General features: G+C 44.5%; 2 protein-coding genes and 1 pseudogene across 4 annotated transcripts; all 3 read right to left on the bottom strand.

The window, feature by feature from the left end:
- Positions 1-1,633: 1,633 nt before the first annotated feature.
- Positions 1,634-15,428, bottom strand: LOC136536430 (uncharacterized; annotated as a pseudogene).
- Positions 15,429-38,095: 22,667 nt separating this feature from the next.
- LOC136538645 (LOB domain-containing protein 39-like) lies at positions 38,096-40,145 on the bottom strand. Its single transcript, XM_066530613.1, has 2 exons — positions 39,602-40,145; positions 38,096-38,918 (listed from the first exon to the last, which is right to left on the bottom strand). The coding sequence occupies exons 1-2, from the start codon at positions 39,783-39,785 to the stop codon at positions 38,368-38,370; spliced, it is 735 nt and encodes a 244-aa protein (XP_066386710.1). The 5' UTR covers positions 39,786-40,145; the 3' UTR covers positions 38,096-38,367.
- A 13,399-nt stretch (positions 40,146-53,544) lies between these two features.
- Positions 53,545-56,246, bottom strand: LOC136538644 (probable anion transporter 7). 3 transcript variants are annotated; one of them, XM_066530610.1, is made up of 3 exons: positions 56,111-56,246; positions 55,757-55,945; positions 53,545-55,402 (listed from the first exon to the last, which is right to left on the bottom strand). In XM_066530610.1, exon 3 carries the CDS (start codon positions 55,154-55,156, stop codon positions 53,846-53,848), a length of 1,311 nt encoding a protein of 436 aa, XP_066386707.1. In that variant the 5' UTR covers positions 55,157-55,402; positions 55,757-55,945; positions 56,111-56,246; the 3' UTR covers positions 53,545-53,845. The 3 variants fall into 3 exon arrangements, with proteins under 3 accessions (XP_066386707.1, XP_066386708.1, XP_066386709.1); XM_066530611.1 differs by having other exon boundaries at positions 53,545-55,392; XM_066530612.1 differs by lacking the exon at positions 55,757-55,945 and having other exon boundaries at positions 56,111-56,203.
- Between the last annotated feature and the right edge of the window lie 219 nt (positions 56,247-56,465).

The raw sequence follows: 56,465 nt of genomic DNA, 5'->3' as shown, positions 1-56,465 counted from the left end.
CTCGGCAAAGCCCAATTTGCACTCGGCAAAGGCTTTGCCGAGTGCTGCACTCGGTAAAGACCACTCGGTAAAAAATGAGTCGGCAAAGACGTCTTTGCGGAGTGTCTTTTGTCGGGCACTCGGCAAAGCCTTTGCCGAGTACCCGACACTCAGCAAAGTTGGAACCGAAAAAAAACCCGAAAAAACGGAATTTTTTTTTTAATTGGTGGAGGCCCATCCATCTCTGGCTTTTTTCGCGTAAATTTCACGGCTACGCAGCCGACGGGATTCGAACCCGAGACCTCCCGCTGCGCACAAACCTCCTCTACCACTACACCACAATGTCACTTGTGTCTGGATTCCGTTTTAGTTCCCAATATATTATACTAAACCGAGTGTAAATTATTTGTTTGAGGCCCCAAACGAATTTAAATAAAAAAGTTGTGAACTACAAAGTTTCATAACTTTTCGAGATCTACACTTTTAGTTTAGGAAGTTTTTCCATTCAAAGTCGTTTACAAAATTTGAATTTTAAAATTTGGAAATTCAAACGCAGTTTTGCATGACAAGATGTTTTCAAATCAAAAAGTTGCCAACTACAATGTTTCATAACTTTTCGAGATCTACAGAGTTTATTTTGGTTGTTTTTCCATCCGAGGTCGTTTATAAAATTTGAATTTTAAAATTTTGAAATTCAAACGCAGTTTTGCATGACAAGATGTTTTCAAATCAAAAAGTTGCCAACTACAATATTTCATAACTTTTGGAGATCTACAATTTTTATTTAGGAAGTTTTTCCATCCGAGGTCTTTTAAAAAATTCAAATTTTAAAATTTTCAAATTCAAACGTCGTTTTTGCATGACAAAATGATTTCAAATCAAAATGTTGCCAACTACAAAATTTCATAACTTCTCAAGATCTACAAAGTTTATTTTGGTCATTTGTTCATCAGACATAGTGGTAGTAACATTATTCACAAATCATATATATCCCTTCTACTTTCATGAAACTAATATGAGAGATATGAGAGATGTATATTTTATGAACAATGTTATTGTCGCTTTGTCAAATGAAGAAATGACCAAAATAAACTTTGTAGATCTTGAGAAGTTATACAACTTTGTAGTTGAAATTTTTTTCATTTGAATTCATTTAGGGCCTCAAAAATTGCTTCGAAAAACTGATTTGCCGAGGGCCAACAAAATGCACACGGCAAAAAGCCTCTTTGCCGAGTGCCAAAACAAAGGCACTCGACAAAATACATCTTTGCAGAGTGCCAGAAAAAAACACTCGGCAAAGACGTATTTTGCCGTGTGCCAAAAAATAGCACTCGGCAAAATACATCTTTGCCGAGTGCCAGAAAAAAAACACTCGGCAAAGACGTATTTTGCCGTGTGTTTTTGTTTGCCGAGTGTATTTTATTTGGCACTCGGAAACACGGTCTTTGCCGAGTGCCCGATAAAATACACTCGGCAAAGCCTCCGGCACTCGGCAAATCGCCGGTTTCCGGTAGTGAAAGCCGCCGATGGCGCTGATTGCAGCGGCCGTCCAGACCAGGCGCCCACCGGATGTTTGACGAAATTGCTCGTAACGGTAAACTTAAGAGGTGACTGTACGAAAACAAACTATACAACCAAACACACCCTGAACTAGTCAGGCTAACATAATACAGACAACCAAAAAACCGGGAGTTGACTTGGTAGGAACAGGCTAAGGCTATCCAGATTAGGATTGTAGTCATGCTAGAAATTGGCAAAAAAACAAACACACCCATTGATTCCACACTGCCATTCTCGGCCTTTACAACAGTCAGCTCCACCATTTTCCCAATATTTTCTGCCAAGATTTCGAACAGCTAATCAAACCAAATTGAAACAAGGTACATATGAGTGCAATCACACAATAAACAGTGCCACTGCCACAAAAAAGATTCAGTTTCATAATTAACGCCTTGTTTAGTTGGACCCCAAAGTCCAAAAAGTTGCTACAGTATCTGTCACATCGAATGTTTGCGGCCTGTGCATGGAGCATTAAATGTAGATGAAAAGAAAAACTAATTGCACAGTTTGGTGGAAAATTGCGAGACGAACGTTTTAAGCCTAATTAGTCAATGTTTGGATACTATTTGCCAAATAAAAATGAAGGTGCTACAGTAACCCCAAATTCCAAATTTCTCGAACTAAACAGTTGTGGATGGAAGTGCCTGTAAATTTGTAGCGACGCGTCTTCTATTGCATTGAATAATAAGATCCTTTTACTGTAGTCCCAGTGATAAAACTGCCCGTGATGCCTTGTAGGAGACAAGCATCAGATAGTAAGGTTTTTTTTTAAAAAAAAATGGTAGATTAGATAAATGAGTTATAGCATAACTTATAAGTTATATTGTTTACAATTTAATATGGAAACACAAACTACACATATATATTAAACGAGCAATTAATTAATTACAAAACATGAACATGATCTTTTTTCTCGATCAGGCCGTAGCCTGTATTTCATTAAGCAGACAGGAAAATCTCAAAGTTAAAAACATGAACATGATATATACACTTAACAAGTAAATCGCTGCAAATAATGAACATAGAACATACCAGCTCAACAAGAATACCATCCAACCCTTCATGCAAAGACACAGGGACTTTCACCCAAGGTGAAGACCGGGCATTATGCATATTCACACCTAAAACCCTTATAGTTGGACGACAATACTTCCTGTGTAAAAGAACCATGCAAATAAGACATGGAAAAAAAAGTAATGGTCCTGTTCGCTTAGCTTATAAGCCGCTCCGGCTGTAGCTTTTGCTGCTTTAAAATCCTGACCAGGACTGTTCATTGTGCTGGGCCGGCTGTTCTGAGCAGCCTCAAAATTCTACTACCAAGCTATAAAAACCAAAGTAGGGAGTTTGCAAAATCTCATTCTCCGACCTTTTTTTAGCTCAAAACCAACTTGACTTAATTTTAAGCTACTTAATAGCCAAGTAAAAAAGGTCATTGTGCTCAACACTTATCTTTCAGATTCAAGGTTTATTCCTGATGACTTCATTACCGATTAGGGAGTTCCTGTGCATTTGGGTCCCTGGTGTAGGACCAGGTACAGCATGTGAAATGCTATTAGGTCTAGCCAACATAAAGGCTACATAACAGGAAAAATGCAAGCTGTTAATTTGGATGAGCACATTATCTTAGGAAAATAGTCTAGTAAGTTGGATCCCATTTATTCTAAAATCTATTGATAGTTTCATATCTTATATGCATCTAATAAAAGATTTTTTCAACCAGAACGCATGAGCTTATTCCCATGTAACACACCAAAAATGGCAGTGATCAATAAATAAGAAGCATACCCTGTATTTTTTAAATGTTCCCAACATCTTAAAATGACGTTGGATGGTAGGAAAGGAGTACAAGTTAGACTTTGAAAAAGCATTCCAACAACCCTCCCATTTCTGTTTATTGCTGGACCTCCAATTGCACCCTACTAGGAAATGATATGGTATTACAAAGAGAAGAAAACTTGGGTTAATTGGATTCATGCCTTCCCGGATAAGAAAGAAATAGGATAATTTATATTTACATATGTGTTTAAAAATGTTGCTATCTGCATTTCTTGGCAAAGGTTTCGGAAAGCAGTCCAACGATCAGTGCTGAAACAAAAATAAGAGACTAAAGTTAGTGCCACTGTTATTACATTTGATAATATCTCTAACACAATAATGCATAGAGTGACAATGTATTATTCCTATCTTTTTGCTTCTGGTCCACTTTCTTGCTTTCTATCCTGCTTTTTGTTTCATTCATACTGTTTAGTAGACTCCTATCTTTGACATCAGCTACATGCACTACCGGAGACTGTGTAGTTACCGAGTGCCCCGACAATTACCGAGTGTCAAAAGTCGGGGCACTCGGAAAACAGTACTTACCGAGTGCCAACACTCGGAAAACATAAACACCCGGTAGTCGACCGCTTTACCGAGTCAGCACACTCGGTAAAACTACAAGTTTACCGAAGGGGCGCACTCGGTAAAAACAACCACTCGGTATTGAGGTGCCACGTCACCTAGGATAGCAACCGTGCGCTAAACGGCGTCACGGCATGACATGTTTACCGAGTGTTATGAGCATACACTCGGCAAACATCACGGTAACAACAGCTCCGCCCATCAAGCGCTCATAGCAAATAAAAAAGACCGAAAATGTTTACCGAGTGTCACACTCGGTAGAAGTATTTGCACTCGGTAATAATAAAGTTTTACCGAGTGTAAGTGCACAACACTCGGTAAACACTATCTTTTACCGAGTGTATTGGCGCAACACTCGGTAAAATTCAACCAAATTTCTTGTTTTTCCCTTCATTCTTTTTCCTCTATCCACATATGATATTTAGTACTTCATTCCAAAATATGGTGTTTATTTTGATTTATTTACTATATTTCACAAAATTTTCATTCTTTATGAAAATTAGGTACATATCGTGTAAATTTAATTGTAATAATTAAAATCGAACTCGATAAATCACGAGATTGGAAGAATTAACATTGAAGCATACATCTATGTTATAGAAAAATTTTCATAACGTTTCAGAAATATTTTTACATTCGTCGCTGCAGAACCGGTACATCTCCTAAAGAGACGCTAAACATTCACAATGACGAGTAAGATTTCTATTAAGAGTGAAATTCAACATTATGATTTGAACTTGGAATTTTTTAGATAGTAAATAGATGACATGAAATAGTTCATGTGAAAGTTTGGTGAATTTTAGGATTAAATTGGCATTTTTTTTGTTTTGCATGAAATAATGGATACTTTTACCGAGTGTGACCTCAAACACTCGGTAAAGGTTAGCCACGGCCCACCTGTCTGCCACAGTGGGCTGCCATGCTTCTGTTTACCGAGTGTCGTAGATCTGGGCACTCGGTAAACATGTACCAGGCCCACATGTCATTGGGCTACGGTGCTTCTGTTTACCGAGTGCCGTAGATCTGGGCACTCGGTAAACATGTACCAGGCCCATATGTCATTAGGCTGTGGTGCTTCTGTTTACCGAGTGCCGTAGATCTGGGCACTCGGTAAACATGTACCAGGCCCACATGTCATTGGGCTGCGGTGCTTGAGTTTACCGAGTGCCGTACATCTAGGCACTCGGTAAACAGAAGCATTCAACACTTAGCCGTTTCTCCCTCAAATCGTGCACAGACACACACACACCGCACACGCCCGCACATCCCCGCCGCACCGCCGCCGTCCCCTGCGCTGGTGCCTCCCCGCCATCCCCCGCACTTGCGCCCGCGCCTCCCCGCGCCCGCGCGCTCCACGCCGTCGCCGGCGCCTCCCAACCGCCGTGGCAGCCTCCTCCCCTCCACGCCGTCGCCAGCGCCTCCCTGCTGTCGTCGGTGCCTCCCCACCGCCGCGGCCGCCTCCTCCCCTCCACCACCGCCGCCACCGGGCGGTCCCCCACAGCCGCCACCACCGGGGGAGGGCGGTCACCCGTCGCCACCGTGGGACTGCCGCCGCCGCGACCGCCTCCTCCCCTCCACCACCGCCGCCACCGGGCGGTCCTCCACCGTCGCCGCCACCGGTAAATGCCCTAAGCCACTGGAACTTCATGCATACACTCTTTCATGAGTTTGGTTGTGACAATACATGAAGTTTCATGTAGCATCATTGTTTCAGCTCAAATATTAAAATGAGTTGATGACTTTCATGTTTAGAGTTGATGACTTTAGTTGTGAAAGATGAGAAAATGACTAGACGTGAGTAAGGATGAGCGTTCTCTATATTGTTAGCCCTATGTTTCTATAAAGATTTAGATTCTTGTGGTATGGCTCATGGATTGTATATGGATGGTTGTGGTTTGGAAATTTTAGCAAGCACAATTTCTTTATGTTATATGTTATACTTATGTTTTAATTTTACAATATCACATCTAAGTCAAGATAAGAAAATAAAGTAGTCTCTCATACTGAAATTTCTAACAAAACAATGGCCATATATATTGTTGTTTTCCTTGATTCAAACTTTATGCCTTTTTGCTTTAATTAAAAAGAGTTTTATTTTGGTAGTGAGCTTGTTGAAATTATTGGTAAATGACGAATGTGAGAACAACATATGGTTAGGATTGCAGTATTTTAGTCATCCTCATGTTGCTGCATATGTATATGTGTTGTGATAATAATTTTCATAAGCATACATGTTTATATATTGGTTGCCTTTCTATCCAAAATATATGGAAATTATCCAATCTTTTGTTAATTTTTTTCCACATGATCCAGTCCAAGTTTCTCATGCTATCAACAAGTATGTACCTATCTCATCAACATGTATTCCACTTGCTAAATATATCACTCTTGTTGTCCAAAATCTTTGAACAATCTATTCATTAGTAACTAGGGCTTGTCATTGGTGATTTGTTTGTGGTAGTGTCATGCCATGTGACCTATAGTGCTGCGACAGAACCTAGCGCCCCTTTGTGTGCTAGCCACATGGTTGTGCTGCTAGGCGCGCGCTGGTGCTCGGGTATATGGTTGAGACACGCTACAAAACCTGCTGATGCTCTACCTCAATCTTTGATAAATCTTGCTAGTGATGTTTGTGGCTACAAAAAAATTTGTTCCATGTATTCCTCCATCTACAAGTGACATAGCGGCCTTTCAACCTTAGGTAAAATCTCATCATCCAATCTAGCAAACATCTTCTATGTGAATCGACCAAGAACATGAATGTCTCTTTATCATCTCATATGGTTTTTCTCTAGCACTACTACTCTATTGCTCTAAACTGCAATATCGTCTATATGTTAGGATGGATGACCGTCAGTGGATGTACATGGGCTATCAGAAGAGGGGTCAATACACAAATGAATGGATTGAGAAGGCCAATGATTTCATGACGAAGGCATTTGCAAATGGATGGCGACATGCCTGGTGTCCCTGTAGGAAGTGTAAGAACAAGGCAATAAAAACATATGAGGAGATGACTAAAGATCTTGTCAATAATGGATTTGTAGAGAACTATACCCGGTGGACCATGCATGGTGAATGCTGTCGTGCGAGAGAAGAGGTCGTGAGACAACGGATCGAGGAGTTTGATTCTGAAGCCGGGGTGGCAGAAATGTTAAATGACCATGACATGGCTTTCGATGAAGGAAGTGTAGAGCAGGAGCTAGAGCAAACTACAAAGGCGTTTTACGCCATGTTGGATGCGGCACAACAACCCCTTCACGGGTGCACCAATGTTTCTAAACTGGATGCCATTGCACGTCTAATGGCTGTGAAGTCCCAGTTTAGCTGGAGTAGAGAATCCTTCGATCAACTGTTGACAGTAGTTGGCACCCTACTTTCGGATGATCACGTTCTGCCAAAGAACACGTATGAGTCAAATAAAATCCATCGTGCACTCAAGATGTCGTACGAGCAGATACATGCTTGTCTGAACGGATGCATCTTATTCAGGGGAGAACATGCTGACGATAAGTACTGTCCGAAGTGTAAGGCATCTAGGTACATTGAGTTAGAATCTGATGATGGTCGGAAGACGCAAACAAAAGTCGGCGCAAAGATCCTGAGGTACCTTCCTTTCATACCGAGGATCCAATGGCTTTTCATGAGCGAGGAATCCGCAAAATAGATGACGTGGCACAAAACTGGACGTCGATACACTGACAAGATGATACATCCGTCCGATGGTGAATCATGGAAAAGCTTCGATCGGAAGCATACCGGCAAAGCTGACGAGGCTCGTAATGTACGCATTGCACTGGCAACTGATGGGTTCAATCCTTATGGAATGGGTTCTTCACCATACACATGTTGGCCCATATTCGTCATCCCTCTCAACCTCCCACCTGGCGTCGCCTTTCAACGGCAAAATATTTTCTTGTCACTTATAATTCCAGGACACCCGAGGGCTAATATGAGTGTGTACATGGAGCCTTTGATAGACGATTTGGTCCGTGCATGGGACGAAGGGGTAGTGACATTCGACCGATTCACAAAGACAAAGTTCAGAATGCATATTTGGTACCATTATTCCATGCATGACTTCCTGGCTTATGGGTTATTTTGTGGCTGGTGTGTTCACACGAAGATGCCATGCCCGATATGCAAGTCAGCTGTGGAGTTCTTTCGGTTGGAGAAGGGGGGCAAGTTTTCTTCGTTTAACAAACATCGACAATTCCTCCCTCTTGACCACCCATTCAGGAGAGACAAGAAGAACTTTCGAAAAGATGTCACAGTGGAAGACTCTGCACTAGAAATGATGACAGGTGCCCAGGTTCTTGAGATGTTAGATGGTCTTGTGGTCGACAATGAAAAGGGGGGCTTCGTGGGATACGGAAAAGAGCATGCCTGGACACACAAGTCATGCTTGTGGAAGCTTCCTTACTTTAAGGACCTCCTTCTTCCACATAACATTGATGTAATGCACACTAAAAAGAATTTCGCCAAGGCGGTCCTTCACACAATCATGGACTGGGAAAAGTCAAAGGACAATGTCAAGGCTAGATTGGATCAAGCAACGCTGTGCGATAGACCAAAGCTAAACATGTTGCCTCCCTTACGCAGGAAGTCATGGAAGAAGCCTAAGGCCGACTTCATCCTAACGAGGGCCCAAAAGAAAGAAGTTCTTCAATGGTTCCAATCGTTGATGTTCCCTGACGGGTATGCAACGAATTGGAGGAGGGGTGTGAACTTAAGTACCATGCGAATCACAAGGCTCAAGAGTCATGATTACCACATATGGATTGAGCGCCTTCTTTCGGTGATGGTTCGTGGCTATTTCCCTGATCACATCTAGCGAGTGATGGCAGAGTTGAGCATGTTCTTCCGCAAGCTATGTGCTAAGGAGATATCTCAGACCGAGATTGAAGAAATGGAAAGAATAGCCCCGGTGTTGCTCTGCAAGTTGGAGAAGATCTTTCCCCCCCGGCTTCTTCAATCCGATGCAACATTTGCTCTTGCACCTACCATATGAGGCAAAAATGGGGGGCCCTGTGCATGCCCGTTGGTGCTATCTAATTGAGCGATGCCTAAAGGTTTTTAGAACAAAATGCAAAAATAAATGCAAAATTGAAGCTTCCTGTGCAGAGGCATCCATTGTGGAGGAGGTGTCATACTTCACAACAAGATACTATGCCGACAACCTTCCTAACGTGCATAATGCACCCCCTCGTTACAATGCTGCAGACAATCAGTCGACCCTCAGCCTTTTCCGAGGGCAACTCGGAAGTGCAAGTGAACCTACCTTGAATATATTGAGCCTAGAAGAGTGGCGCTCTATCCAGCTGTATGTGTTGCGGAACCTTGAAGAGGTTGGCCCGTACATTGTGTAAGTTTTACACAAACTTGTTTCTTTTCTTATCAATATTTCGCATGCACCCATCCAACCCTCTTGTTAACGGCCATTACAACAAATTTGTTCTCCTCTACCATCGTCCATCACGGAGGGAACCCACCGAAGCGGAAGTTGAAACCCTTCTAAGACATGGTGCGGGAGAATGAAATCCCACTTTTATTTGTTGGTTCAAGGAGGAGGTACTGTTCAATTTCATTTGTTGTTTGTACTTAACTCTCAACTCGACAAATATATAACAAATCATCCTACTTGAACTAGCAGGCCAAAACTAACGTGTCTATGAGGCCGAGCGGGCTGAGCGCGAGGAGGATGCCAACTTGCTGGCAAAGGAAAATGGGGTGCCTACGGTTTGGCTGCGAGGGTCGTCGCGCCTCCCAGACTTACCCATACAGAGACGGCCAGTGATTCGACCCTCTAGAACTAAGTAATTTTTGCATGTTAACACTACTTCATAGGTTTTTAAGTTATAACAGAAACTAATATTCAATCTCAATAACTTTGTGCGGGGATTGGGAAATGGTGATCCCAGGGAGTCACTCTCGCCGAGTAAACGGGATCCTGGGTCTTCCATGCAGGGCAAACTACCCCGGGATGGTGAGGATCGATGGTGTTGTGCAGCTCGCCATGAAGTGGTCCCACTGGCATGCCGCCAGCGATCAGACTGATTGAGCTGGCAGGTGTTATAACAGCAAGGCCGACCAGGTGATGAAAGAGCTGTGGGTACGTGTTCATCGCACTATGCTGATAATAACATCACATTAATTGTATATTACTGACTGTATTTGCTTGTAGGATTACTACACCTTGGCAGAGGGAGTATGTAGGGAGGACGCGGATGACGTGGTGAACAGAGTCTGTGTTCACCGAGTGCAGGACCTCTTCTACGAGACAAAGCTCCTATGCAGAAGAATTTACCATGCCCATAGAGGACACAGAGTCACCAGAGCGCAGGCAGTGCACCTGCCCCTGACTAAGGAGCAATACTTGACGGTAAACATGAGATTACATCGTCTGCGATTAATTGCACTGAAATTGATTTATGATTTGTCATGTGCTCGTGTACGTGCAGGTGCCTCCTGCTTGGTGTGCGGGGATGGACAACTGCTGGGAGGCCATTGTGGACAAGTGGTTGAGTGAGGAGTACGAGCAATATCACATCGTACACTCACGTTGCCATGCGATGATGCAGGGTTCCTCGCACAAACAAGGCCTCACTACCCTCAAGGAATATGCAGCCAGATATGTACGCGGATTTCATTTTGTTGTTGCTATGCTAACTTTTGAATGCATAATATCTTATTGTTGTGCTTCTTCCTGCAGACGTGGTTCCACCCCGGCCAGGACTGCGCCTCGTTCAAGGCATATGCCTTGGCACACAAGGGAAAGGCAAAGGACCCCGACCTCGTCTACAACCCGGAGGACCCGCCCGAGGCATACAGCAACCCGAGCGTGCACAGGCACCTCAGCGAGTACACGGTGATGGCGAGAGAGATCCATGGGTCAGAATTTGATTCGAGCACCGCTGACCTCGAGGGTGACATCGTCATGAGGTTGGGACCAGGTAAGCCACACGGGCGGTACTATATGGGCAACAGCACCATAGACACGGCCAACACTCAGACACTCGCCCAGATTAGAGCCCGGAGCACGAGTTTGAGTCCGGCCATACGCCCACGCTCACAGCCCCAGGTGGTAGCACTCCAGGTTAGTTCTGTTGCATTCGTTGTCCATTCATTTTCTACTCATTCTTTATTTACATTCTAACTATGTGATAAATAATTGTAGGCCCAGATTGAAGCCCTGCAAGAGTCACAGCAGGCCTCACAGAGCCAGCTTCAGGCCCTCGAGCTGTCGCACCAGGCCGAGTTGGCACAGGAGAGGGCGTGAGTGCAGGCCCAGCTTGAGGCCTTCCAGCAAGCGCACAAGGACTGGTACGAGTACATGGCCCGTTTTTCTCAGAGCATGGGCCAGCCTCCACCGCCTCCGCCGCCGCCGATGATACCGTTGGTGCCTCCACCTCCGCGCGACAGCACTCCTGTGAGTCACTTAGATGCACTCTTCACTTTCGTGTCATATAGAGCTACCTTCGACTTATACCTTAGTTTGACCTACCATAGCTTAGACCTTAGAATTTGCTTTGATCCAGATAACTCACATGTGCAATCTCATTCTAGGGACCTTCTACAGCTGGATCGAACAACGATATGCAGGGTGATCAAAACCTGGACTTGACTCCGTTTCTCCGCAGGCCTCCGACCATGTGACAGGCCATCCGACCTTGTTTGATAGGTTTGTATGTTGAACTGTGGACTTGGTTGAACTTTGTGGACTTTGGACATATGTTGATGGTGTTTGTGGACTTTGCATGGTGCTTGTCGACATATGTTGGTTATTGTGAGTGGATGTGACATTTGTGGACATATATGTGATATATATTGCCTATCTGTCATGTTATTATAATTTCCTGTGATTTTGTTGCTTATTGTGACTGGATATGCACTGAAACAAACAAAAAAAAATCTGTGGACATATTTTATCGAGTGTAGCACTCGGTAAAACAGAGATTCTGTCAATTTTACCGAGTGTAGCACTCGGTAAAACAGCGAACAGAACCAAATTGGTTCTGATTCTATGAATTTTGCCGAGTGTGCCATTTTTTACCGAGTGCCGCGTCCCCACTCGGAAATATTTGACTACTTTTTACCGAGTGGAAACACTCGGTAAACATTATTCCTGAAGTTTATTTGCGGAATTATTTTAATCACGAAAATGGTTATTCTTTTACCGAGTGTTAGGAGCTACACTCGGTAAACATTATTCAAAAAATTTATTTGCGGAATTGTTTTAATCACGAAATGCTAATTTATTTACCGAGTGCTGCTAGTGACACTCGGTAAACGTCGCCGTTAACGGTCAGTTTGGAGGCTGACGACCGTCAAGTCATAATTGTTTACCGAGTGTCGTTGTAGCACTCGGTAACGCTCTGCTCCGAGTGCGCCGATACTAGACACTCGGTAAAATAACTTCACCGAGTCGTTGTTTGCCGAGTCCACTTTACCGAGTGTGGCACTCGGTAAAGAGTTTGCCGAGTGTGTAGCACTATTTGCCGAGTGTTACTCACACTCGGTAAATACACAGTATCCCGTAGTGATGTATTTGCATGGGAGTATATTGAACATTAATCAAAAGTTGGTAACAGGCTCACAGAAAATCAACATATATACATGTGTAAGCCAAATAAGAATTCAAAACTTCTCAAATTCCAATATGAGTATAGATGTTGATTGAATCCAAACTCAAATTGTGCATCTTTACCATTCAGTCAAAGATGGATATGCTTGCTTTGAACATTCAGAACAATGAAATAAGCATGCAGCACAACTAATAATTGTAAGGGCCTGTTTGAAACGCAGGAATTTCACAGGAATCCCACAGGAATTTCACAGGAATCAGTTCAATTTCACAGGAAAAACGCAGGAATGGGAGAAAACCCCCGCATTCCAAACATGCCCTAATATGCTGAATAAACCTTAAGGGATATAAATGAGCACTAGGCTTTAGAAAAATCCAAATGATTACATATACTGCTATAATAGGATACATAGATATCCAATTCATTCAAATGCAGATAGTAAAATATACTGGATGAAAAAAAACAGATAAAATTTGCATCCTTGTTTTAGTTAGAACTTCAAACATGAACTTGAATAGTGAGGAAGCCACTGTTCCAATGTAAACATCTGTAACAGGGGCAAAGCCATGTTGGCCCATGAATGTGCATGTGCACAGGGTCCAAAAATGTTTTCCCCAGTTAGCAGCCCATCTCTTTGTGCATCATCATCACCCAAGCATGTGGACCAGGTAGGGATGAAAACGGATCGGATACGGACGGATATCACCGATATTACATTTGTTTTCATATTTCTGTCCGTATTCGGATTCGAATACAGATAGTGTCAACTATGTCGGATAGGATATGATTGGATATCGACTTCATAAATATGCGATTTGAGTATTCGGATACGGATACGGTATCGGATGTTGGATATCCGGACTCAGATACGGACAGATCTTAACCCCTCTAAACGGATCCGGTTTCGAATACGGTCGGAAAATATCCGTACCGTTTTCGTCCTTAGGACCAGGTCACCACTTGCACAACCCTGAGCAACCAGATGTGATCCACTCAGCTTAAGGAACAAGCCACGCTCACAACAATACCCTAGTCACAACGCTCCGATGGCCCTTTGTTACTCACTGGATCTCTCAATGCCACCATGATGGGCTGTCAATTTGTCTCATGGCATCAAGAATCAAGATGGATGAGCAACATCCCCGTGGGCCCCTGATGTTGTCTAAGTGTCACCATATAGGCAGCCAGCCAGTAGAAACAGAGCAGCCAATCCTAGAGCCCTGGCCGTACGACAACATGGAGGCCATTGCCAACCAAAACAGCCATTCTTAATTTTCTTTGTTCCATTTGTCTTAAATAATCCAATTCCTTTCAACCCAATCCCCCCCCCCCCCCCCCCCCCCCCAAAAAAAAATCCTGCTTGTATAACTATCTAAAAGCTAGATTCCATATAAATATTATGATAACCATCCAGCAAAACTAGATGGATGTATAATACCTGTAAAGTCCAAGATTCGCTCGAAGCTCAAAGGCTCTTCTGGCCATCGACCTAGCCCAATAATGGTATCTCCAGGATCCCTTAAATGAGGCAGAAGACTACATCTTTCTAGTCGAGGATCCCCGGATCCCTTAAATTTCTGTTTTCACTGATCTCCACCAATTTCATGGGTTTGACAACACGGTCAAATGACACAGATAGAACTAATAAATTCCAGTGGTAGTCACATGCTGCTATAGTGGCATCATAAGAGGCACCATCAAATAGATATACTTTTATCTACAATAAGTATAATACAAATTAGAAAATTGCATTCCCTCCAAAAATCAAAAGAACAGTTAAGAAGATCAATTAAATCTGAACATATGACCTTTTCAATGGATGGGAAGCAAGAGTCACGCCTAGCTACAGTTGCTGATGAAAAGACTGTCCCAATCATACTATTGGCCCTGTTCGCTTGAACTTATCAGCCGTACCGTTTTAGTGAAATAATAGTATTTTTCTCTCACAGTAAATCAGCATCAGCATCAGCCATTTTTCCAGCCAACCGAACAGACCCTTCAACAACAAATCCTGAACCTTTCCACATCTCGTCACCATCAGCTATCACAGAATAGCTTGATGCATAAGAACAGTTTCAAAAATTAGCTCATATAAGAACCATGCTTTGGTCTGCAAAATTAATTTATAGGCTTCTTTTAGTGTACGTCTATTTGACTGGGCACATTGGAATTCAAGCCTTGTGATCTCATAAAAAACAAGGAATAAGTAAAACGATATAGCATAGTGTTAGTACTAGAGAGAAGAAAGATAAACTGTTACTTACAAAAAAAAATAGCAATATGTTCTGTTTTACAGTTTCCAACAGAAAGGTTCAACAAAAATATCACACACTAGTGAATGTTTACATACTTGTATTTCTGAATAAGGCCATAAGGGAGATTGCGAAAATCCCGTGGCTTGCTTTTCCCATGTTTAGGTTAGCAGCCTCAGTTAGAATCTCATGATCCAAACACTTCGTATAGCTAGCTAAAACCTGAGAGCATGTTGTAAAGGTGTAATCTTTGTAGATCTTACCCATTGTTGCAGTTAAGAATAGAGTACACGTGTACGTTAGAGTGCCCAAGAGGTGTTTTTTTTTTAAAAAAAAGCGGAAGCTTCAGCAAATGTAACAAAGTGCAGGAATCAGGAACACGCAAGAGATAGAACATGGAGCCCATGGAGTTATTACCATCGACGGAGGCGACGCCGACCACTGCCTGGGAGACCCGCGCCACAAACCTCCTAGTTTCTGTGTCGATCGGCAGATTTGCCTCCCGGGGTATCACCACAGCACTGGGGCAGCAGTTATAGGAGCACTGGGGGAGATCGAACCTTGCAGGCAGGTTCCAAGGGTGCTCAGTTGGGGTATCCCTCCGCTTAGCCGGCGGTACGCCGAGACCAGATTCACACCCTGGCTCCGCCATGGCGGCGAGACTCCGCAGAGTTGTCGAGAGTTTTTGAGGGAACCGAGCAGACCAGAATCACAAATTGTTCTCCCCTGGGCCCTGGCGTTCCAATCGAACAACCAGCTCTTTACCAGGAATTTTTCAAAACAAAAAAAGGCTCTTTACTAGGGCAGGGGTACAAGGGCAATACAGCCGAAACCCATAAACGGCCGAAAGTACAGGGGCAGTACAGCCCAAACCCACGAGTATATATATACTGATAATCCCTGATACTATAAATTAATTCCATTAGGAAATTTGAAAGCATTTTATGTTTGTTCTAAGTCAGTTTTTTCTTAACTTAACCATAAATATCTGATATTTTATATAGGTTTGCCTCACGATTAATTCATTACTAGGAACACTTTCATAATGTATAGTTCATTTACAGGGCCGAGCCGGCAAAATTCGAAGCCCTGTACCAAAGTCTCAAATGAGGCCTGCCTCCCTAAAAAAAATAGGACTAATCTTTGTTTTTTCTTACTCCCTCCGTCTCAAAAATAGAGTCGCTATGGGAATTGTGCTGGTCAAACTTTCTCAATTTTGACTAGGTTTGTAGAAAATACGTGCAACATTTATATCTCCAAATAAGTTTATTATGAAAGTATATTAAACGATCTACCTAATGATACTAATTATGTACCATAAATATTAATATTTTGTTAAATATATTTGGTCAAAATTAAAAGTTGCTGACTTTTTGGGAAGCAAGAATGACTCTTTTTTTGGGACAGATGGAGTATGCTTTTGGTAACCAGATTCATATTTCCTAGACGGGATTGTAGAAGACATAACTAGAATCTTGGAACACTAGATAATCTAGAATAAAGATAACCGAACACCTAGATGGATCAATATTATATGGTAATGCTCTCCTCAGGGTGTCCGATGCTCCGGACGCACCGTTTGTGGTCCTACGGATACTAAGCCTGCTCCTGGCTTTTCCAATAAAAAAGAAAATGATTCCGCCACCTCCTTCTCCATCTCAACCACCCGCTGCTGGCTGATCCTGGCGACGTCGAGCTCGGCAAGGAGGCGCACATTCTCGCCCTGGAGCCGCAACGTCGGTCTCGAGGAATGACACGATGGCGGCGGTCTCCTTGAGGATCTTGCGCTCCAGCAACTCGGTGCGGAGGTGGGACTCCTGCTCCCGGAGCTCCTCGATGAGGCGGATGAGTTCCGCGGCGGCTCAGGCGGCCCCGTCGCATGCACTGGCTACACCTACGCTGACGAACGCGGAAAGTAGCGCGAGAATGGCCAGTCAGGGTCGTGCAGCCGCCCGCCCGCTGTTATCTCCCCCCCCCCCATCCCACCCCCTTCCCACTCTGTGCCATCGAGCTCCGCGTGTACGCGCCTCCATTCATCCAAGCAGCAAGTAGATGATACGCTGAAAGCGCATGTTGCAAGAGTATGTTCCAAGTGTTTCATATGTTTATGAGGTATGTTGCAAGTGTTGTATTTTGATGTTGCAAAAATAGATCGGGATGTTGCACATGTTGTAATGGCTATACACGTATGTTTTAAGTGTATATTCCAAATGTTTCATCTGCTCCAAATGCATGTTGCAAATGTTTTATCTGAATGTTGCAAAAGTAGATCTGGATGTTGCATATACATGCATGTTGCGAGCATATGTTTCAAGTGTTCCAGGTGTTTTCATACGCATGTTTGTAAGTGTTTTCATCTAGATGTTGCATATGTTTGCAATGCTTTTCAAGTGTTTTTCAGGTATTTTCCACAAGTGTTTCAGGCACTTGTTTCAAGTGTTTCGTTTGCCTTCAGACGTATGTTGCAAGTGTTGTATCTAGATGTTTCAAAAGGAGATCGGACGTTGCATCTCCCTCCTCGCTTTGTGCTGCCTCGTCTCAGTGTTTACTCCTCCTCCTGACTCCGGGTAGGCATCCGCCGCCCCCTCTCTCTCTCTCTTTTTCGATGCTAATGACGTTTAGGACACATGGACCCGTGTGGATGCGCGAAACGACATAGAAAACGGCTACAGGTGCCGGTATCCGGACTCTAGCAAGCCTATATATTATATTAGTCATCAACCATCAAGGTTAAAGTATTGAAATTTTAAAATTAAGTGAACCAGATTAGTACACATACCTGGAGACTTGACGTACGGCTGTCCTGCTCCTGTCGCTCTGCACTCCTGCCGTCCTGCGGGCTACCGGCTACGGACCTGACGAGTGGTGACCTGGAGCAACTCCGCACCGCTGTTCGCTCTGAAGGCCGCTGTCCTACGGTCTTGCCGAGTCGGCGATTGGGAAGACGGAAGATCGGAAGACGCGATCCGACGATGGGAAAGACGGAAGAGCGGAAGACGCGAAATTTGGGCTAAAACTAGTGGGCTTCAAGTGCTGGAAACTATGGGCCCTTGAAAACTGGGGGCCCTGTTCCGTCGCACGGGCCACACACCGATGGGCTCTGGCCTGTCCATTTATATAGAATAACATAATTTCTTTGATTTTTATAGTTAAAGTTACAAAAATTAATATAATGCTAGGATCTCTGTTGACCCGCTCTCTATAAATTTTTTTATTCATTCATTGTCACCACATTTATTCAGCATCGCTTGTCTTTGTTCGGCTTCTCCAGACTAATTTTCCTCTAGCCTCTAGGGACGTAGGGCATTTCTGTATGTCCGCCCCCACCGCACGCACGATTTCCAGTTTCTTTTGCAGCAATACGGTGGGAGTGTGGCGTGTTTCTCATCGGTTGTTCTCCAATGGAATTCTGCCCCATCGGACATCCGAGCACCAGGAATTCCCTTCTACACAATCTGGACGTGTAGCATCTAGTAACATCACGGTGACTGCATCAGCTTCTCCTCCAGAGCCCGCACAGGCGTCGCACTCATTATGACCCCCGACGGCCCGGTTGGCCGACGGTGACTGATGCTCCTAGTTTGCCGGAACGCTGACGCGGGTGGCGGTGGATGTAGCACTGCATGCAGAGCAGAAAGCACTGTTATTATTGGTTGCAAAACATGCAACTGTCTCTACTCTCTAGAGTTTAGACCCTCCGATCCGGCGCTGTCGTCCTGTCCATGTTTGGGAGTGAAAGTTGGTTGACTCAATCAAACAGGTTGTAGGTGGTGATGGCGTGGCATGCCGCACCGTGTTCTGAATTCGATTCTGCCCCGTCTCTTCGATGTCGCTTAGAGCTGGTCTCAGCTCGCTCTCTCATCACATGCCAAACACACGCACCTCAATTCTATTTCTCCGGTAGTCGAGAAATTAGTATAGTGTTTTTTTTTTTTTTGCTTTTCCTGACAGGTATTTTTCCCGACAAAAGACACCATGCCATTTTATCCATGCACGATCTTTTTTTATAAGGCATGATTTATATCAAGAGAGGCAATAGCGGGTATAGAAAAGAGACCATACTAGAGTAAAATATGCTCACGGCTAAACTTGGGAGGCGATGCCATCTAGATCCAAAACTTCTATTTTTTTTATTTCTAGATCCTTAAACTTGTCTCGGGCTTCAGCACAGGTCCAAACAGATTTTGACCTGTTCTATACGCTGATGTGGCATGTTGACTCAGTGCTGACGTGGATATGATGTGTTTGGTCCAGTACGTAAACTTGCACGGTGATATCATCGAGGCCCCAAATTTACAACATTGCATATCTAGGTCGTCAAACTTGGTAAAAGCGGCACACGAGATACCTAAACTTGCATGACAGGGCGTCTAGGTCCCTAACTTCCAAAAATGTAGATTTATGCCCCTAACTTGCTAATCGGACCAAATGAGGTCCAAATTACCATTGTGCGATAAGTCGCCCGCATGGTTGCTGACTATACACCTAGCATATGTGGGGCCTGTAACACCTCTGGTGTTTTGACCTAGCAATAAAACTTGACATATCATCATATGCATTGCAAAGCATACATAAAGTAGAAAATTTTGAATGCATTCAGTAAATAAGCTTTATTTCATAAGTTGTTATTTTATGTGTGATGTGATCCAAACTTTAAATAAAGATCATGACCACAGGGGTCAAATTTCATGTGATCATGTGAGGCCATGTGTCATTTGACTCAAATAACCCTAATGGACTATGTTACTGGTCAAAAATCAAAGTTAAAGTAAAAGGTAAACAAATCAAATTTGAATTCAAATTCAAATCATAAAAGTCCTTTTTGCCCCTTTTGACTAATTCAAAATCCATTTGGAATTTGGGGTTGAGGCAAAAAGCAAAGTTGAAGATTATTTTATAAGGATCAACTTTTGTATTCAAAGTTTTTCAAGTTTACATATAAAATTTGGAGTAATTTTGAAATGATTCAAATGCTCAAATGTACCCCAAATTCAAATTTCAAAATGGAGGCAAAATTTGAAAATATTCCTTGAAGCAAAGTTGTAGAGTTTGAAAAGTTTAGCAACTTTCATTTTTGAAGATTTTCAACTTCTTTAGAAAAATTGGGAGTAATTTGTAAAATGAACTCAGTGGCAAATCTGTAAATACTTCAAAAATCAAGTTAACAACAGGGCGCCACCACCCCACCGCCGGCGTCCTTTCTCCGGCCTTCCAGGCACGCCCGTGGCCGCCTTCGGCTTCGCGCTGGCACGGGGAGCACACTGCGTGTCGATCCCGCGCGCTCGTAGCCGCGCTATAAAGCCCAGACGGCGTCAATTGCTTTTCTTCCTTCCCTCTGTTTTCCCGACGCCGCCGCCTCAACTCCAGTGAGCTCCTCTCGCACCCTCAGCGTAAGATAGCCCCGAAAAAGCCGTGTTCTAGTTCCGCCTGCTCCTTGCGCATCCGATCGAGCTGTTGCTACCGCTTGATTTCACCGAGAGTTCGCTGTCCATGTTCTTCTTCCTCGTGGCTGGCGACCTCGACCGAAACTCCGATTCACCGTGGCCAGCATCATCCGGTGAGCTATTGCACTTGCTTGTTGTCTCTATGGCTTCGTCTCGATGCTGTAGTGCTTATTCCACTCTTGCCTGCTCGTTTTGCCCACTGCAGTCACCAGAACACTGTCGTCGACGAGGTCCGCTCCGCCATGATCACTGTCACCGTCGAAACGCGCCACCATAGCTTCTCCGGTCTCGCTTGTTGTTTCAACACATTCGGGGCGAGCCACTGATGCTTCCTGAACTCTCTGTTTCACCGTTACTGGCCTTGTTTTGCCGGTGTAACGCTGTTGTGCCACCACGTCCGCCATGGCCGGTGTCAGCCTTGTTCCATGTCGTAATCACCCTCTGAAGTACCACAGATCGATGCGCCTAGTTCTTGTGAACGTGTTGGTACTTTGGTCGTCGCTGTTGGGCTCACCGTCGGTGAGATAGCGCCGGTCAGCGTTGTCGATGCCACGGTCAAAGCCAGAGGTTAGGGATGACATGTGGGGGCCGGCTGTCAGTGAGAGAGAGAGAGAATAGTGAGTTTTGATATTTTCTGATTTTGAATAGTGCTAAAACTTTGGGAATTTGTAGGAAAATAATCATAGCTCCTAAAATTCTAAAAATTTGTGTGTAGCTTCTGTACATGTTCTAGTATGGTTTAAAAATATGAAACTTGAAATTTGAGTAAATTTTTAATATTCAAATATTTAGTCCATTAATTGATAAATACAATTTCCATGATTTTTGTAGGCCACTGTATAATTCCAAAAATTATGAAATTTGTTATGGTGCACTAATTTGTCATGAGAAAGTTTACATAAAATTTTGAGGTCATTTAGAACAAGTTCATTTTTGGGCTTATTTCCAAATTAATTCAAAAATAAATAAAAGCAAACCCTAAGTGTTTGATTAGTGTTTGATCTTGTTTTGATCATGTTTTGTGACTAGTAGGGTTTCAAGATCAGTTTGGTCAAGTCATATGTGTGGTCCTTAACGGTAGAATTGCAAGTTGGTTTTGTTGGCTTGCAACTGTACCGTGAAAAACAGTTGTATTCGAAGTGTTGTTATATTTCATGTACCATAACAGCATCATGTTTACATTATCATCATGTTAAAGCATATGTTATCATTTTGTGTAGAATCTGAGAGTGAAACGATTCTAGTTGAGCAAGTTCTGGAAGAATCCCCGGTTGTCACGGGATTCGATAATTGTGGTACTGATCCGGAACCTGAGATCGTCAGTGAAGGCAAGCCCTGGTTTATGCATTAAACCATTACCTTGTTTACTTTGAAAAGTTTATCACCTATGTTACTTATTGCATTAAGTTGATTAATTCAGATATTACCTACTTGATGCATTGCCTACCTTGTTAATTGTTTACCATCCTTGAAGATGTTTTCATTTACAAAGGCGTAGAATGCTTAGTATGCTTTATGATATGCTTTCAAAATAAAAGTTTCAATACAATCAAAGATGGCATACTGGCCAAAGAAAGAAAGAAGATAGAATGAACTAGAGACTAGTCGGGCGACTTATCTTGAATGTTGGGTAATGTTGCCGACTATGTCGCTTAAAGGCCACTCATTGTGGATCTTCTGAACGAGACACTTTGTAGTACTGGTCACATACTCCGGTAAGCCTACTTTGGCTAATCTGATACTAAGACGAATGCCCATGCACTAGGAGTGGAGAGATGGCGGGAGTAGCATGTACCCTCGTGGCTGGAATGTGGCTGGATTTGAGGTGTGTTGTGCTCTCAGGTGGCGTGGAGACGGCTTAGTATAGGAGGATCCGATAGCGAGGTTGATATATGCAAGATTAAGTTCTACATATGTCGTGTGATAAGGAATCCCTAGCTAGGACTTGAATCAATTCGAATTACCGATGCTCCACGGATATGGAGACTCGATTCATTACAGAAGCAATGCAGGACTGGTGAATTACTAAAATATGAGAAAAGAATGGAATGAGAAGGAATGGAATATGAGAAATGTACATTTAGTTGAGATAATGAACTAAAAGGACTTAGGGGTAAAACTTGAAAATATGATAAGAATAGTAAGCTTTTGGGCAAAGAACTTTGAATCTTGCTACACCCTTACCTTGCCCCAACCCCTGCATCTTTAAAAGTCTTACACCCCTTTACGTCGGGTTAGTCTTGTTGAGTACTTTTGTACTCAGGGTTTGTTAACCCTTGTTGCAGGTGAGTCACATGCGCAGACTTGTTTTGGTCCCTGCTGCATGTCTATGTTTGAAGTCAATGACGATGAGGAATAATGAATGGCCTTTGGACAAGGCACTAGTTTGTATGATAAATAATGTTAATGTAATATTATCCCGCTACTATGGTTGTATGACACTTATGGTATTGTAAGTTTGAAAACAACTGGTTTATAAACTATGTTATCTTAAGACTTCCGCTATCTTTTACTCTAATGTATATATTTGAATAAACTGTTGTAATCTGCAATGTCTGTGATTGGGATCCTGTTCAAAAAAGAATCGTGGATGATTCAGGTTTCCCGAGGACACCCGATAGACCTTTTAAGTTGTTGGGAACTCATGTACGCTATCAAAGGTCTATTGAGACAATGATAGATGCACGTGGGCCCGATTTCTCAGAAGGTTCTGCCACAGCTGGTATCAGAGCAGTTCCCATCTTAGATCATTGTAGGTTACTTTAGAAAACCTTCAAATTGGTTTGAATCAAAGAAAGTAAACTTGGTATTTTAAAGTTCAAATTTCTTTCTTCTTACCTTTGATCTAGACTCAATCCTATCTTATTTGAAAGTTCGTAGCGGATGATATGTTTAGGTTTGTCCTATGTACTTAAAATCTAGTACTTATGATTATATAAATCTTTTGTACCTAGATTCATAAGATCGATTCATGCATCATGCTTGAACACCTTGCATAATAATTCCCCTTAAGAAGTGGTTGGGTAAGTAATGTCAATCCCATTCTTGCTAACCTCCATTATCCTCAAGCTATTCTTATAGTCCTACCTTAAATCCTACAGGCTATGGCAAAGACCAAGGTAACCACACGCAAGTCCACCGGACCTCATGGAGTCCCTCGTCACCAGTTGGCACCACAAAACCATGAGCTTGGTGAGGGAAGTTCCAAGAAACTAGGAGATGAAGGATCTTCAAGCAATCCCACCAACATCGAGAACCTTAACAAGGAGCTCAACACTCTTCGTCGAGCTCATGCCAAAGATCAAGAGGAGCTGGCAGAAATGCAAAGGGGCATCACCATGACTATGGAGCTGTGGAATGAAGCCTGGACACGAGAGGATGCATCCAATGAACGCGTCCATGAGTTGGAGTTCTATGTAGAAGACCTGGAGATGGACAATGCCATTCTTCATGAGAATGTCCACATGTTGTACGCTCAACTTCATCCTCCTCATGGGGATGGTGAAGTTACAGATGAAGAAATGATTGTAGATCTAGGAGAAGTCAAGAATGAAGAAGAGGAGGAGGATCCTGAGGAGTTAGTGTACTTCTCAGATGAAGATAAGGTTTCGTCCGGTATGGGCACGGACGCCGATGACTGAGAGCTCAGAGTAGTAATAGTTCCTTTACTGCTTTCCTAGTAAACCAGGGTTGTCTTGTGGGATACAAGACATGTAAATTAAATAAGTAACCCTTTGTAGCATGAAACCTTTTAAATGCTTTCAATAAAGAATAATGTAAGTAAACGTATTTCTCTAACAGATGCCTCGTCCTATCACCTGAGCTGGTGCTAGTGGCTCGCATGACGATGATGAGTACCCAAATCCTCCACCAATGCCTTCGACTATGGTAGATGCCATAGCTGCACTCGTTAATGCAACGGCAGAGAATGCTAGGTTGTTAAGGGAATTGGCGCAGAACCAACAGGCACCATACCCTAATCGTGGCCATCGTAACAATGGAAATGATGAGTCAACCTATATTGATTTTACTGACACACGTCCGCCTGTGTTCTCTAAGGTAGAAGAGCCTTTAGAAGCTGATAATTGGCTTAGGACAATAGAGCAAAAGTTTGAGCCGATTCACTGTACCAAGATTCAGAAACCAAGGTTTACGGCACAGCAACTCCAAGGAGCTGCTGGTGCCTGGTGGGCAAATTTGGTAGCAGTATAGCCCGCTGGTCACCAAATCACTTGGAGGGAGTTTAAGGATGCCTTCAGGGCACACTATATTCCAGATGGTGTAATGACCATGAAGTTAGAAGAGTTCTTGGCTCTTAAGCAAGGGGAGCACCCAGTGATGCACTATGTTGGGCGCTTCAATCACCTGTCGTAGTATGCTATAGAGTATGTGAATACTGACAGGAAGAAGAAGAATCATTTTCTTAGAGGCCTAAACACTAAACTTTAGACCATGATGGCAACTTGTGGTAATGCAACTTATCATGTGACAATCAACATTGCTATCGCTTCGGAGGAGAATTACCGCCGACACAAGGAGGCGAAGAAAAAGAAAATATCTGCTTCCGGATCGTCAAGTGGAAAGCATCAAAAGATAGTCTACCATCCTCAGAATCATGGCCGTGCACCATTCTACCCACAACAAGGCCAAGGTAGGCAGCAAATCTTTATTCGCCCTGCAACTAATACGCCTTATCCCCATCAAGCACCGCAACAGCAAAATAATATAAATAATGTAAACCACAATGCTACTCCCCAGAATCACAATTATCCATGCTATAATTGTGGTAAACCCAGACACTTTTCCTAAGAATGTCCGTATCCCAGGAAGAACAATCCTGATGCACCCAAAGCCCCTGTTACTCAAGCTCAGAATCAGTACAAGGGCAATGCTTAGAATAGTCAGAAGGGTCAAGCTGAGAAGAAAACTAGAAGGGTCTTCTATACTTAGGTGGAATCTATTCCAGAAGGAGAACCTGTAATGATGGGTATGTTTCCCATTGCTAAGCATCCTGCAATTACCTTATTTGATTCTGGTGCATCTCATATATTCATCAATCGTACATTTATTATGAAGCATGGGATAGCTATTGGGGAAATAAAAGAACCATATCATATACAGTCGCCCGGGGGGACGAATCTATACAAGGGAGGTAGTTCAGCATGTACCTATTAATTTGGGAGGTTATGAGTTCCCTACCAATATGCTGATATTAAAGGATCAAGATATAGATGTGATCCTTGGTATGAACTGGTTAACCCAACACGGGCTATCATAGATGTCCTGCGTAGAACCATAAGGGTAAATGCACCTGACAGCAAAACCCAACTTCTCATCCAACTTCCCTTTTCTAAGAGTACAGTGGAAACAGTCTATGTAACTATTGTTGAAGAAGCCGAGAAAATTTCAATGGTATGTGAGTTTACGGATGTCTTTCCCGATGATCTGCCTGGTCTGCCACCAGACCGAGATGTAGAGTTTAGAATTGATCTGAAACCAGGAACAACACCAGTGTCCAGAAGAGCATATAGGATGCCACCCAAAGAACTAGTAGAATTAAAAATGCAACTACAAGAGTTGTTAGACAAGGGTTTCATTCAACCTAGTTCATCACCTTGGGGATGCCCTGCTATCTTCGTGAAGAAGAAGGACCAAACCTTAAGGTTATGTGTTGACTATCGGCCGTTAAATAAAGTCACCATAAAGAACAAATACCCCTTACCCCGAATTGATTTGTTTTTTGATCAACTTACGGGAGCTAAGGTGTTCTTGAAGATAGACTTGAGATCAGGCTATCACCAGATTAAGATCAGACGAGAAAATGTGCTGAAGACAGCGTTTACTACACGATATGGTCTATATGAGTATCTAGTCATGTCTTTTGGGCTGACCAATGCCCTGGCTCATTTCATGTACCTGATGAACTCAGTTTTCATACCCGAGTTGGATAAGTTTATCGTGGTGTTCATTGATGACATTCTTATCTATTCTAAGAGCAAAGAGGAACATGCGGAACATCTCTGTATTGTTCTACAAAGATTAAGAGATCATCAACTATATGCCAAATTTAGTAAATGTGCATTTTGGTTAGAGGAAGTGCATTTTGGTTAGAGGAAGTACAATTTCTGAGTCATATGTTATCTGTTGGTGGTATAGTTGTTGATTCGAGTAAGGTAGAAGAAGTCCTTAACTAGAAAGCACCTACCACTGTTCATCAAGTTCATAGTTTTCTAGGGTTGGTAGGGTATTATCATCGGTTCATCCCTGACTTCTCTACAATTGCGAAGCCAATTACTGGACTGCTAAAAAATCAAACTAAGTTTATATGGTCAACAGAATGTGAGAATGCCTTTCAGACATTGAAGAAATTGCTAACAACTGTACCAGTATTAGCACAACCTGATATCGAGAGGCCGTTTGATATCTATTGTGATCCATCTGGAATTGGTATTAGCTGTGTTCTTATGCAAGAAGGCAGAGTCATAGCGTACGCTTCCAGACAACTCAAGAAGCATGATGAACATTATCCCACCCATGACCTTGAATTAGCTGATGTTGTTCATGCACTTAAGGTTTGGCGACATTATTTATTGGGCAATATCTGTCATATCTATACGGATCACAAAAGTTTGAAATACATCTTCACTCAGTCAGAGTTGAATATGAGGCAAAGAAGATGGTTAGAACTTATCAAAGATTATGACTTAGAAGTGCATTATCATCCGGGCAAGGCTAATGTGGTTGCCGATGCCCTGAGTCGCAAGAGTCATTGCCATTGTCTGATTGTAAAACCTATGCAACGAACATTGTGTCAAGAGATGGAGCATCTAAATTTACAGATTATAGAACAAGGTTCCATATCCAATATTGTAGTTGAGTCCACTATCAAAGATAAGATCATTGCTGCTCAACGGAAAAGTAAGGGTATAGCCCATATCAAGGATAAAGTCTGATCTAGAAAACCAACATGTTTCAAGATTGATGAATCAGATATTGTATGGTTCAAGGATAGATTAGAAGTACCCAAAAATCTAGAGCTACGAAAGCAGATTCTTGATGAAGCACATTCTACAAGATACTCCATTCATCCAGGTAGCAACAAAATGTATCATGATTTGAGGAAGAGATATTGGTGGACCAAAATGAAAATAGAAATAGCTCAATATGTAGCCAGGTGTGATATTTGTCAGAGAGTCAAAGTGGTTCATATGAAGATTGCAGGTCCATTACATTCATTGCTAGTTCCATCTTGCAAGTGGGAAGATATCTGTATGGACTTCATCGTGGGATTGCCTCGGACATCTGCAGGCTACAATTCAATATGGGTTATTGTTGATCGTCTAACCAAGATAGCTCACTTCTTACCAGTCAGAGATAAATATCGAGTGGAACAGTATGCAAAGCTTTATCTTAATAGAATCTTCAGTGTGCATGGGGCACCCAAGACCATTGTCTTTGATAGAGGGTCATTGTTCATATCCAAGTTTTGGAAAAGTCTACATGAGTCTTTGGGAACTAAACTTATCCGTATTTCAGCTTATCATCCGCAAACAGATGGACAGACTGAAAGGGTAAATCAAATTCTTGAAGATATGTTAAGAGCATGTGTCCTTTCCTATGGTACTAAATGGGATGAATGCCTTCCCTTAATTGAATTCTCATATAACAATAGCCATCAAGAGAGCACTAAAATGGCACCATTCGAAGCATTGTATGGCCGTAGATGCCTGACACCTTTAAATTAGTTAGAAGCTGGAGAACGTTGGTTCTTTGGACCAGATGTGGTCAAGGAAGCCAAAGAGAAAGTTAAACTCATACAAGCCAATATGAAGGTAGCTCAATCCCGGTAGAAAAGCTATGCTGATAAGAGGAGACGACCGCTAGAATTCAAAGTGGGAGATCGTGTCTACCTCAAGGTGTCGCCGATGAAAGGAGTTCATCGTTTTGGGATTCGGGGAAAGTTGGCGCCCCGTTATGTCGGTCCTTTTCAAATCCAACAACGATGTGGACCGGTCGCCTATCGCGTCAAGCTACCAGATCACATGTCAGCTGTGCATGATATCTTCCATGTATCTTAGTTAAGAAAGTATCTTCAAGTACCTAACCAAGTGATCAACTTTGGTGATGTAGAACTAGAACCTGATTTGACTTATGCTGAGTACCCCATTAGAGTCTTAGATCAGAAAGATCGAGTCACTAGAAGGCGTACAATCAAATTCTACAAAGTACAATGGAATCAGCACACTAAAGATGAAGCTACTTGGGAGTCCAAGGATTACTTAGAAGAAAACTTTCCTGACTTCTTCGCTTCTATCTGGTTGCAATACCTTGTCTATATTGTAACTTGTCTCATTTGTCAACAGAATAGAAAACCCCCTCACCAGTCTTTTGAATAAAGTTATGATGTGTTAGATTGACATATTTCCTTTTCCATTACTTAGCCTTAGGTTTTAAATCTCGGGACGAGATTTCTTTAAGGGGGAAGGGTTGTAACACCTCTGGTGTTTTGACCTAGCAATAAAACTTGACATATCATCATATGCATTGCAAAGCATACATAAAGTAGAAAATTTTGAATGCATTCACTAAATAAGCTTTATTTCATAAGTTGTTATTTTATGTGTGATGCGATTCAAACTTTAAATAAAGATCATGACCACAAGGGTCAAACTTCATGTGATCATGTGAGGCCATGTGTCATTTGACTCAAATAACCCTAATGGGCCATGTTACTGGTCAAAAATCAAAGTTAAAGTAAAAGGTAAACAAATCAAATTTGAATTCAAATTCAAATCATAAAAGTCCTTTTTGCCCCTTTTGACTAATTCAAAATCCATTTGGAATTTGGGGTTGAGGCAAAAAGCAAAGTTGAAGATTATTTTATAAGGATCAACTTTGGTATTCAAAGTTTTTCAAGTTTACATATAAAATTTGGAGTAATTTTGAAATGATTCAAATGCTCAAATGTACCCCAAATTCAAATTTCAAAATGGAGGCAGAATTTGAAAATATTCCTTGAAGAAAAGTTGTAGAGTTTGAAAAGTTGAGCAACTTTCATTTTTGGAGATTTTCAACTTCTTTAGAAAAATTGGGAGTAATTTGTAAAATGAACTCAGTGGCAAATCTGTAAATACTTCAAAAATCAAGTTAACAACAGAGCGCCACCGCCCCACCACCGGTGTCCTTTTTCTGTCCTTCTAGGCACGCCCGTGTCCACCTTTGACTTCGCACTGGCATGGGGAGCACACTGCGTGTTGATCCCGCGCGCTCCTGGCCGCGCTATAAAGCCTAGACGGCGTCAATTGCTTTTCTTCCTTCCCTCTGTTTTCTCGACGCCGCCGCCTTAACTCCGGCGAGCTCCTCTCGCTCCCTCAGCATAAGATAGCCCTGGAAAAGCCATGTTCTAGTTCTGCCTGCTCCTTGCGCATCCGACCGAGCTGTTGCTACTGCTTGATTTCGCCGAGAGTTCTGTCGGTGTTTTGGAACCGGGGGTCCCTCAACCAACGAGTGAATTTGTACTGCGTGTCCCTAATCCCGGATGGTGATGCAAAGAGACACAAGGTTTATACTGGTTCGGGCAGTCGAGGCCCTACGTCCAGTCTGAGAGATTGATCTTGTATTCCTTGCACCGGAGTGCTCGTGGTAGGGGGTTACAAGCTGAGTGAGAGAGGGAGCTAGCCCCAGGTCTCGACGAGGGTGGTGCGAATTGCTTGGGACGTTGCTCCCAAGCAGCGTGGAAGTGCGTGATTCTATCGGTGTGTTTTTCCTTCCGCCCCAGAAATGGCCCTGGCTACCTCCTTTTATAGTTACAAGGAGGAAGCGAGAGGTACATGAGAAGGCTACTATTTGCTGACGTATTCCGCTCCCTGAAGCAGTATGGCGTCGTGGGAGTTCCAGTCGATGTCTAGTCGGTATGGTCTTCAGGCTGACGACATGCTGCGCTCTTGTACTTTTGTTGACTTGGTGAAATGCCGAGGCCTGGTGGCTGCTGTAGTAGGCTGTGTCGAGGCCTATCGCGCTGAGGCCGAGACCCACTGTGCTGAGGCCTGCTGTGCCGAGGCCTTTAGCGGGTGGCAATGTGAGGTCTGGGCGGCCATCGTCGATAGTTGATTTGGGCGGGACAGTGCCGAACATGCGTCTACAGGATACGGTGCCCTGTATCGTCAGTAAGGGATGGTAAAAAGGCGATTTGACCGTTGTCCTGTCGCGGCATACTGCCGATCGTGGCTTTCGTAGTGAGGGCAGCTGGGTGCATTAATTGGATGCGATAGCCTGCCAGAGTGACTTTCGAGGCGGAGGTGACGAGATTGCGGGACGAGCCCAGCCTCGGGCGAGGCGGAGCATGGCCAGTTCGCCCGAGGCCCTACCGGGAGTGTCGGGCGAGGCGGAATCCGAGGCTCATCGGGGGTCTCGAGCGGGGCGGAGCGGTCGGTTCGCTGGCCCCGAGGTCACAGGAACCCGGTTCTGACTCCCCACGTCGTGTCCGTCCTTGGTGCAGGAGTTTAGGCAGCACAGTAGCCGATAACCCTTGCACAGTCCCGTCGTGGATGGCAGGGTGCTGACGTGACGGACGTCTGGTCTGCCACGTCGCTGCGCTGCGCCGTCGTGTGATTTGTCGGAGTGGTTGAGCGCCTCGATGGGACGTGCGGGAGTGACATGCTGGTCGTACTCGGTCTTTGCGTCGTGGGGCTCCAGTACGGCTTGATGCAGGACATGGCGGGCGACGTGCGGGTTGCCGTGTAATGACGTCGTAGGGGTCAGCGGCTATGCCGAGGCCGAGCCATCGCGGGGGGCTCGGTGGTCATGGACCCTCAGGCTGCCGAGCCCGTGAAGCAAACTGTCGAGGTCCTTGGGGGGAGTTATTGGCCTTGGGTACTGATCCTGAGGCTACAGTAGCCCAGATGTGGCTCCCCACGCTGCCTTGTCCTTGGTGCAGGAGTTGGCAGCATAGTGAGGCACGGGCGTCACGGTGGTTAGTACAGTGGCGGGTAACCCCTGCCCAGTCCTGCCTCCTGTCCCATCGGCCATTCTGCTGTACTGTGCCGGGCGTGCGGCTGTTGTTAGGGGCAGCAGTTGGCTGAGTTGTCGTGACACGACGTTTTGCCAGAGGGACGGGAGAAGGAAGAGGTGGCGGAGTGCTGCCGAGCCCGCCTTGCGCGAGACAGAGGGTCGGTGGCCCGGCCGAGGCCTTTGACGGGGAATCGGCCGAGGCCCGTAGCGAGGGGGCCTCGGGCGAATCGGAGAATCGGCCGAGGCCTGCGGCGATGGGCCTCGGGCGAGTCGGAGAATCGGCCGAGGCCCTTGGAGCCTCGGGCGAGTCGGAGAATCGGCCGAGGCCAGCAGCGTTTAGCTGGTTTCGATCTTTGCGAAGTGTAAGCAGTTGCTTTTTTGGGTCTTGCTTGGGGTACCCCTTCTCGCGGTACCCGACAAGTTCGCTGTCCACATTCTTCTTCCTTACGGCCAGCGACCTCGACCAAAACTCCGATTCACCGTGGCCAGCATCATCCAATGAGTTGTTGCACTTGCTTGTTGTCTCTACGGCTTTGTCTCGATGCTGTAGTGCTTATTCCACTCTTGCCTACTTGTTTTGCCCACTGCAGTCGCCGGAACGCTGTCGTCGACGAGGTCCGCTCCGCCGTGATCACTGTCACCGTCGAAACGCGTCACCATAGCTTCTCCGGTCTCGCTTGTTGCTTCAACACATTCGGGGTGAGCCACTGATGCTTCATGAACTCTCTATTTCACCATTACCGGCCTTGTTTTGCCGACGTAATGCTGCCGTGCCACCGCGTCCGCCATGGCCGGCGTCAGCCTTGTTCCATGTCGTAATCACCCTCCGAAGTACCATAGATCGATGCACCTAGTTCTTATGAACGTGTTGGTACTTTGGCCGTCGCTGTTGGGCTCACCGTCGGTAAGATAGCGCCGGTCAGCGCCATCAATGCCACGGTCAAAGCCAGAGGTTAGGGATGATATGTGGGGGCTGGCTGTCAGTGAGAGAGAGAGAGAGAGAATAGTGAGTTTTGATATTTTCTAATTTTGAATAATGCTGAAACTTTGGGAATTTGTAGGAAAATAATCATAGCTCCTAAAATTCTAAAAATTTGTGTGTAGCTTTTGTACATGTTCTAGTATGGTTTAAAAATATGAAACTTGAAATTTGAGTAAATTTTTAATATTCAAATATTTAGTCCATTAATTGATAAATGCAATTTCCATGATTTTTGTAGGCCACTGTATAATTCCAAAAATTATGAAATTTGTTATGGTGCACTAATTTGTCATGAGGAAGCTTACATAAAATTTTGAGGTCATTTGGAACAAGTTCATTTTTGGGCTTATTTCTAAATTAATTCAAAAATAAATAAAAGCAAACCCTAAGTGTTTGATTAGTGTTTGATCTTGTTTTGATCATGTTTTGTGACTAGTAGGGTTTCAAGATCAGTTTGGTCAAGTCATATGTGTGGTCCTTGATGGTAGAATTGCAAGTTGGTTTTGTTGGCTTGCAACTGTACCGTGAAAAACACTTGTATTCGAAGTGTTGTTATATTTCATGTACCATAACAGCATCATGTTTATATTTTCATCATGTTAAAGCATATGTTATCATTTCGTGTAGAATTCGAGAGTGAAACGATTCTAGTTGAGCAAGTTCTAGAAGAATCCTCGATTGTCACGGGATTCGATAATTGTTGTACTGATCCGGAACCTAAGATCGTCAGCGAAGGCATGCCCCAGTTTATCCATTAAACTATTACCTTGTTTACTTTGAAAAGTTTATCACCTATGTTACTTATTGCATTAAGTTGATTAATTCAGATATTACCTACTTGATGCATTGCCTACCTTGTTAATTGTTTACCATCCTTGAAGATGTTTTCATTTACAAAGGCGTAGAATGCTTAGTATGCTTTATGATATGCTTTCAAAATAAAAGTTTTGATACAATCAAAGATGGCATACTGGCCAAAGAAAGAAAGAAGATAGAATGAACTAGAGACTAGTCGGGCGACTTATCTTGAATGTTGGGTAATGTTGCTGACTATGTTGCTTAAAGGCCACTCATTGTGGATCTTCTGAACGAGACACTTTGTAGTACTGGTCACATACTCCGGTAAGCCTACTTCGACTAATCCGATACTAAGATGAATGCCCACGCACTGGGAGTGGAGAGATGGCGGGAGTAGCGTGTACCCTCGTGGCTGGAATGTGGTCGGATTTGAGGTGTGCCGTGCTCTCGGGTGGTGTGGAGACGGCTTAGTATAGGAGGATCCAATAGCAAGGTTGATATATGCAAGATTAAGTTCTACATATGTTGTGTGATAAGGAATCCTCAGCTGGGACTTGAATCAATTCGAATTACCGGTGCTCTATGGATATGGAGACTCGATTCATTATAGAAGCAATGCAGGACTGGTGAATTACTAAAATATGAGAAAAGAATGGAATGAGAAGGAATGGAATATGGGAAATGTACATTTAGTTGAGATAATGAACTAAAAGGACTTAGGGGTAAAACTTGAAAATAGGATAAGAATAGTAAGCTTTTGGGCAAAGAACTTTGAATCTTGCTACATCCTTACCTTGCCCCAACCCCTGTATCTTTAAAAGTCTTACACCCCTTTACGTTGGGTTAGTCTTGTTGAGTACTTTTGTACTCATGGTTTGTTAACCCTTGTTGCAGGTGAGTCGCATGCGCAGGCTTATTTTGGTCCCTACTGCATATCTGTGTTTGAAGTCAATGACGATGAGGAATGATGAATGGCCTTTGGATAAGGCACTAGTTTGTATGATAAATAATGTTAATGTAATATTATCCCGCTACTATGGTTGTATGACACTTATGGTATTGTAAGTTTGAAAACAATTGGTTTGTAAACTATGTTATCTTAAGATTTCTACTATCTTTTACTCTGATGTATATATTTGAATAAACTGTTGTAATCTGCAATGTTTGTGATTGGGATCCTGTTCGAAAAAGAATCGTGGATGATTTGGGTTTCCTGAGGACACCCGACAGACCTTTTAAGTTGTTGGAAACTCATGTACGCTATCAAAGGTCTGTTGAGACAACGATAGATGCACGTGGGCCCAATTTCTCAGGAGGTTCTGCCACAGCGCCCATATGTCGTCCCTCTCTCATCTCCTTCACCAATCCCATTTCCTCCTATGCAAGCCCACATGTGGTCCCTCACTCTCATCTCCTTCCTCTTCCTCCTATCTTCGTTCGGACAGGTACAACACTCCTTGTCCTTGAGCCAAAAACGAGGAGCACGGCTCGCCCATGACCGACCACCATTGGCCCTTGCACATGGCCAAGCTCAGCAAGTGTGCTGGAGAATAGGAGTGAACATGTGGAGGCTAGGGGGCTATGGTGGTGCAAGAGAAAAGTGGTGGCAGTGGCACAAGAGGGATTGGGGAACATGGCGGAGCCTCATGGTGGCTAAATTGGGTCATGCCCCCCTTGCCTCTACTAATAGTGTCAACACAGAATTTTCGTTCTGTGCCGAGGACACACACAGCAAGCCAGAAGGGTCTGCTCGATGGAGCTATAGATCCGCCTAGCTTCAGCGTAGGGATAGTCGATCCTGCACACTCCTCCCGAGATGTACTAGTTAATTTGACCATGTAATTGACAAGGAGAGAAAGTTCATCAGTAATTAAGGACGGAACTTACCGGTGTTGCTAGACAATCCCGAATGTGCGGCTCTGAGAGCCGATATGAGAGGAGATCGACTAAACAGTCGATTCCAACATATTCATGAGAATAAATCGGTTAAAGCTCATTGGGTTGTATGAGAAGAATCGGTTATCATTCAAGATAAATGGCGTTATTTGAGCAGATATTAATCAATGACAATAAAATATCAATAATGATTGGATTATGCTGAGCCAATGATTACAAGCAACCGAACTCTTTTTATATAAAGAAATAATTCAACATCATTTAACCGTTTAACAAAGATAAATCTATTAAACATGTTAGATCTCATCTATTGCTATGACCAGTGGGGTATGAGGCAGAATCCTGCAGGCCGTAGAAATAACAATAAACTCGACGACCCTAACTCGTTACTAATATCAGTGGGGCATGAGGCAGAATCATGCAGGCTGTAATATAATAATAAGATCATGGGGCTAACATATCTTTCAATCTATCTTTACTTCAACAGTCTCGTGATGCGAACTGTTTGTGAAAGCACTCGATATCAGCTAAAATAATCGATTCAGGCATAGTGCACAGTTAAAGTCATGCCTTATCAAGAATAGATCTATCAAATAACGATCCCCACTCCACGGCGCTAACAGTGGGGTGTGAGGCAGAATCACACAGGCCGTGATAACGGGCCATGGAACGGTTCTCGCTAGCCAATAAATCTACTCAAGGCGCAATATGCTTTAACTGCACGCTATGTACGATCAAGATTGAAGTAAAACAACTGATAAAACGTAACTCATCGTTTAAGGTATAGATTAGATTAGTTTCATATTAACAAACGATGGGCTAAACAAGATATAAGGCCGATCTAGATCAATCCTAATTGGGCAGAGTGATATTGCTGTAATTAGATAAATAATGAAAGCAATAAGCAATATCCATAACTTAATTAATCTACCAAAGACTGCCACTCTAAGGTAGAGCCGATAACTTAACCTTGATCTAGTTCATGCAGTGGGGGTCAACCAGGTCCATGCAGCCATACTTGAACTAGGCAAAAATCGATAACTAACTTATACCAGAGTCGCAGTGGAGGTCGACCGGATCGATGCAACCGTATGAATAGAGGTATAAGCCATGACGGTACTTACAACAAGCAGTGGAGGTCGACCGGATCGATGCAGTCGTACTTGTTGAAGAACTCGCTGAGATCTACTCTACTCCTACTCCTAAGGGGTGGCCAGAGCCAAAAAAGTAAATAACTTGTATGTTGGATTGGTTGTTTTTTATAATAGCCGAGGTTTGGTTTTTATACCCGGGATCTAAACATGAATCATACTCGAACATGATTCGTTACAATTTTTTGGCATAAAAGAAAATATTCCTAATTTAAGATAACTTGGACTCTAATCTTTCTCTTTTTTGTAGAGCCCATCATGTTTTGTCCTAGCGCTGATCGTAGCCTTTGTCATTATCTGTCAGCGCTGCTTGAAGAAAGCTGATCCCGGGGCTACATTTGAATCAGCTAATTCCGATCTGCACGCAACTGCTCCCTTGATGACATGATTTTAGAAGCTTTTTAAGTCTCTGCGAGACTCCTTCTAAATTTTGGTGTAAACAAATAGTCCTATATCCTCTCTCTCTCTCCCCCCCCCCTCTATCTATCTTACTCTAGGTAGCTAGTATATTCTATAGAAAAGTTGTTGCATTCAATGTGAAAACAAGTTCAACAAATGGAAAGTGAAGAGAAAACGCAATTTGCTACGGTGATAATATTTGACAGACTTGATAATTAATATATGGCACAATATGATGCATTTCAACTATGATCTTATTGAACAATTTGGCCCTCGCTTATTTAGTCCCCACGCTCCGCAATTGTTGGGGAAGGAGATGTGAGAGAGGGACGACATATGATGGGCCCCACATGCTAGGTGCACAATCAGTAGCCACGCAAGCGGCTTATCACAAACAATGGTATTTTGGATCTCGTGTGACCTGATTAGCATGTTTAGGAACCTAGAGCTACAGTTATGGAAGTTAGGGATCTAGATGACACTATTATGCAAGTTTAATTTAGGTGCCTCGTGTGGCCGGTTAGCAAGTTTGAGGACCAAGATATGCAATGCTCTATGTTTGGGACTTAGATGACACCGCTGTGCAAGTTTAGGTACTGAACCAAACACGTCATATCCACACCAGTGCTTAATCGACATGCCACGCCAGTATATGGAGCATGTCGAAACCCGTTTGGGCCGGTGCTGAAGCCCATAACAAGTTTAGGGACCCAAAAATTTAGCGCTGAAGCCCATAACAAGTTTAGAGGCCCAAAAATAAATAAATAAAATAAAAAGTTTGGGATCTAGATAATACCGTCACCTAAATTTAGGGACCATCGTGACATTTTACTAAAAAAAATTATAATCGAACCATGGCCACGCCCACCATGTATTTTTTTCCCATCACCATCGGTAGACGAGAGAAAAACAATAGCCCAACAATATCAGACAACTATCATATATAGCGAATCATGGCCACCATGTCGTATGTTTTTCCATCACCATCGGTATACGAGAGAGAAAACAAATAGCCCAACAATTTCAGACAAATACCATTTCTAGCGATTCATGGCCACCATGTATCTTGTTTGTTTTTCCATCACCAAAGAGGAAAAACGGAATAGCCCAACAATATGAGACAAATAACATGTATAGCGAATCATGGCCGTTTTCCATCACCATCGGTAGACAAGAGAGAAAAAACAATTAGCCCAGCAATATGAGACAAATAACAATCGCTATGAGGTGATTGGTTGACTTGGTGTTTAACGATAGCAAGAAGCCAGGCATCCATGGCGCAATATAGCTAGCTCATAGGAATAATGGATGTTTTTGACCGTACGTGTCTTGACTAGACTAGCTAGAGACAAATGTTGGGTCCAAATCATTTCCTGAATACCCGGAGAAGCCGGATCACGTAGCAACGGTGCCGAGGCAACGGAATCATCATCTTATATCTTTGTGAATTTCTTTATCATTTCTTTTTTCTGAAAATTGCTTCTAAAAATGGAAATTAATTACTTGGTGCTCAAAATCTGGGATTACCTCCGAAAATCAAAATGTCCCTAAATTACCTATAAAATTTTGCTACTAGAAAAACCTCATGCAACTAAAATTAGCGACTGTGCATGGAGACGAAGTTGTTAGTATGACGGAGGATCATGAATTCCCAATTGGTGCTTGTCGTTCTAGATCTCTTCAAAAAGAGATGGACACACAGCTACAGTAGCTAGTACATCTCTTCCCTATATATACCCAAATTAAGAAACTCGTTAATTCACCCAATTAACAACGCTAATCGGCGGGTTTCTTCTCAGAAGCATTTTCACATGCCAAAAAAAAACGTCGATCTGCACAGTTACATCTGACAAGGAAGGAGAACAACTGAAGAAGTTACGTACGGACAACACGATGACGATCGTCAGTCAGTCAGTTGAAGAGGTTTAGCAGCGCCGGGGTCCTGGCCTCCGCATGATCACCGGTGACGGGCTGCTGGTCCTCGCACGTCGTCGTGGCGGAGTACTCGTCGGACGCGCCGCCGCCGCCCACGCAGCCCCGCACCAGCCCACCGGCCAGCGGCGACAACGCCGGGGTCAGGCAGAGGTCGAGCTCGCACGACTGCAGCAGCGCACCAGCCGGCGGCAGCAGCTGCTGCTGCTGGCAGCCCACGGGGACGCCGGCGGCGGCGTTGAAGGCGAGGCCGCCGTTAAAGTTGTTGCGCTTCTTGGACGGCGCGGAGGAGGAGTTCTCGGGCGAGGACAAAGAGGAGGCGGTGGCGAGGTCGAGGCCGACGTCGCCGTTGTCGCGGTCCGTGAAGGCGGCCGGGATGGTGGAGAGCGCGCGGAGGGAGTCTCCGCGGAGGACGGCGTCGGCGGCGGCCTGGCAGAGGTCCCAGTTGCCCGTCCACATCAGGCCGATGGCGCCGCTCACCGGGTTGATGGTCCGCCCGCAGGCTTCGTACAGCAGCGAACGGAAGAGCGCTGCATTAGCCACAGTTCGCTCCATTTGTTAATCTGGTTTTGTGAACCTCAGCAAAATGGCTCTTAATTAGTTACGCTAGCAGTCAGGGGTAGTCACACAGTTCAAAGGCAAACTAGAAGATACTACTGCTAAAAATTCACCACCAACAAAAAAATACGTTGAAATCATAATCATAATAATATAAATGATAAAATTAAATCCCAATAATTAACTAGCATATCTTGAAGTCGGTTTGGTGAGGTAGCATTGGGTTTGGGCCTGGCAAAAAGATTCTGCAGCTTTGTGATGGGTGTCTTTTTACTTTTGTCCCATGGGGGGTCGGAAGGCCGCGTAAACGCCATAATAAACAAAACATTGGTACGTACTACTACTGCTGGGAGATACCTTGGTGGATGCATATATAGGTCACGTCTGTTTGTTCTCTTCAAGATAACATTGTTGGTCAGCATAGATGAAACCAAAGTTCGTCCTAGGACACTTGTATAGGAGTAATAATCCTCAACTAAGATTGAACGAACTTCGTCATCTATATGTATCCGTGTGAGTAACGTCAGAGTAAGCATATATGATCGAGTACTGATAATCTTGCAACTTAGAAGACGTAGATGGAATATGATGAGGGAGCACCAGAGTATAATATATAGTGAAGTAAACGAAGTTAGTATAGTAATAATTAATTTACCTGGGCGGTGCTGCAGCGGGACGGCGGCGAGGGAGGCGACGAGGCCGGCGCGGCCGAAGAACTTGGCGACGAAGACGGTGGCGTTGGCCTGCGGTTGCGCGCCGTGGATCCACTCGATGCTGGGGCGGAGCACGCAGGCGTCGCTGCACCTCTTGCGCAGGACGCGGCAGCCGTTGCAGCTCATCTAGCTATCCCGCTAGCTAGCTCTTCGATAAATTTTCCTTCGATCGCCTTTTGATTCAATAGCTTCTCTGATTCTCTCGCTCCTTTCTCGATATATATAAGCTAACGACTGAACTATCGAAGCCAACGCCCACCGGCCGGCCGAGTGCTCGAACGCAAGCTGTCGGCAATGGAGGCGTGCAGGAGCAGCTAGCAGCCAATAGCTAGCTAGCTAGGAGAGAAGGCTGCTGGTTGGTTGCTTATATAGAGGAAGAGGAAGAGAGGCACGCGGTCCCTCCGGAGTGGCAGGGGGCGCAGCAAAGGCTGAAGGCAGGCAGGAGAAATTGGGGTGGGTTCCGCTCCAATGACATTGGCGGTTGCCGCCTCCGTGTTGCCGCAACATCCCCACAGTCTGCCCCATTATCGCGTCCCCAGGATCCTCTACCTCTACGCAGGTTAGCAGGTAACACTCCCTCCATGCTCCTTGGACTGACCAAGGTGTAATCGATGCTCAAAGAAAATATGCCTACGCCACCTACACCGATGCTGAGAATACTTGAAAGCGCACAATGTCCAGCATCGATGTCGTCCATGCAAATGTGGATTAGTTTGTCAGAACAAATCACTTTTCTTTAAATTCAATCAGCATTGAGGCATCTAGAGACTTGCATCTTACCTTTTTCAACTGGTTTTGGGCCAATATAAAGAAGAATACGAGGCCATCTCGATGAGTCAATAAAACCAATCAACCATGTGCGAGGGAGTGAGGGTGTTGGTTTGAGAGTGTTTGGTCTCCGTACGCGAGCGCAACGCGCACGACTCAGAACACATCACATCTGGTCGCAGCTGTGCAGCCCTGACTGACATTGAGGTCGTGAGGCGGGCGTCGGCTTCGCGTTCCTAGACCGTGTGGCAAATGACAACTCGCCTGGTGATTTTGTTTTGCCAACGATAGACGCAAGGAAACTTAAAACAACGGCTAGCTACTTTGGAGTTGCTAAAAGGCTATACCGCGACGGACAGTCAGTTGCTAAATGGTTATAGGATAGGCCCCTACAGTTGCTACTAAAGACGTCGCTATAAGTAAATAGAGACGGACATGATGTTTAGCGACCAACCATTCGACGAGCCTACTTTTAGCAACTGACAACATGTTAGAGCTTTTAGCGACGGATAGTTCATCGCAATAAGAACCATTTAGCAACTTATAATCCATCAAGCTCAATTAAAAGATTAAAAAAAACCTTGTATATCTAAAACTCATATACATTGGATCAAATATTCAAGACCAATGCAATATTGCCACTTAACATCAAGCTGTCATTCTCTCTCTCTCCCTCTCTCTCTCTATATATATAATACCCTGTCGCTAGGTACAAGATAACTTATTCTATAGTCGGACCAAAACTCCCGAGTTCAAAGGCCTGCTCGCTTAAACTTATCAGCCGTTTTATCAGCTAAGCCGACTTTCAGCCTGTTCGTTTGGCTGTAGCTTGTCGCAAACGATCGTAAATTTTCAGCCGGAACAGTATTTTTCTCTCGCATAAACTAGTCAGCAGTACTTCTTCACGAACCAACAACGATACGAACCAGCTAACCGAACAGGCTGTTTAACACCAGCCGAGCCGCCAGCAAAACATGCCCGTCCATTCATCCACCGCAGTCGACGCGCTTTGTTGTCCCCTTCGGACAAGTGCATGCATGCATTGATCGATTCCCCCTGGTAGCTAGACTCCTAATTAATGTAGCGTGCTCCATACAAATTGAGCCACACCCCACAAATTTCGTCCGCTTACCCAGAAAAGCACAATCCTCCAGCCGTTGCTTGCTTTGGCTCGTAAATCAACGGATTAAAGTGGACCGCATCTCCGATCCCGCTAATCACGTCACTTCCTTCCAGAGGGCAGTCATGAACAAAAATCGCCCCACAAGAGTCAAGCCTCTCCAATCCAAGCACCGGCGGCGGCAGCGTCGAGTCCTCTCCAATCCAAGCACCGGCGGCGGCATCACCGTGGCGGCGTGGGTCTCCTCCACCACCACCAGCGTGGCGCGTGGGGGCGTGGGTCTCCGGCTCTCCGCCACCGGCTCGGCGCGAGTCACCAACTGGTGATGGCGGCCCCTGCCCTCATGCGCTCGGCGAGCAGCGCTCCATCCACGACGGCTCTCACACCACCCGAATGGTGGCCCAGCCACGACGGCTCCCGTACCGGCGGCAATAGCAACAAGCCAACGACACCACCAGCGACGACAACCTGCGCCGCCACCTTCCCCAGATCCGGCGGCCCCTTGTTAGATAATCTACTGCTTCCTTATGTGAACACACAGTAAGGGAAGGCGACGCCGAAAAGGCCCCCTGCTGTGGTACTGTAGCGCTGTAGAGGTAGACGCCGAACGGCTCACCTGTCGGACTGTAGCCACATGCAGGGACAGGCGCAGAAGTCAGTTCTACTGTGTTATCTAGTCACTGTTGCAGCAGGGCAGCTGTACTAGAACTAGATGGATAGAGTTGTATATATAGTTTGCCACTGCAACTCAACAAAGAGAGTTCAGATTTGTCATCTCCTATACAGGGCTCCGGCCAATGCTGGTACTTGTACTATGTGTGTATGCTCTGTTCTCCCTCTTCTTCTACCTCTAGCCATAGTGTTAGTGGTCGGACAACGCTTGTTCGTGGTCGGCATAGCTAGTGTGTGCTCGACAACACTAGCGGGTGCTCGGTAAGACTGGTGAGTGGTCGACTCACCTGAGCTGGTGATCCTGTGGGATAACAAGTGGTATCAGAGCCGTACAAGCGCCGTCGCCGGACTAACTGCTGGCGATGACGAACGATTCGGAGATGGGCGACAGTAGTGGCACTGTTGTGGCTGCCCAGCCACGACCAGAGATCGTTGTTCGCACGGTGCGGGAGGTCAGCGGCACCAGTTGCCCGACGCTGACTCGCACCAGCTATGGAGAGTGGCCGGTGACCATGAAGGTCAAGCTCAGAGCCCGACGGCTCTGGAATGTTGTTGACAAGGGCACCGACAATGAGAAAGATGACATATCAACGTTGGAGGCTATCCTCGCTGCTGTACCGACGGAGTATAGGGAGTCGTTGGGGGCGAAGAGCACGGCTAAGGAGGCTATTACGGCGATGTGCGTCGGTTCTGACCGCGCAAAGAAGGCGATGGCCTAGCTTCTGAAGCAGGAGTACGCCAACCTCAAGTTTAAGGATGATAAAACAGTGGAGGACTTCTCCCTCCGCCTGCATATGCTATGTCAAAGGGATGGTGGATCAGGGGATCATCTTCCCCAAGACCGACGGGAGTAGGCTGCAGCTCACTGTGTTCAGCGATGCAGATATGGCGGGGACATCGACGGACGACGGAGCACTTCTGGATTGCCGTCTTTCTCGGGTTGGCTCCAATTTTATGGTTGTCGATGAAACAGAAGGTGGTGGCGCTATCTACGTGCGAGAAAGTGTACGTAGCGGCGGCCATAGCGGCGTGCCAAGTTATGTGGCAGCGTCGGCTACTAGGCGAGCTGACCGGTGCGGAAGCTCACCCACCAGCACTGATGGTGGACAACCAGCCCGCCATCGCCCTCGCAAAGAATCCAGTTCTGCACGATCAGAGCAAACACATCGACGTGAAGTTCCACTTCCTCAGAGACTGTATCGATGGAGGGCAAATCATCATCGAGTTCGTCGAAACTGGTCGGCAACTCGCGGACGTCCTCACCAAGCCGCTCGGACGTCTTCGACTCATGGAGCTGAAGGAGATGATGTCATGAAGGAGGTACAAGGGATAGCAGTAGGATTAGGGGAAGAATTGTTAGATATTCTACTACTTTCTTGTGTGAACACACAGTAAGAGAAGGCAGCATCGAAAAGGCCCCCTACTGTGGTACTGTAGCCGCTGTAGAGGCAGGCGTCGAACGGCTCACCTGCCGGACTATAGCCACGTACAGGGACAGACGCAGAAGTCAGTCCTGCTGTGTTATCTAGTCACTGTTGCAGTAAGGCAGCTGTACTAGGACTAGATGGATAGAGTTATATATATAGTTTGCCACTGCACCTCAACAAAGAGAGTTCAGATTTGCAATCTCCTATACAGGGATCCGGCTAACGCTGGTACTTGTACTGTGTGTGTATGCTCTGTTCTCTCTCTTCTTCTATCTCTAGTCATAGTGTGTGTGGTCGGACAACGCTTGTTCGTGATCGGCATAGCTAGTGTGTGCTCGGCAACACTAGCGGATGCTCGATAAGACTAGTGAGTGGTCGACTCACCTGAGCCGGTGATCCTGTGAGATAACACTCCTGCACCCCGATGGCAGCGGCAGACTCCCATCCACCCATTGGTCGCGCCTCCTCCAACCTGACGGGACACATGGGACCAGCGACATCCCCTCCAACCTTCTCGTTGCTCAGGCGAGGGCCTCGACGGGGCTCGGTAAGGGCGACGCCACGGAAATGCTGGGCGATGGCACAACCTCTCCGTCTGCATCCTTCCCTGGCACCGCCCTACATGCATTCTTGTGGTAAGTATTCCCTTTCTCAGCGCATTTTTTTCCATTTCTCACCCTTCAATCCTTCATGTGGCCTGTTTGGAACGTAGGAATCAAAAACATAGGAATGAGAAAAAACACAGGAATAGAAAGTGAGTAGAGGTTGAAAACAGAGGATTGAAAAACGTAGAAATTTTGTGGGAATGAGTGTTTGGAATGGAGGAACCAAAAGTTTCGGTTAGACCATTAATACCACTTTAACAATATTTTTTGTATTATAATAATCAGCACCGTAGGCGTTAGACAAATGATCCCATGCATTTGGACAACAGCAGTATCAAGAAATGAGCTAGTACTCTTTTGTTTATCTCCTCTGCGTTATTTTGCCTCGGTCTTATGCGAAACCAGAGCTCAGACTGGATGTATTTTTTCCTACGTTTTGTGAAGGGAACCGAACCTTTCCTTTGGAACTGAAACGAGCGTTCCTCCGTTCCAAACGCTGCCTGACGTCATCCAAACAGAGGAACTGGTTTCCTTCAAAGTTCCTGTGAAAATACTCCGATCCAAACGAGCCCGTAGATTGATAATAATCCATTTATTCTTGCAGATCTGTTGGGAAAATGAGTTTGTGATTCACAGCAGCAGCAAAGATATTTGGTTCACTTCGTGTTGTCAGACATTTTCATAGTAAAAACATATGTACCAAATCTTGCATTTCTTCAGAGATATTATAGTCAGTTGCCAACAGTATTCTCGTAATTCAGCATATAATTTTGTAGTTCATTGTCAGCACCATTCTCGTAAAAGGAACATGTGGATCTTCTTAAGATGATATTGCAAGCACACGTGTGGTGGTTATTGTTAATCTTTAGATGCGTTATACTATTAAATAATTCTGCAAAAAAAAGTAAATATATTAACGGAACTACACTTGGGGCAGAAAGGCATAGATTCTAGTAAATAATTATGTAAAAATCTAGTAAAGATTATTGTAAAAATATAGTAAAATTTACTGCAACAATCTAGTAAAGATTACTGTAACTAGCAAGGGTGGAAAGGCATAGATTCTAGTAAAAAATTTGTAAGTCTAGTAAAGAGATTATCGTAAACAAGGCAGCAAGATTCTAGTAAACCATTGTTCTAAAAAAAGGATTCTAGTAAACCATTTAAAAAATATCATAAAACGTAATTGACAGATCTGCACTAGCCCATTTACTATAATCTTGGAACATGCATGCATTGACAATCCCGTGAAAATTGCCTGTCCGGCAAGATAGTAATTAGCGATAGTAAATGCTGATGTGCATGCAGCCATGCAGCTCCATATCTTGATGAACACTTGGGCGCATGGTGTTGTGTGGATGGGGGCATTTCCGTGACCGTGCACGCGTGAACGCAATGTAATTGCAACCCCGCGCGCGCGTGGTCATACCGAACGCAACTGCAGAGGATCCGAGCATGTCAGCCGCGGAACAGGGTTTGTGGATAGGAATAAAGGGGAGGGAGAAGACTGGCAAAGAAAAGGTGGACGGAGGGCCGCCGGGCCGGGCCCCAAAATTTAAGAAAGGCAGAATACGACGTCCCTGCCCCTTGGCTGCCACCAAGGGCTGAGCGTGGCCGCGTTGGCGTTGCTCGGGGGTGGTGGGTCAGTGGTCGGGTGGCCCCAGCCCCCTTTATTTTTTTGGACCGGCCAAAAATATGCATCACCGGATCACACCGTCGCCCGCAGGCTCCACCCGTCTGTCAATGGCGACGGACGCGGCAAAAATAATGCGACAAGCAGGCCGGAGCCACAAAACTGGCCGTTCCACGTGCAGCCTCCATCTTGCCGGAATGCCGGCAATGCCTCGGTGCTCGGCTGTGGGCAATTGGGCATCCACTTGTTTGGTTTTATTGACGGGATAGATCAACGGGATGACCCACGAGGCCGCAGCCCAAAATGTAATGTTGTGTTAATACCCACTAGGCCGGCCCACTAAACTTTGGTGCCGAGCACTGACTGTGTGGGTTCCAATCGCAAGGTAGGTGGCCACTGGGCCGCCTCGTCCGTCGCCGGCCTCATCCCGCCCGTTTGTTCCGGCTAGCCGGCTAGGCATACCCATACCATACCCGCGCAGGAAATTTTCTTGCTTGTTTAGAATAATAGCCAAGGAAATTATATTTTTTTCTTGGGGGTTAAGAATAGCGGTGAAGGAAATAGTTAAGGTTTACATTCACGCTCAACAAAATGCTTAATTTCCTTGATGGGTCTTATAAGCCCCTCAAGGAATATACTTTTCTTGGAAGTTTACTAGCATAGCCAAGGAAGCTATATATATTCCTTGGCGGCTAGATTTTAGCACTCAAAGAAAACTATCAGCCCTGAAGTCAATTCTGGACTTGAAAGTCAAGGTAATCCTGTCAAGAACCCCCCCCCCCCCCCCCACCCCACCCCCGAAGCTGTTAACCTGAACGTCTACCTGCTGGTGGAGCCAGAGCCTAGTCAATGCTATTCCAAAGAGGAACTCTCCTCTCACTGCTCATTTCCTACGGGAGGTGCTGCAGCCAACCTGGCGTGGCTTCTTGCTCTCGCGCTCTCCCAACCAGACCCAGCCAGCCCCCTCACTCCCGCCTCCGGCGAGCTCGCTGGAGAGGGCTAGGAGTGGGCCCCCTCCCCACCTAGTACTTAGTAGAGAGTAGTTAGAGTGCCCGAATGGGTGTCTCCCTTGCAGGGAAAGTCCTGTCTTGCCATCGTCATCGCCATAATTGTGGTCTTCCTTGTCGCCGACATCGTCAACTACAAGGTCAGTAGAAATAAAATAAATTCGTTCGTCTTCTTCGCGGATCTCCTCTACAACATCTCCGCTTCCACTTCCACCCACCATCGACGAGATCCGCTCCCTCCCGATCCACAACCTTCATTGCCCGCATCCATCTCCTTACAATAGCCTCCAGTTCTGGTGCTCCCTTCTTCAGCAAGGTGGCTCCTCTTCTAGTGTTGGTTTGTCAACTCCGATCCACCTCCTTCTGAGATCCAGGTTCGAGCTTCTTCTTTAACCTCCAGCGACGACATCAACAACATCCTTTGGTCGGCGGTGTGCGTCTCCTCCGACGGCTCAATCGATCCTCCTTTAACCGGCGCTTTGTGCGGTTAGTCCATCCGGGTGCATGCGTCTTTGACGCCCCTGCGGCCCTTCGCCGGAGGACTTATCTTCTACATCGCCAACAACGGTGTTGCTTTCCCATCCCAGCTACAGGACCTTGTTGTAATTTGGTCTTCTACGGAGGACCCCTTTGTAAAACGGTTGCTGTGATAATATAAATATATATGTTGTTGTAAAAAAAAATATGCTATTCCAAAGAGCATGGAATTAGTCAAGACTCAAGAGGCCCAATGATGCATTTAATTTATTATTATTATGTAACTACCATTATTCTACCCCAAAACTAGCATCGGAGGGTATCTGTAAACACTTATTAGTCAGAGTAAGGGGCAAAATGGCCAAAGCCTTCGTGAATAATGGTTCGCCTCGCCGCCAGTAAATATATGCACGCATGATAATAATAACATAATTGAGTTCTAGTTGAATATATAAAATCCAAATTCACAAAGTTCTTTCCATGGTTTAAATTGCTTTGAATTTTACTTTTAGCGTATATCAGGCGCTACAATAACACAACAGTGCCAGAGCTGGAGCTCCTCCAAATAATGTCTTAGGGGCCGTTTGGCAGGGCTCCGCGAGCGGCTCTGGCTCCGACTCCTGCCGAAGCCCTGCCAAACACCGATGAGTAAACCAGCTCCGCTGCCAAAGCCGCAACGGAGCTGGAGCATTTCTTGTGCTGCGTGGACGGAGCCCCAAAACCAAACTTCTCCTGGCTCCTTGTCCATCCGCGAGTGAAAAGACATGGAGGCCACGGCGACGTGAGCGCGTGGCAGCGGTGGCGAGGCCATGGGCGTCGCGGGCGCGTGGTACGGCGGCGAGGCCATGAGCGGCACGGCGGTGAGGCCCCTGCAAAGAGCTAGCAACACAGAAAGAGGAGGATCTGCTAACAATGAAAAAAAATGTGTTCATGTTTGATGATATTTCAATATCATTCCTACTTTTGTAAACGTTATTGTAGTCTAACGAACACTATTAGTAGGTAACGTTATTTTACATGTTATCCTTGTTAATTTTGGTCAGTCGTTTGACAAAGTGACATCAAGGATCATATGTACAACCAAGTTAAAGCAAGGGCAATATGGACATTCACCCTCTTCCATCCATTGTACAAAAACAGAAGGAGCCGTTTTGCCAAACATTTTTCAAAATGGCTTCAGCTTCTTCAGAGGAGCCAGAGCCGGAGCCATTTTCAGATGAGCCAGAGCCTTGCCAAACAGGCCCTTAGTATGACATTGTGTCTTGCCCAGGCTCCATAAAATTCCTGACTCCGCGTATATACACTACATACAAGGTCAACACACAAACATTCCCACACTCTGAACCTGCTTAATTACTCGAGGGAAAAACACACACACACACACTTATTAGAACATAACGACCCGGCCATGTGATTTTCCATTGCATTGGTGAAGCAGCATGCCAGCAAGTCGTACGTGATTAATTTGCAGTAATAACAATATCCTTTGCATATGCCTCCCGACGAGGTTACAAACTAAGGGACTATTTGGTTGGCAGCCCTCCCACGCCACGCTATATGTGTGGCATCCATGCAACTTTTGTCAATGGTTTGGTTGACGAGCCAACTTATTAGGCAGCCACGGTTCCTGCAGAGACAAAACTCGCCACACTCTGTGACGGATGATTTCCATGCCACAAGTTGTGGCTGCGCCACACATAGGGTGGCAAATGATGGCTGTCATCCAAACAGCCTCTAATTTCGGCGTGGGCCATGACGTATTTGTGGCGTCGGCCGTGACGTACGAGAATATTCGCGGTGTCGCCCTGCTGTACGTGTCGTCAACGGAGAAACAACGCGTACGTGTCGTCGTCTATATGAAAGCATGCATGGACGTGCGACTCATGCATCCATCCATGGTACGTAGCAGTATAGCACGACAACTGCACACATCATAATGACTCCCCCATCCTTTGCTTCTCTTTTCTTTTTCTTCGTGCTTCCGCTTCCGGCCTGTTCAACATGGCGGCGCCTCGTAAAAAAGTGTACTTGCTTTCTTTGATTTTAAAGAAAGCAGTTTGAATTATGTATTTATTTGTGATTCATGAGATTTTGCATATGTTTTATGCGTGCGGTTGTATGTCATGGGATTCCAGCACTCAACTAGTGTATATATACATATTCAAGATTCTGTGTAACTAAAAATGGCAGTATGCATTGGTATTAATTGACATAAGAGTCTCAATCAACACATCTCAAGTCACCGTAATTCAAGTGGTAGAAAAGGATATGCATGGAGTCCATAGATTATTGTATATAGATATACATGGTGCTTCAATCCAGGTTGTGTGAGTTGAATTGTGGTTTTTTGCTTGTAGATGAGCCCCGGCTGATCTTGTGAGAGGGCGTGCATGTCGTGTGGCAAGGCGGAAGCTTGCACGGTGGTGCTGCCTTGTCGGCACCTGTCCCTGTGCAGCGGGTGCGAGGCAGGCGTTGAGGCATGCCCTGTGTGTGGGATGATGAAGAACGCCACGGTCCACATTTTCCTCTCCATGACGTGATCGATTATTTCCCTAGATACATATGGTGCTTCAAAACAAGTTGTGAGTCGAATGTGGTTGTTGCTTGCAGGTAAGCCTCGACAGACTATCTAAGAGGGCATGCTGGTCTTGCGGCAAGGTGCAAGCTTGCATGATGCTGCTACCGTGCCGTCACCTGTGCCTGTGCAATGGGTGCGAGGCCTCGCGTGCAGGGTTGGAGCCTTCGCGGGTGCGCTTGTTCGCCTGCCAGAGGTAAAAAAATCCTCTCACCTGTCTCGCGCTTTCAAAAGCATAGGTAAATAGACTGGTCCACTCACAAGGTAACGGCCCCCTCTATATGTGAGGATGGGACATGGGGTTCGAGAGTTTTCTCTACCTACGTGAGAAGTCTCTTCTACTTAAGCACAAAGTTGCGGGAACTGCCCACCGCAGGCCAGAGTTTTTTTTAAGGCATGCCCAATTTTCCTTTCGTGACGAGATGGATGCGGCTGTACCGCTGTACAAAACTGATCGCTCGGAGATGGAATCAGACAGAAAAAGAACGGTGCAGACAAACTACGACAGATTATATCAGAGGGAATGCCGTTCACCAGGGGCCACCTGCCGGCCTGCCTGAAGAAGTTCATTGTGAAGTTAGGCATTTATTAGGCTCAAAATTGTGATTGCCTTGTGGCGATCTAGTGAACTACAACGACAAACAGGGGATGATGGTTTTCGCTTTGCTGGCCCTGCTGGGCTTCATGAAGATTGGGAAGTGAATATATATATATAGTGTTGAACTACATGGAAGATTGTATTTTTGGAGTTAAGTCCATTTGACCCTCTGAATTTGTATTCGAGTCTGAAAACCACCCTTCAACTCTAATATGAGAAATCATAAGTCCTCCGATTTTCAAAGCCGTGCAAAATATTCCTCTTGATTATTTCCAATTGGTTTCTCGTGTGGTTTTGGTTGAGGTGGCACCTAGCCCCCCACATGTTATCTGTATTTTTAGTTGTCATCTTTTATCAAATATTTGAGCTTCTAAATGATTTTAAATGAAAAAAAAATCAAAAATAAAGTTTTAGATCTCATCGTGCACCATACAACTTTGATATAGAACGGGCCTCTATTTGAGATCATTTGAAAACAAATAAAAAAGTTGAATTCCAAAATCTAATAATTTAAAACAAATATTTGGTTATCTAAATGATCTTAAATAAAAAGTTATCAACTACGAAGTCATGTACTAGGTTGAGAACTACAGCTCTGGTAGATCATGTTAACATTTGAGAGGTGGTTTGAAAATTTCAAAACTTAAAGTTTCAAAATATAATAACTTAAAATAAATGTTTGCACGTTTAAATGGTCTCAAATAAAAAGTTGTTGACTGTAAAGTTTATAGATCGTTTTCATGAATCATGAGAATTTATAGGATTTATTTGTTTCTAGGGTGTCCTATCTTGATTTTTTATTGTAAGCCAGTTCGTAGAAAACAAATAATACTAACGTTATTTATTTTATAAAGTTTTTACTTTTCCCATTGTATTTTAAAAGAATTTTAGGGGATGGAATTCTAATTGCTCCATCAGTCCTATAATATAAATGATTCATAGTTTAAATTTATACTAAAATAAAGTTATTCTAGGTCTTCAATCCTTTTCCTCTATCTGTTTTGGCAGGAAATGTTGATATTCTTTTTGAACTTAGCGTGACAATCAGCTTTGATTAAGGAAAATAATAGTTGAGGTACTCCCTCCATCCTAATTAGTGAGGGGGCAAGATGGTCTTTTGTCAAGCTCTTTATTTTGTCTAAAAATCGTTTAGCACCCTGTTCTTTAGCACTACTTCAGCAGTACTTTTCAGTGAACGAACATTATTTTCCTCTCACAACAAATCAGCATAAGCCAAATTTCTACGAAAAAATTCCTTTGTCCTGTAATATAAGATATCCAGAGTTTTAAATTTGTAGAAATTATCAGGGATTCTAGGTGAACAAACACTCCAAAAGACAATGTTTGCCTGCATACCTACCATTAATGTTCTAAAATTACTTGGATACCTTATATTTCATGACGGATGGAGTATAATATAAGGGATACCTTATATTTCACATCAGGGCTGAGAGTAAAACTTCTAAATCGTTCAAAAAAACATCTTGGATATAACTGCTAACAGAGGCAGAGAGTTAATTTAAACGGTTTTGGAGTTGAGGACGATAATTTGTCCGATTTTAGAGTTCGATGAGAAAAACTAAACTAGGACGATAGTTTGAGAAGGCAAAAATGACATTTTTTTCCTTTCAAAAAGCTTCCAACTTTGAACGTTTTTTTGTCTTTTTTTTGTGTGCCTGTGCGGGCTCGTCGTGCCAAATTGATGCAGCCCGTCGTTTACATGAACAGGACCTTGATTCTCGGAAAGCTTGCAGGGGTAGAGATGAAGGGCCCAAGAACAGCCGTTAGAATTAGAATTTGCGTCAGGTGTGACGGACGAGAAGCGCAAATAGCTGGCTAGCAACATGCGCATGAACGCACACCATCCTGCATTCCTGCCACTGCCCAGATCTGGTGACCGAGGCCACCTCCTACTCCCTGCTCTTACGGGCGCCGGGCGTCACAACTCACAACGAAGAGGTCCGGCCGTCCTGGCCCCTGTCCTGGGGTTGGGATTGGGGCACTGGATTGATTTGAATGATGGGCACGTTCTCCGCACATGGTGCGGCGGACTTTTGACAGCATGTTCGGTTGGCTGGTTCGTATCGTTGCTGGTTCGTGAAGAAGTACTGCTGGCTGGTTTGTGTGAGAGAAAAATACTAAAGTACTGCTGGCTAGTTTGTGTGAGAGAAAAATACTGTTTCGGTTGAAAATTTACTATTGTTTACGATAAGCCACAGCCAAACAAACATGCTGTTCTCTCTTCCTCTGCAAACTAAACTTGTGGTTTTGTTCTGTACTTCTGTGCACCAAGGGTGCTGTGCTGTCGTGCTGCACAGCCCGCCGTGGTCAGCAAAGAGCACGCGGACACGTGGCCAGCCCAAATGTTTCCAATCCAAAGATGCATGTGACAACAACCGTTCTGAACGCGCATAACGATAATCTAGGACCTCCAGTTGAAGCAAACGTCATTCATTGAGAAAAGAGTTCCAAACTGGCGTTAGATTATATACTTTCTGCACATGATGTGTTTTTTTTTCCAGATCAGATATAATAAGCACAGTACTTGAAAACCAGAAGGAAGAAACCGCTGCGCCCTATGCAGCATGCACAACAAACTTCAACTAATATATGGTCAGTGTTCATCTAGCCCTTGCACATGCACATTCAGAGAAGTCAAATAGTCAAGAAATCCTGTGCTGACAAGAAAAAATAACTTCAAAAAGGATGAATGAAGAATTGAGAAAGGATAAGCATTTAACCAAGGCAATATATCATCTGGGCAGAAAAAAACACCATATAGTACTAAGTAAACACACATGCTCACCTGAATCGTGAATTCAGCAAATGCTTGAAAGACCAAGTCTATGACCACAACTCAAATAAAGATCCAAAGACGAAAAATGGTTCAGAGCATTAAAGCTAGTGAATTTGCCTAAACTCAACAAGGGTCATGCAGATACGCAAATGGCAATGCCGTTTATTCTCATTGGGATCATATATGTTTACATTGCAGGGCAAAGATAAGGGAATTTGACAAACTTTGGGTGAGATTATATGTACCAAAACCAAGAAGATAAGATAAACTTGGTGCACATCAAATTCTGTTAGCTGCGCACTCAGCGTGTGAGTGTGACTGTGCCAATGAGATGAGTCTTCATAATGAAAATGTGAGTTTTCCTGACATAACTTTAGATCATGTGTATGATGCAGTCTGAAATCTGAAATTTAGTAACAAATGCTACCGATACATGTGAAATTCCCGTTTTGCTATCCTGCCTCACTGTAAATGAGAAGAAAAGAATAGGCAAAAAATAATCACCCTTTATTCGAAGATCTTTTCGCCAGTTGAAAAGATTAAAAAAATGACAGAACTGAAAATACAAAGGTATGCTGGAACAAAGAAGACTGTTTTCCAGGTTTCCGAGTCTGTTAGATCCTTGTTAGAAGCCTTTGCCACCTCCAGAATATTCCCAGTGAGGCCGACACCAACAATTCCAGCCAGTGTCCCTGCCGTATTTGAGACCCCCATTACTATCCCTGCAAACTTCGGAGCAACATCCATATGGTTTACAGCAAACCCTGCTCTTCCTAGAGCAAGAAAACCAAGGGATATCGCTGAACACATTACAGTGCCCGAGGGTGTGCTAAATAAAGGAAGGACCATGAGTGCAAATGCTGAGACAATGAACCCTATGGTGTTCAGAAGCTTCCTTGTCTTGGTAACAGACAAAATCCTCCTTGTAATCAAGTGATCAGCAATCACACCACCGATATTGGAGAAGATGAACATATTGAAATAGGGAAGCATCTTTGAGGAACCCATATCCTGGAGGCTAAGCTTAAGTCCAAGCTCAAAATAGGTAGGGAGCCAGTTCATAAGAACATACAGGGCATAGTGGAAGGTGAAGTTGTTTACAACGATTGCCCAGACAGGTAGACTGAATATTATCCTTCGCCATGGGATCTTTACTGTTCGAGGTGCGACAACCCCTCCTGCCTGTGCCTTAATCATGTCTCGAGATGCCACTTTTGGCATTGATACCTTTGGAAGATCAGTACGAGGTGGGTCACTGGAAAATTTCAACCATATTACAGACCATGCTACTCCCAACACTGCTTCAACAAAGAAAACTGACTGGGGTCCCGTGTTCTTCACTAGACTTGGGAAGAAAAGCATGCCACAGGCTGCACCAAGATACATCCCTGAGGTAGTGAGAGATACCGAGCGAGAGCGCTCCTGTGGTGGCACCCACTGCGCCAGAACAGTGTGAATGGCAGGAAATATGAAACCTTGTGCTACACCAACAAATAGGCGAGATAGGACCAGAATGGTTACTCTGTTGGGATCGAGTGGAATTAAACCACATATCATAGACCACAACACGAATGACAGTAGCAGAACACGTCTGCCTCCTATTCTCTGTGCTGCCCATCCACCAGGAATCTGTGATAAAACATAACCACAATAGAACATAGACAGTATCATGCCCTTGTTGGCTTGATTCACACCGATGGCATCAGCTGCGACAGTGTAAGCAATCGAGAAACCCACGCGCTCAATGTAGCAAACATTTGTGCAGATGAATGTCAGCAATACTATGAGATAACGTTTCGGGAACCTCATTCTCACCATCGATGATCTGAGATGAAGCACTATTTTTTTACTAGTCTTAGTCAGGCCAGACCTTGCTGACCTCCCATGAATATTCACCAGGATTTACCATAAGCCTGATTCTCTTCCGTCCATCTCATAGGATACTACAATCTGTAAGTGTACAAATTACTGATCATTGGTTCTTCACATGTCCTTATCAGTTAACTGATCTCATACACAAATTAACAGAGACAATCTTGATATGCTGCACTGAACTAAAAAGCCCTGCCCAAAAACAACAGACGAGCAACATTTAGAACTCCAAATGGATACTTCAATTTAGCTGACCAACTAAAAGAGTAGCCGAAATTATGCACAAGATTTTAGCATGATTGATGTTTTTTAAAAGGGTGATCTAAAGGCATATAAAACCTTTCACAACCTCTACAACCCAGAGATTCCGGGGAGGAAACAACAAGAATTGGATAAGTAGACTTGGATTTTGGATTATAGATGAAAAACAAATGTTGTTCCAGGAAATGACTGAACACGCCAGTCTACAAGTCTACACTATGGGAGCCAGATCTTGCTAAAATCCAAGTAGTGAGAAGCAAGCTTTTGCTATAAGATATTACAAACCTTGGCCAGAGAAAATGACCTGCCCCTTGCACTGTCTGAGCTAGATCTTACTCGGATTCCAATCCAATTTCCAAGTGCTAGCTTTTTGCTTGCAAGATACTAGAAATCAAATGCTCAGAGCTCGAATTAACTTGGCCTCAAGCTCGAATCCAGGAGCGGACCCAGTAAAGGATATGGGTCCAATAATCTCTGCAAAAAAAAGGGGGGGGGGGGGGGGGGGGGGGGGGGGAATGAGTTTTTAGGCATAACACACTTGTAATTGGATCAGATCAGATCCGAGTACAAATAGCTTTCAGCTAGGGTATGGGTGCTCGGTTTCGCACAGCAGGGACGAACGAGTGGAGGTGGGCGCACCTGGTGGGTGCTCGTCACCGCCGCAGCCCAGAAGATGGAGACCTGGGCACCTGGCGTAGGGCGGCGGCGCAGTCGTCGCCACTAGAGACAGAGAGCGGGGCACGGGAGAACCAGGAGAGAACAGAACCCGAGACAGTGTGCGTCGTGCGGAGACGCGGGGGATGGTGGGAGAACAAAAATTCAGGGCCGTGGATTTGTTTAACCATTTTTATTTAAAATTATAAACCTAGGAGACAAAATTTATATGATATCTAAGGGCTTTAGTACTAAAAATTAGCAGCATGTTTAGACGTTAATTAGAAGGACTAAACGTGAACTAAGTTCAAAACTAATTGCATAAGCGATGACTAATTAG

This window comes from Miscanthus floridulus, chromosome 2, assembly GCF_019320115.1.
Source record: "Miscanthus floridulus cultivar M001 chromosome 2, ASM1932011v1, whole genome shotgun sequence".
NCBI classification, from domain to species: domain Eukaryota; kingdom Viridiplantae; phylum Streptophyta; class Magnoliopsida; order Poales; family Poaceae; genus Miscanthus; species Miscanthus floridulus.
Note: the sequence above shows the minus strand (reverse complement) of the source record. Positions and strands in the feature narration are given on the sequence as shown.

Excerpts from the sequence above, each read along its gene's own strand:
- LOC136538645 (XM_066530613.1), bottom strand. The coding sequence starts at position 39,785 with ATGAGCTGCAACGGCTGCCGCGTCCTGCGCAAGAGGTGCAGCGACGCC. Across the intron at positions 38,919-39,601 it reads CCCGCTGCAGCACCGCCCAG|CGCTCTTCCGTTCGCTGCTG; the intron begins GTAAATTAATTA and ends TGGCTAATGCAG.
- LOC136538644 (XM_066530610.1), bottom strand. The coding sequence starts at position 55,156 with ATGGTGAGAATGAGGTTCCCGAAACGTTATCTCATAGTATTGCTGACA.